General features: G+C 49.7%; 1 protein-coding gene across 1 annotated transcript; it reads left to right on the plus strand.

Annotated features, from left to right (window-relative positions):
- Positions 1–1,268: 1,268 nt before the first annotated feature.
- MAP2K6 (mitogen-activated protein kinase kinase 6) lies at positions 1,269–46,136 on the plus strand. The gene is made up of 12 exons (XM_067308120.1): positions 1,269–1,556; positions 25,097–25,163; positions 27,903–27,951; positions 31,373–31,486; positions 33,046–33,165; positions 34,005–34,121; positions 34,875–34,926; positions 37,104–37,231; positions 37,983–38,060; positions 39,634–39,773; positions 42,472–42,517; positions 45,446–46,136. The coding sequence occupies exons 1-12, from the start codon at positions 1,541–1,543 to the stop codon at positions 45,521–45,523; spliced, it is 1,005 nt and encodes a 334-aa protein (XP_067164221.1). The 5' UTR covers positions 1,269–1,540; the 3' UTR covers positions 45,524–46,136.
- Positions 46,137–70,457: the final 24,321 nt, after the last annotated feature.

Consider the following 70,457-nt stretch of genomic DNA (forward strand, 5'->3'; position numbering starts at 1 on the left):
ATATTCCGTTTCAGGCTTAGGATAAACTTGCAACATCTGCTCTGCCTGCAAGGGGAGAAGAAAAAAAAAAAAGATTAGGAAATTGTTAATATTATATAACATGTCTGAGAGTTGCAGTCATAAGTCAGGATGCCATTGTGCTAGGCATAATTGTATAATGCACTCGGCATTGTATAAACACAAAGCTAAGAGGCTCCTTTCCAAGGGTGCTTTAAAACCTAAAACCAACAAGAGACAAAATGGAGCCCGCCTTTATTCTCTTTCCGTTGTATTTTTCCACTGCAGCATCTCTCGTTTTCATCGTAGCGTATCTCAGTGGGACCACGCCAAGGGGGACTTTTGCCCGGACCTGCCCGAGGTCGCAGGCCGCTCCGCACACGCCCAGGGGGGCTCGCAGAGTGGGGCGGCAATCGCACCCCTCCAGGCAAGGGTCCCCCTTGGGATGCACGCCAGAGCCACACGGCCGCCAGCAGCACAACGGCCTCCTCTGGGGGCACAGGAGGAGCGGTTACGCCGCCAAACCCATCCCGGCTGCCCCCGGAGCTGCTGAAGTCGCCCACCTCCGACGAGCGGAGACAGCGGCCGGCCCGGCTGAGGAACGAGCGACGACGCCTCACTCTTCCCAGCCACCCTCCCCGCGCGGCCGCTCCACCGAACTCGGCCGCGGGAGGCCGATGGCGCCGACCTCCCTTCCAGCCACTGCCCGAATTTTCCCGATTTTATCTCCGAGTTTCGAGCCCCACCGCGCAGGCCCACGAGGTATTTCTGTCAGGCAAACGCCCTCTTCGCGCGCAGCGAGGTAAGTTGGAAAACGACGGTGTGAAACACAGGCAGCCCGCCTAGCAGGGGGCCTCCCGCCCACCCTCTCCTCAGCGCGCTGGCAAACAGAGCCGCGTTATTTACTATAAAAAAAGGGGTGGAAAAAAAAGGTGATTTATGATTATTTAAAAAAAAAGGGGGGGGGGCGGGAAAGGCGAGTTGCCCCGCCGACCGCGCCAGGGGACGCCAGAGAGGCCGGGCTCCGCACGCTGCCCGGATTAAATAAATAAAATAAAATAAAAGGCAGCCGCCGCGCTGCTTCCGCGCCCCCGCCCGCCCCCCGGGGGAGGCGGCGCTGCCGCCGCGCCCGCGCGCAGGCTCCGCGCCCGCGCAGCGGCCCCCGCAGGAAGCGGCGCGCGCGGACTACAAGTCCCAGGAGGCCGCGCGGCGCCCGTCGGGAGCGCGCCTGCGCACTGCGCTCCGCCGATCCAAGTTTGGAGCTTTTAGCTGCCAGCCCTGGCCCATCATGTAGGTGCAGCAGAGCCTTCCCTACCATTGCAAGCAGGGGGGGAGGAAAACCCCCCACTTTGCAAGCTGCCCTGCAAAGTGTGCAATTGCACGGCCCCCCGCTGCAAGGAGACCTGCTGCAGCAAGTCAGGAAAACTCCAGTTGCATGAAGATTGAGCGCTTGCAGTTTGCATCTTTGTTGCAAAACTAGCTCCAGAAGAGAGGCAAGGCAAAGTCTTTTGTGCTCCCCTCCCCCATCAAAGCAAAGGGGAAAATGTCTCAGTCGAGAGGTAAGGCTCCTACTTCTGTTCGTTGCAAATATGCAAAAAGTCGTGCATGCATTTTTAAGTGCATGCATGCATTTTTCGGGATGCAATTGCATTTTGAAGTTTGAGGCTTTCAATGGCTCTCAGTTGCATTTCCTGTTTAGTATGTGCCTTTTTGCAGACACACACACACTCACACACACAGTTCCTGTAAGGCAGGGCTTGCAGTTCAGCTGTGCATTGACGTTATTTGAATTCTTCTGCGGGGATTACTGAGCCCTTTTTGCCTTTTGCACAGTCAGGACAGATAAAGGGTGTTGAAGAGCAGATGCATTCGCTACTGTATATATGCATGCAAAATGGGCACAATGCATGCGAATTGCAGATAATTTCAAGTGCAAAATTAAAGGAAACTTTTAGAGAAGTCTGTGGAGGAGATGAAAGGTGAAACTTGAGTGGAGTTACCGGGAATTAAATATATACCTATGTTTCCATGGGAAAGTATTGTTCTTGTGCCAGGACTGAGATCATTTTCCACCGATTTCTTCTCCTTAATATTTTGGTAACTTTTGGTCAGAGGCAACAGTGTGGTTTGTAACACCAGATCGCTAAGAGCATGCAGAAGACTGCTTTATTTAGCATTTATGAGCAGGGGCTCAGCACTCCGGATGGAGCGGGAGGGGGATATTTGGGTAGAGGACAACAGTGATTTTTACCAGTGCTGTGGGGAAGGCTTGATCTTGCTTTTTAAATTTGATTATTCAGGAGTTGCTTTGCCTTGTGTCCTGCAAGGGGGGGGGGGGGAAGCTGGAGGATTTAATATTACAAAAATGCTGTGGGAATGCAATAGTCCCTGCAAGACCAGACTGCGATGTTTAAGGAGTTGCTGCTCTGGCCATTCATTGTGAAAACAAATGCACATATGTCAGTGCCTGGCCATGCAGATGCAGCTTTTTGAGCTTCTTCTAAACATTTGGATTTCATACTGCAGCTTATTCTTGTATTTTGCAGCAATTGCATATTGAGGAACAGGGGGTTGAGAGCCATTGCATGGCCAGGTGGGAGAGCCTTCTCCACACCAGAACTTTTTTAACAGGCATGCATGAAGTCAGTGGCCTTTCACTATATGGCTTCCTAGGGGGACATAGGAAGGAGGTGCTTTCCAAGCTCTGGCCACACAGTTTTCCTTTGCAAGAAAAATGTAAAGTTGTTGTATAATTTATTCCTAATTTGGGTTTGCTGCAGTCATCTTTTCCAGCCAAGTAGAGAATTGTAAAAGTTTCCAAGAGAAAGAGCCAAGGAAGTTTGATAATGCAAAATTGAACAAAAATGATACCCACAGCACATTTGCAATACGCTCGCTTGGGGCTCTTCTGCACGCAGGAGGGTCCCTGCATGCTCCGGAGGGACAGGGCTGTGCTGGAGAAGGAGGTGCTTCTTAAGGAGCCCCCGAAAGCCTCGGAGGTGGGAGACACTGGTCAAGCGGAGCTGGGGAAGGAGACCTGTGCTGGGGTCGCTGGGGAGGGGGAGCAGCCCCTCATGCCTGGCTGGACATGCACCCTGCAGTTCCCAGCACTGGTCTCATCTCTCCTTCTCCATAGCAGAAAAATGGGAAAATGCAAGTAGCCAACCCACAAAACATGATCTCCATGAATGGCATCATTCTTGAATCAGTTTTCCACCCATCTCATGCTCTGCAATTTGAGTGCCTGAAGTTTGAATTCCTTGCATAGATAACTTTTTCAAGTTCAGCTGTTCAGGCAGAGGTTTTTCTAGGGAAGGGGCTGCAGTTGCAGGGTCTGCACCAAAAGCATCATTCTTTGGGATGAATTAAGGCATAATCTGCCTTTCGGAATCAGCTTGCTTGTGCTGCATAGGAGGTCACTCTTCAGGTTTCTAAAATACTAAACAGATTTGGCTGCTGAGCTGTGCAGCCTTCCCCCTGTTTTGGGTTGTTGCCAAAGTTGTTCTGAGAAGTTGGCAGAGATTTTTTTTAATGCTCCTTGTCAGGGGGACAGTAGGCAAGAGAGGGTCATTCTCCGATAAGACCTCTGATATTCCATGCAACAAATTTCACCCTCGTTAAGAGCACAAGATCACTCAGACACTATGTTTGCCATTTGAAGGAGCTACTTCCAACAACCATAGCATTTGCCTTAGAAGAGAAAACTCTACCTGGGGTTGTGAAGCAACAGTTTCACTCTGGTTCTTTCCATAGCAGAAAATAGCAGATGCTCACAGCATCTCGCTCGTAATACCCAGCCTCATTATCAGCGCACTGCGGGGAGACTTCCTAAGACTGTGGTCAACAAAATACAGACCAAGGCAGAACAACTACCACCAGCACAAACACCTGCATTTTGGTGCACGCTCATTTCTACTTTCATTCCCCCTTTTAAGTTGCAAAATGGTGTTTAGGTGGATGGAGCAATGCATGGAAAATACAGTTCCCCCAAGCATAGAACATGCATGCAATCTGCTCCTTACCTTTGGAGTTAAGTTCACGCTGGACAAGTGTGCCTTGATTTTGATGGTAGTTCAGAAGAAATTGAATTGTTGCCCAAATATGGAACATTTGGCTGTCATGACTAATAGGATATTTTTCTGGAAGAGAAAAAATGCGGAAGTCCATATTAATTACAAGCTAAACACAGTTTGAAGCCATAAATCTGAACTCTTGTGACAGCAGATACATTCAAGAGTCTTCCAAATTCATTGTAATGGATGAATTATTCACTTAAGCCCACATCAGAGAAAAAACTGCAAATATGCAAATTTCTCCATTGAAATTGCAAAAGGGAAGGGGAAAGTTCCCATTAGGGCACTAATTCATAAATAGTTCATTGAAATGAGGTACATTTAACTACCAAGTATTGCTGCTCATTGATCTCATTCTTAACTCTTGCACTTAGTTATTTCAAATATGATTTTTTGTTCTCCAGGCTCAAAAGGGATACTGAAATTATGAGAAACATGTCCCACGTGATGCAGGCTGAACATGTACCCTATGGACTTTGATCAAAGGCACTGCACCTATTCAGAATACTACTTTTTAAAGTACTCTTTTTCCCCAGCTAGTGTCAATGGAACAGATGCAAAGCCTAAATGGTAGCTTAAAAAAGCATCCTGGGTAGATGGCAGGTTTTCACTGGTATAAAAATTAACCTTTCAGCATCGTGAAGATCCCTGTTGGTTGTGCAATGCGCAGTTTGCCTACTCAGCAGCACCTCCGAGCTTCTTGCCATTAACACCCTCCCCTTACGCAGTGCCTTGGCAGGGGAAGGCTTTGCAAACGCAGGGTGAACCGAGACCTGCCACAGTCAGCGAGGTGCCAGTCTAGCAAGGCCTGGGCTAGCAGGAGCCACCAACTGCAGTTCAAGCTTTATTTTTTTAAAAGAAAAATTAAGAATTACTATTCTACCTTGCTGCCCATACCATGTCCTCCACAGTTGTGGTGGAGCACGTCTGTACATGCTTTGGCCCAGAGGAGGGTCTCGGGGACCTGCAATGAGGAGCAGCCCCCAGGGAGCCCGGGTGGCCACGGGCAGTAGCGCTCCAGCTTGCAAAAAGCTGGAGCACATCTGCAGGGTGCCCTGTCCCTGCAGCCACTTGGCACCTACCGCACAGGTGCTCATGGGGACAGCAGCTCCCTGGTGCTAGCCAGACTGCTCAGCAGCCACAGGGACACACTTACAAGCACTTAAAAACCATAAAAGTAATTGTAGCAATAAAAGCAGTAAGTTGCAAAGGAAAAAGGAGTAAAGACCCGTTTTCTCCTCCCCACTGCAATAAGTGTAGGTCTCTCACCACCACACTGAAGCCTTGCTCAGTTGGTACTTTAGTCACCAGAGTCAACCCGAGCTCGCTCTGGGGCGCGTTCCCCCGTGACACACACTGGCTGTTAAGGTGAAGTGAATGATACGCGATTAAAACCACAGGAGCAATTTAGAGATGAGACACTTGATTCTTGCAAGAGCATTGGCATTAATGGAGTACAATTACCTTGAAAGTCACAGGGACTGTTTGCCAATTGTGCGTACGCTGTGGCTACAAATAATAACCAAGATGACTAAAATATAGGTTTCCAATATGCACATTCAATGTCAATTGTTTCTCTTGCTGAAAAGAGCTGTAAGTAAAGACATTTAAAACCACCTCATCCAAACCAAGTTCCATCCTTTAAGGTTTTTAAGAATTATATGGTGGCACTAGAAGGAAAATTTAAAATAACATGGGATCTTCCATAGCACAGGAGCATGAACTCCCTTGCAGGTCTCCTCTGTGAACATGCATTGAGGACCACAGTTCTGTTGCCCTGTTCACAGCTCTATTTCCTAACTCTTGTCCCCTGGGATACCCACCTCCACCCTGCAGATTTGCATTCGGTCTGCCCAAACCCTCCTGCCCCATGGCAGCAGCTTGCTTCAGCTCCAAAACCCCACGTGAAGCTCTGCATCTCTGCTCCTGCCTCCCGGGAAGTTACCATGCTGCAACAGTAGCGCAGGCAACCGGTCAAGGCGGTGGCAGCACTTTCAGACAGCAGCGGGTAGGAAAAAAAGTAATTCTGACCAACTAAAGTAAAGGCAGTGGGCTAGAAAGCAGCGCACGCAGATGTCACTGCAGTCACTCCCATTTCGGGGATGATCAATGCATTGGAAAAGTTCGGCAGCATATCCATACAGCTACCAGGCTCATGGAAGCAGCATCATTATGAAATATGTTGAGTCAGTCTCAGGTGGCTGGATAAATCATGGGACTGTTCTTTTAATTTTAGACATGGCCAGAGCTATAATTAAAAAAAATGTTTCATTACCTGTAGAGTTACTTAGCTCCCTTCCTTAGGGCCTGTCTGGGAATAGTTTAAGAGATTAGCATTATCAGCTAGAGCAATGTTAGCACTAAAGCAGATCTAGGACCCTGGACTTGTGCCACATTAGATATTATGTTCTGTGGTGAGAGAGCTGGTGAAGGCCATTCAGCAAAACATCTATATTTACTCAGTGTGCAAAAAAGGTTTTTTGCTTGTCTTCCAAATCCACGTTATTTTGCATGTCGACAAGTGCAAATGGAAAAGCGTCTCTTCCACAAGGTAATCCTGGCTCAGTAAAAAGCAGTTTGGAAGGGGGAAGCCCAGGACTCTTGCTTGTAGTTATTTTTTTGCCTCAAAGCCAAAATTAAAGCTATCCTTCCTTTTAAGCTAGGAACTCCAAACACTGGGTTGACATTTCAGAGTTCATCCCATCATTAAAGTCTCTAGGGTGCTAAAGTACTTCTGAGTCAGCTTTACTTTGGAGGTGTTGCAAACAGATGCTCAACATCCTTCAGCAGAGCTCCAGGAAGCCACTCGCACATCTCTGCCTTGCGGTGCCAGCCAAGCTCTGGCTGAACATCGCATCGCTCCAGAGTTGCACCTAGTATCGCATAAGGGCCCCAAATTCATATGAACATGGGGAGGAGAGCATCAGATGGGCAGTTTGGGGTGGGAGCTGCTCAGGCTCCCATCCCTGGAAGGTGGCTGCAGACATCACTTACGGGGCTGCTGCAAAAAGCAGTTCTGCATGCAGTGAAGCCCAGGAAGCGTGCAGACAGCCAGGGGCCTTTACAACTCAGATACAGTTTCATATTTATAAGAGACTTCAGAGAAAGAAAACATTTTTTCCTGTCAGAGCAGGAAAACTTGACTGACCCGGGCTGATCTAGTTTCTTGCTGTTTTGTTAGCCTACTTAGCTTGCAATTTTATAATCACAGCTAGATTTTTCCCAGCCTACTCCGCACAGAGCAAAAAAAAAATCATTAGAAGAAGCTAAAGCCCAAGCAGCATCCACTCTCCCTGCACTCAGATGAGACTGGTGGAAAGTAAAACAGCAGAAGTTGCAGATGAGATGCCAAAGATAAGGCAGCAACAGAAAATAAGTGCAGGAGTCAACACTTCACTGGCTGCCGTGAGAGGCCTTTTGTGAAGGCTGAGTAAGCACAGGCTTCATAGCTGCTTTTGAAGGAGAATCTTCTCAACAAAAATACGTAATGGCACTCCATGAAACAACGCTTACCAGTGCCAAATGGCCTCAGGGCATCATGCGTCTGCTCTGCTGTGGAAGACCCAAGCAACATGTTTCTGCACTTACTTTCATAATATAATGGGGTCTGATCATGAAATTTCTCATTCATGTGCTTTCAGCAGGGCATAGCTCAGTTATTCATTGGTTTGATGCTCAAGCAACGAGTTACATTATAAAAATACAGCTTTGTTCCATGTTATCATTTCGCATGTTTATTGCTTCTCCAGTAGTTTAAGGGCAGATATAGAAAGCAACTTAAAATTCCATCTTTAATGGTTCTAAAGTAATAGAATCCCATGTGGAAAAAACAAACCTCAATAACCAGGATCATTGAGGAGAAAAGGGGAGAGAATTTTTAAAGAGTAGCCCAGAACTGATTACTAACTTGGTTTCCCTAGACTTGCTCCACTATATTCTTTCTCATTACCTCTCAACATACCACACCTCACTTCCTAACGAGCAGTATATTGGGGATCCCCCCCATAACAGCCCACTGGACCTGCATGCTCACACCAGTATCTGCACAGAGGCGATAAAGCCCTCCAAAAAGGGGACACAGATGAGAAGGTCCTGTTGGCACAAGCTGTGTGCTGAGGTTTGTACAGCACCTAGCACTGCCCTTGGCCCAACAGACCCCATCACCCCAGGGCACTTCTCCAGCACTGCCAGCTGGCGTTATTTGAGGCACAATTTCCAGCCTTAATTTCAACACAACTCATTCCTCCTAGTGCTACTTTAACTGCCTACAATTAGGGTCTCCAGTTGCTGCAAAAATACTGAGAAATAAAGCCAAGTTTGGCTTCATAAGGTCTGGATTTTTTTTTCCTCTTTTAAGCAGCTGATGCAGCCTTTTAGAAAAGGAAGCATTATGCTGATCATACCATTTATGCACACTACTGCCCAAGGTTTAAAAGCACATGGATGTTTGACATCCATTGTAGTTTTATTTGAGAAGCTGAAGCACCTGTAGGATCCAAGAACAACTGTCCCCCTTTTGGTTAGGTGCATCAACAGGAAAAGGCAGTGACTTTATGTGCTATCATTAAAACACCAGAAACCCTTTAGGCACAGCTACATCTTCAGCAGAACTGCTGAAGCACAAAGCCCCAGCACTGTCCCAAAACACCTTGCCAGGAGCACAAGCTGCAGTGCAGGGTCCCCAAAGGGGCAGTGGGACCCCCAGCTCCCGCACCAGGCCAGCCAGCACTCCTGGTGGTGCTGGTGATGTGCAGGCAGAGATCTGAGCTTGCTTCCCAACCACAGGCAGAGTTTGGAGCAGCAACAGGACATGGAAACTGCAATAGTTTTCACTGCAAACTTGAACCTCACTGAAGTTTCGGAGGGGGAGATGCGACCTTTAACTGCAATACTCATGCAGGTTTGCTTCTTTTAACAGAAAGATGCTGATGGTTGATGCCAAAGCTCATTCCCAAGCAGACCTTAGTACTTAACTGTACTAATTAAATGTTTTCAGAAACCACAAGATTGACCTTCACTGCGTGCCCACAGATTTTTCTATTTAGCAAGCACAAGGTTGACAGAGTAGCCTCTTAAGGGAGAAGAAAGGCAATGCTCCAGATACTGTTGCTTTTTTCAATCTGTTCCAAACTGTTTTCAGCTTTTTTAGCTATAAGAGATAGAAACCATAATCCCCTAATGACTGCTACCACCAGAAACCAGCTTAGAGACGATGAGAGCTAGCATCGGATAAAGCAGAGTCTGATTAGATAGTTAACACGCATAAAACCGAGGTTTACTCAGATCTCTGCAAGAAGCCACAATAGCTGTTATAAGTACAGATACTTAGGTAACCTATTCTGTGTGGTATAGGGTTGTCCTCTGAAAGACACCCTCTGGAAAAAATACAGGCAATTAGCATCAACTCTGACTTCCTTACCTTTCCCAAGGACACCAGTAATGTGCTTATTACTAATAAAACTTGGAACATCTCTACTGAGGACTTGAATTACTGCCAGAGAATCAGTTGTACAAATTAACTAAAAGACCAGACTGGTGCACTGCATAAAAGGACATCGCAGAACAGCCCACTGATAGAGCAGCATCCCGACTGAAGGGAGAGCCCAAAATAGTCCCTGGCAGCCAGAGGGAGTGACACAGACACGGCAGTCAGAGATTATTAGTAGTAAATTGCTTTCTGAAGATAAGAAAGGCTGAATTCGCAGCAGGCACCTTTTGGCAGAGCAGGACCTTTGGGCTTGCATCTCTCCAGCGCACCACAGGGGAGGCATGCCACCCGGAGCTCAGGGCTCTGCCCTCGCTCGTACCCATCTGAGCAAGGCAAAATAGCAAGCTTTTTTTTCCATGTGGCATGACTAAAGTTTCATTCATGTCATTAGGCAGCTTCCTTTATGCCTAAGCATGTGATTTTTTTTTTTCCCCTCAAAAACATTTGGTACTTCCCCCGCAAGAAATCAGAAGCTTTTAGGTCTGATAAGAGGCTGGAACAGCTTCCTGCAGTAGGAGAGCAGTCCTCCGCTCGCTCTTCCTGCGCGCACCTCAAAACAACGCCGGTATCCGCAGCATTAAAAAGCACTTACTTTGCCTTGTCAGACACTGATTTGGGGCCCATCCTGCAAGAGCACCTCCCCAGCCAGCCCCTCTGGCAGAGAGGGGTCTCTTCTTGGAGGACCTTGCTTTATAAAGGCACTGCTGCAGCAGGAGCAATCCGGGAGAGTGAATCAGAGCAGATTCAGAGCAGCTGCAGCCCGTAAGTCCCTCATTTGGAGGGGCTGGGGCCAGAAAAAAAAATTTTTTTTTCTTCCCCCTTAAAAGAAAAGCTGAATGTGATTTTTTTTTTTTTTTCATATTCTGATCTTGAAAGTACTTATGCGTGTGCTGAACTTGGAGCAGGCAGGTCTTTCTGCGGGAGTCAGTGGGACTGAATGTGCCTGGAGTTGAGCACACACATAAGAATTTACAAGGTTGGGGATATATTTTGTCCCGGTTGCTAAGTAGAATGGACATTATGGGTCTGTGTAGGTGATTTATACTACCCTGCTTTCTCTTGGTTTCTTTTTTCCCCCATTTCTGCTTATCTAGTCCTGCAACCTGGAAAAAAAATGCCATTTTTGAGAGCATGTGTGTTTATAACTGGAACTACAGTCTTGAATCTTGCGCAGAGACTTCTATGGAGGCTTTGATAGAAAGGCTTATAAAGGGAGTTTTGTGTTTGCAGCTCCTGATTTAGAAGGCTGGGTGGAGGGATGTAGCCTTCTAACGGGGTGTGATCCACGTGGACGTACGCGGACAGAAAAAACCTGCCCGGCTGTGCCAGGGGCGCTTTATCGGGGGAAAAAACTGGAGAAGCCTTGGCGTCTTCCATCGCGGCGCTGCGTTGCGGTGCGTTTCTTCGGCGCGTTCCCCAAACTGAAGCAAACCCCCCCACGATAAGAACGGGGGAAATTCCCCTCGTCACGCGCTGTTTGCTCGATTTTTTTCGCTGAGGGACGAGCACGCGTTTGCAGCCCGGCCCGCGGCCCCTGCCCGCGCACCCCCAGCAAGCGCTCCCCGGCTGTTTGCTCGGCCGCGTTGCCAGCAGAGGGAGCGTGAGCTGGTCCCTGCCGTCTACGCTCCCCGGACCTGTCAAATACCAGCTCTAACAATTTTGCTACAAAAATCAGCAAATAAGCTCATAAATGGGGGGAAAAAATAATAATAAAAAAAAAAGGCAAGAGAGGGCTGTTTAACAGGGTGGCACAAAGGCAGATCAGTCAACGTCTTGGCTGTTGCGAAAACTCAATCACAACACTGGGCTGAACTTCAAAAAACAAATTCCCCATGAGGACGTTTGAAGCAGGGGAGCAGATACCGTTGCGTCTTCGTGCTGCCGGCGTGACGGTGCTGTGCTAACGTGAGAAAACCGCCGTGGGCTGCGAGGGGAAGGCCGAGCCTGAGCAGCGTCTCGCTGTGCCCACGATTAGGTGTTGATTTTAGATGCTTCTGAGTGTTATTTGCACCGCAGAAGAGGTCCTAAAATTCTCTTCGATTTAACACTTTTACTTGAAACAAACCGTTGCCAGCTGCCAAACCGAATCGCGTAGCTTGGGAAATGAACAGCAGCGTTTCTGCCTTGGGGGGGGTCTTGCACAGCTCTGGCGCTATTTAAACCTTTTGAACCCAGAGATGATGTTTTCCCGTGAGGAGCAGAATGACAGTGGCAGGTTAAACTGTGTAGTTTAACACAGCACCTCTAGTGATGAGAAAACTTCGGCACGCGGTGAAGATACTTGCTAAAGAAATGGCTTGGGACACATTTCTCTATTTCCATGAATATCTTCATTTGGAAGTAAAAGTTATCAACGCTCTAACTACGACTCTCAGAATAACGAAATTAAATGGCCAGTTGTCCCTCGATGGTGTTTGGAACATAAATTGCTCATTTTTTTCCTAAGGTGGCTTTGTTCATGAGCATAAAATTAAAACCCGAGGTTTTATATGCAGTGCATCAGCAGTAGAAGATGGCTCGATAACAGCACAGCTAGTGTCCAGCATTTACAATATGCCGAAGAAGTTAAATCTGTTTTTGGTAAAATGAGACTCCCGTGGCTGCCTGGAGAACATGGTAACAGAAATAAAACCATAGATCAGATTACCATGTGATACCATTTATGTTTCATTACATCCCACTGGGCGGGTGATGACACCGAGACAGAAATCCCTCCGAAAAGGAGGGATGCCTGTTCGGTGAGCAGAGAGATCTCTGCAAAAAGATACGAGTGCTTTAATACATTGGGAGCAGCAGTTCCGAACTGAGGGACAGTAAGCGTATATGCTTTTTTGTCGGGGTTGTCCCTTTTGGTTGGGTATGGCTCAGACGTAGGCTTCAAACCTGCAGACAGCCAGGCAAGGCACCCAGACTACAGGCGCTTGCCGTCAAGACTTAAGCTGACAGTCCAGGAGAGCCCTTAAGAGCACGTTCCTGCTCAGCCTGGCACTGAAGCACAGCCTCGGCGGGCTCGTGCGCTCGTGTTAAGCACGTGCTTAACCGTGAGCATCATCAAGGCGTAAGAACTTCCCTGGCCAGAGCTCTGCAGAGACCAAAGGCAATCTGTTCTCTTTGGGGGGGAATGAACCTCTGTGGTGGGGTCCTCGTCCGAACCGTGGTGCTGCTGCTTCAAAAACAACTTGCACCGAGCCATCAGGAGAAAAGCCCGGCTGTGCTGAACACATTCAGAAGCTGAACACCAAAATTGAAACTTGGGTGAAACCTCCAGCAAAAAGGCATGTATGGGCCGTCTCGCAGGCAGGAGGTTATTGTGGCCTATCTAAAGCCAGATTTAAGAAAGTTGTTTTCCGAGGCTCTGCAGAGCAAGGTTGAAAGGACGTGGATGTTTTGCTACTGTGGCAAGTTTTTCAAGGAGCAGCGAGTTAGGAAAATGAAGAACCATCTTTTAGCGGGGTTGGGGGCTTGCAAACTTAAGACAAATCCAAGCTCCCACCGTGACTGGGGCAGAAAGGACACCTGATTTTATGCTGTGTATAAAGAGGCATGCTGCAGTCTGCTAAATATTCATGTAGGAAGGCAGTCAGAGCCCCCTAGTTGCACGTGGTCACCCATTGCGGTATTTTGAGGTGAAATCTCGGTGGATAAGAGGAAACGAAACAAGCAAGTGGAATAATGAGAGTAATTTAAAGCTCGCGGGTGAACCTGGAGCATCCTTTTTCCCACGCTCAGCGTGAGAGCTTCAGCTCCCGACCGAAGGGGCTGAAGTAGGCAGAAGTAGCCACCGGCAGAGCCTGTGGAGGCTTTTTAGGGTGCTTTTGCTGCAGTGAGGGGCAGAGCACATGCCAGCCCCTGTGCCAGGGTGCGGAAAGGCAGCGCAGGGCACAAGAAACTTGGTTAGGACCTGGCCAAGAGCTTCCAGGAGCTGAAAGGCTAATAGTTGTAAGGGCTGAGTGCATTCCTCTCCCTTTATTAGTTTATTTTATGTAAGGAGCAGAAAGCCCAGATTGCTCTTGGTTTGCAGAGATTCTAATCTGCCCAGGGAGGCTCTGCTGCAAGTGAGGACGGAGATGGCCATTTTTGCAGGGCGGAAGGTGGAAGTCGGGTGTCTCCAGGCTCAACCTTCAGGCGATGTACGTTAGCACTCGTCTGTTGACTTACTTATTGTTTGCAGACTTTGGGTAAGTCATCCAGCATCTGTCTGTCTTTGCACGGCTTGATCCATCGAAGTTTGCAAAGCGCTTTCCCTTTCCACCGTGCAAAGCCCTGCTCGTATTGCCTGGAGGAGTGGGAGATGATGGGCTCCGTGACGAAGTGCATCCCCCGTGTGGCGGGTCGCATCCACCTCCGCTGGCATCTGGGCGCCCATGGCAGGTGCTCTTTGACAAAAAAGAAATGCAAACGGAGGTAGTGGTGGGGAAAGCAGCCACGGCCTCCCCGTCCTGGTGCACAAAAGCCCTGTTGTTCCCAGGGTGAATTCCAAGGGCCTTTCTCCAGGTCCGATTCCAGCAAACTCCCACTGGATGCAGGCGACCAAGGTTTTGAAAACAAAGCAGCAACTACACCAAAAGTCCCTCATAAAAATCCCCCCAAGGGCCAGGAGGCTCCTGACAAACAGCTTCCCCAGCCTGGGATTCCTGTGGATTTCCTAATTTGAGATAAGCAGCAAAGAAAACAGTCCGCGGGACAGGAAGGCAGCGAAGCCAGTGGACCTTGGCAGAAGGAAAACACAGGCTTGATTTATGGTTTACTGGTGATTTGAGGGAGCGACTCCCCCTGCTGCTCGTATCGCTCAATTTTTATTAGTGTTATTTCTAGCGATAACTGGGGCAGTGGGAGAGGTCACGGGGGCTTGCAGATGGGCCTTGCGGCTCCACGGGATCTCCCTCCACTGCCGTAGCTTTTCCGAAACATTTCTGCTGGGCAATATTGCGCCAAATGCCATGGCCGCGTGTTTGGCACCCCTTACTCAAACATGGGCGGTTTGACCCCATTCTTCGGGTCCTCCCGCGGGGCAGTGTCACCGTGAGCTGCAGGTTGTGCCGCGGCTTGCTCAGAAAAAGCCCTTTTTGTCCTTTTGTTTGCCAGCCGAGGGCCAAGGTCCTGATGGCCTGTTGGCAGTGGAGGTGGCTTTGGCGCTTGCAGCCTCGTCTGGGCAACAGCAAATTATGACCTAGGTCTGGAGAACTTGGGACAGCGTGGAGGGAGCAGAAGAGTTGAAGTTGTTTTTCTCTTGGCATAATGAGGACAGCTTGGGCCAGATAGGGAGCACTGGATGGAGAGAGGTGCATGTGCATGCAAACAAGGGTCAGGGAACTTGCCTGCAGCCCCAGACGGGGTCCTTGGGGCTGCAGCTACTGCCTGCACATCCTGATGGCCAGTCTCATCTGCCCACTGTCTCCTTCCCTCCTTATCCCATGGGTTATACAGCAGAGTGTGTCAGTCATGGAGCATCTCCACAGCTGGAGTGAATTGTCGGAGGACCATAGATTCCCATTTCCCACCGGCCCAGGACATGCCTGCGCTGAGAAGGAAGATGGTGATCTCCTGGAGATGCATGGTGCAGCAGGGCTCCTGCTGGTGGCTGGTACCTGTGCACAACTGCCTAGCACCCGATGAGGCACCTGCACCGTGCTAGAGCCTGGCTCTGCTGCATCCAGAGTGCCTTCTCTGCTAGGTAACGTTGCCACCTTTTGCACAGAGATGCCAACTATATGTAAGGAGTCCTGCCCTTTCCCCCAGGCCATCAAAGTTCTCGCGGGCTGGTGCACATACAAGATGAGTTCAGCCAAAGTGTTGTAACAGGAGTTTTAATATTAAGGTCTTTTGTGCCCTATCCTGAAATCTGTAGGTAGGCCGAACCCTGATTTCTACCATCTCCCGCTGTTTGTCATCACCTGCCTGTTTCCTCCGAGCTGTAAGCATTAGGAGGGAGCGTGTGGCGAGCAGGATTGTTTTCTTTCCTGGCTGCAGTTCTGCGTTATTCACCTGCTGTTGGTAGCTCAGGGCGATGCTGGTGTGGAGGGAGCATGGTGGGGAGGAAGGGTGGGCAGTCTTTGCGCTTCTCCTCCACAACCGTAAACTGCTTCTGAGTGTGCCTGTTGTCAGTGAGATGTTATATGAGCAGTCAGAGTACGGCACTGGTACAAAAAGCTATGCAGGTCCCCAGCTTAAACCAGTACAGAGGTGGCAGATAGGGGATGCAAAGTCCCTTTGTACATGGCAGCTCAGAGTTGGTCAAGGGACCATGGTCTTGGACAGTGGTTGGCTGTTTCCTGATGGACTGTGAGTGTGAAAAGGGCGCTGAAGGCCCCTTTTCCTATCACGATGGTATTCCTGTGAGCAAACACCGGAGGGAGGTGCAGGGAACACGTAGAGGCAGAGCCCAGCTTGGAGGTGCGGTCCCAGGTCCCCAGCCATGGAGAGTAAGCAAGTGTTGGAGTCCATAAAACAGCTCAGCAAGGTTGCAGCAACATCCGTGGGGCACGAAAGGTCATCCTGAACCATCATACCCCGTGCCTTGCCACCAGGTCGTATCATCCCCTTCATCAGATGGTCGACCTTCATCTTCAAACTGGTGTTGGGGGTTTGCTGCCCCACAAAACCTGTTGGAAGGTTGTTCCAGCATGTGATTGCTCTGGTAGTGCTTGGCTTCCAGTGAGCTCCTATGGACTACAGGAGGTAAAAAGCTGTCGTAGCCCCCTACCCCCACTTCCCGCCACCCCTGCAATCCTGAGGTCGGCGTGCGTGTCTTAGCACAGGATCTCCTGTCTAATCTCTATCAAATGTCTCTTCCGTTTCACGCTCAGAAAGTCTTAACTCGTCTAAAATTTAGAGGTGCCGTCTTATCAGAGTGACAGACTCCCGTAACCGAAATGTGCAGATAGATAAGAAGAAATTGCATCCCTTTGGTTTCTTTCTGTACTGACACGAATAAGCTGACACAGTAGGCTGCCGCCCTTTCGCAGAACGTGTTAAGCGAAAAATGAGCAGAGTGAGAGAGATCAGACCGAATCACGAAATTAGCCTCAAAACAGAATTGCTGAAATATGGAGCTTGCTGAAAGGCAGGCACGTAGGTTCTGATATTTGCACAGTTTGGTGGCATTTCTGTGGGTTTCTGACCGGTAGGGTACAGGCGTTAGTCTGCTGGAGTCCTGCCGGCAAAGCTGGCTGCTCCGAGCGTTGCTCGAGCGTTTTGCGCTCGCCCTGCTCAGAGCTTCGCCCAGCGTCTCGCGTCGGAGGCCAGGCGTAAGGCCGGTGCGCAGGACTGACCTTGCGCGTTTGCCCTGCAGCAGAACTTAACATCTTTGTCTTCGCTGTGTTTGTGCCGCAGCGGAGCTGACGTGCGTCAGGCACCGCGAGTTGAAAACGCAGCTCTTCCCTGCAGCAGAGACGGGCCCTGAGACACAAATAACACCGGCTTAATCTGCGCGGACGTTGCACAACCTTCCCCGCGCGGTTCATTCAGTGCGCCTCAGTCGCTCCTTGCAAAACCCCGGCTATTTTGGTTCGGGGCCTCTCCTGTGCTGTATTGATTACAGGTTGCAGGATTGAGTCATCGGAGCAAGCAAGCGCTGCGAGGACGAAGCCCGCGGGCAGCTGCCTGCTCCGCTCGTGCTCCGGCACCGCGGCCTCTGCGGGCCGCAGCAGCGGATCGTTTCGTTCCCAGCAGCATAACGGAGGTGCTGACGGTATCGGCACGGAGTTCGGGATCTGTCGTATGCAGCGAGAACCGCTCGCAGGGCTGGGCACACTGCGCCCTGACCTTCAGGAGCGCTGGGAATTCACACGGAAGAGGACTCCGCCATCGCTGGCTCCCGTGGCGTGCCATCAGCCCAGGCTTTGCCGGTGGCGTGGGTTTCCAGACGTTGATTTTCCAGATGTCGGCGGAGGGTTTTTCTCTCTCGTTATCCTCACTGCCCAGGCTGACTTTGCAAGAAGAAAGTAACCGCCTCTGGGCTTTGGCTCCGAGGTCGCCTGCTCCTTGCCAAACCCGGTTTGGTTGTATTATTTGGGGTGATGTGTCGGCTGCATTTAAGGCACTGGGAGATTTGCCACTTCCCTGCTTAGGAGCAGGTCCCCGGCTGAGCGCAGCGTGCCTCGGTGTCAGCCGGCTCCGCAGAGGAGCGGGAGAGGAAGAGAACCAGGAAAAGTGACTCAAGCGCTCTGTTTAGCCCAGTGGCATTTCCAGGTTTGGTGTTAAATGAGTTTTTTTTTTTTTTTTTTTTGAGAAGAGCACAGAGGAAGAATGGAAGTACCAGAAATTCAGAGGAACTGCATGCTGTCCCGTGGATATCTCCGAGCCTGGCCTGGTGTTTCAGCCATATCCTGATTCCGGTGCACGTTGGCAAGGTCCATGACAGTCATAAACGTGCTCTCGCCTTTCCTGCTTCCCGTCCCAAAATACGCTTGCTGGGGAGGGGGGAAAAAAGAAAGGAAGTAATGCTTCAGCTCTCTCTCGAGAGAAAGGTGCGAGTCTCGGCCAGGGCAGGGATCCGCCGGCGAGCCAGCGGGTGCAGGCGAGCAGCTCCGCGGCAGCAAGGCGAGACGAGGAAACGCAGCGGTTAGGAGCCGTCTCGCAGTGCCGCCGCACGCGGCCGCTCCGCTCCCTTCCCGTGAGCAGCCCCACGAGGAGTTGTTAAGGAAACGGATTTCCAGTTTGCCGTTTCCAAGGAGTTATTGCAAACGGCCGCGAGTGAAGACACAGATAAGAGACGTGCAAGGAACGGCCTCCCCGTGCTGTGCAGCAGAGGTGCCGCGTTCCCCGCCAGGGTGTCTCCGTCGGCCCCCGACCGGCCCGTTTTTCCCCTGCAGCGATGGAGAAGCAGCCAGGTGGTGGCACTTGGCCACCCCTATCTATTGACAGGGATGAGGAGAGAGCAGCTTAATGACGCTTCAAGGAGGCAAATGCAGCAAAACATTCACTTCATCTCTTCCCTTGGCCTTTCGTTGAAACTTCAATAGCTTTTAAGAATCTCTTTCATTCACATTCCTTTTCTGCGGCTTAACGAGGGGCTGGAAAACAGATTTTTCGGCCCACTTCCGTGCCACTTGCTGCACCTAGCTTTTGTTTCTTTCCAGAAACTGTGGCTTGGCTGAAGATGTGCGTTCACGAACAGCGCGGTGGGGGCAGCTCAGGTCTCGCTCCGTCCTGCCCGCGGCACCCCGCTCTCCCCCTTTGATGATGCTGCTTTACCTGGTGCTCTTGTAGTGTCAGTGGGAGGGTTATCAAAATACGTGATCCCAGCGGTCCCAGCCTGGGCGGTTGAGCGGTGGGAGTAGAAGGCCTCCCCGTGAGCCACCCCAGGCGATCCACCAAACCCCTGTCACTGCCACCAGCCCACCGGGTGCCTCTGTATCACCTGCAGATCTGTCCCAAAGACATTTGAAACCAGCGGGCACGGTCTGGTCACCTGTTCTGACTTCCCATCTAGCATAATTCAATGGATTTGTGCCAGGCAAAGGAAGGAGGTGGTGATGAAGGGGGGGGGGGGGCAGATGCCTGCAGGCCTGCCGCGAGGACCTGCGAGAGGGCAGGTGGGCTGTCGCAGGGAGATGGCAGCCTTGGCAGGTGAATCTGTGCTCATATAACCACCAGAAGTCGCTAGCTCATGAATTTGTGCCTGTTTGCGTTTGTTCTTTTTGACCGAGGGCTCGACTGGAGTTTCAGCTGGACTAGAGCCAGCTTGTGAAGAGTCCAGGTCCCGTCCCGGGAGCGCGGCTGCTCCCTCAGCCCTGCAGCCCGCTCACTTTAAACACACGTTGTTATCTGTGTGCATTCCCATCCTTAGGCGCAGCGCTTTGGCAGGGAGCGGGAGGCGCCTCTGCTCCGTGACTGCTGTTTAGTCTGGAGGCGGTGGGTGCTGCCCGCGGGAATGCAGGAGCGCGCCGCACCGCTGCGCTCCTCGGGCTTGGCTGGGGCCTCCTCGGCGGTGGCATTCCTTGGTGGAGAGACATGGGCAGAATTCAGCGCTTTTCACCTTGATAATTGATGAGTGGCTGACGAGTTGCTGGAGCATGATAGCTGAGGATGGTGCAAGACAGCCAAGTCCATCACCCGCCAGTGCAGCTGCTCATGTGTCTCAAGATGGGCTTGTGGCAGCTGGGACCATCACTCGTGTGTTAACCTTTAGTAATTTGCAAGCATAAATAATAAACATGTGAGATGATCTTTAATACTTTTCATATTAAAAAATTGGGGGGTTTTACCCTCTTTGGTCAGCTTGTGTGAGAGTGATGTTGAACATGCGGTTGCTGTGTCTCCTGCAGCAAGTCCCCGAATTGCACCAAGAGAGCCTGCTCTGTGCGTGGTCCAGGCATGTTAAAGGGTTCTCAGAGGTTGGGTGTTTCCACTCCTGGCCCACAAGGCTTGAACATCCCAGTGACAACACTGAACCTGTCACTGCTGAAATCCAGGCAGGAACTGGGCTCCAGGAATGAGATGCCCTTTGCGTTCAAAGACCAAGTCTTTGCCCAAGCAGCTGTCTCCTGCAGGTCATTTCTTGGGCATCCGGGACAAAAAACTTCAGTCCCTTCGGAGAAAGGGTGGATAACTTGGCTTTCAATAACTTTCAAGAAAAGAAGACAAAAAATCATCAGGAAAGCCGGGAATAGTAATGAGCCACTTTTAGAAAAGTGGCAGAAAGAGGCATTTCCCTCCTGTGAAATTTTACCAGCGACTTATATGCTAAAGAGTATTATTTGAGAGAAAGTGTTGCTCCATGACTATTGAAAATGGCTTTAATAATAAATTGTGGTGAAGACAGAACTGGTTAATATCCTTTGAAGGAAATGGGAGCTTTTTGTAGCAAGAAACCATTTACTTTGGATTATATAAAAAGTTTTTGACTGCAATAAAAAGTCTGGAGACTGGGGAATGGGATTGTCCTCCAGAAGTAAAAGTTTATTTTCTGTTACAGCATATGTGGGTAGTGAATTCCTCTGTCTTCCCTTTCTTTATTATTCTCCGTTATGGTTCCTCAGTTTTTTCAGTGAAACTTTGAAGTTTCCTCTGTTAATATCGATATTTAACATTGGTCTAATTGAAACGGGCTAGCAACATTAATCTCTATGTACTATCTGTCAGTGGCAGTGGAAAGAGGTTAATAAGCCTATTGGAAGTGGTATTTTTCTCCCTTCCCTCAGGAATTGGGTTTAAGACCTTCACAGGGAAGTGTTTAATGTGTTTTTGCTAGATCAGTTTTTCTTTCGTCTATTATAATTCTGCCTTTAGACTTCATTTTATTCGCAGCATTGGCTTCCCTGGACTGGTGTAGTCAATGCCCATTTTTAGGCCACATATTGTGTGTAGCTGTCACAGAGAAAATTGCAGTGATGCTGTAACGAACACCTTGGATTAGTACTGTCTACGTTGTTGGACTTCTCTATTAAGCACTGAGTTTTTTTAAAGGTGGCAACTTCTCTAGCTCCACTCAGTTCAGTACTTGCTGTGGGTAATTGCTTTGCTAAACGAGGGTAGATTTAAGCTTGTGCTTAAAGTCAAGGACACCCTGAATGTTTTGCTGAATCCAAACTTCGTTCTGAAGCTGTTTCTCTGCCTTGCTCAAAACCATTCTCTTTATCCTCAATTATTCTGAAAACTTGGCTTTTGGAGTCAAGTGTTTATGAAAGTCTCCGTGCGGAAAATTGCAGGGACAAGCTCTAAAATGAGCTTTAGCTTGCAGGCTCAGAGACCAGAAAGCCACCAGTGGTTGTTTATGCCAGTAACGCATGACTTTTTGGATGCCTGGAAGCAGATGTATGATCACATCTGTTAATTAGCCAGGACTGGGAGCCTTGTGCAGAAGGAGCCGTGTTTCGGCTTCATGCTTTGTATGACGGCACCGTGGGCTCGCGTTCTTGCAAACAAGGAGTTGCTGTGAACCTCCCCACACTACTGATGCTCCAGCTCTGGTGGGTTTGTGGCTCGTGGTCGGGGTATTTGGGTGTCCACGAAGCCTGAATGTCACTTGGAGCTTTAGCACAGCTTGTACGTGGACTCCTGGCGTCCGGCATGGGCCGTTTTTGTGCTTCAGCCTTTCTCTGAGTAGGGGGACCTCCTCCTTTAGTCACCTGTTTCTATGCGGTCTGTGATCTCTCTGTTTCTCTGCCAGCTTTGGTTGAAATTGGCCAGTGGGTTTAAAGCTGTTGTGAGGAGCCCAGGCTGACAAATGCACCCACGTGGTGGTTTTCTTCAGGAAACAAAGCTAAAAATAATAACGATTCATAAAAATATGAAGAAATACACTGTTTTTCTGGTGGATGGAGTAGGCAACATCAAATTTTGTATGTTACTGATAGTTGTCTGAAAGTGAAGAGCCTCCACTCTTCAAGCTCCTGTACAAATGGCTTCCCGCTCCGAATTGCAATTTTAATACAGTGTATTCTTCCAAAGCCTACGTCTTCTGTGTTAAACTGAAGGCTTTTTATTTTGACAGAAAGATCCTTGCTTGGCAGCTATTATTGAGGAAGACGGATCTTGGGGCTTCCAATTAAAAAAAATAATAAATCACTCCAAGCATCAGTGCTTGAGCTGGGGGGGAAACTCCTTGCGGGGAGGGCGAGCCGGCGCGGGAGCCTTGGTGCAGGCGCAGGGCGCTGGCATGTGCGTCTGCAGCAGATACCCGTCGCTGCCACCGTTGTACCGTTGTGCCTTTCCCACGTATTTTTTATGTAGAGCGAATTTAATGCTGGAAAGGGGCAGCGTGTGTATCGTCACTGGGGGTGTGTTTGCATGCAGGTGTCCGGGATTTCACGCAGGGGTGCAGCAAGACCGGTCCCTCCGGATGCAGGCACGCGTCTCTCCGCGTCTCCTGTCCTGCTGACAGAGGCTCCCTCGTCGTCTGCTGAGGCCAAACGCCTCCCTAATCCGCATGCTCCAAGGGATCCGGGCTAGCATGTTTTTATTTTTTTTTTGCTAACCTGTGTGCAAGGAGACCTGGCATCTGGAGCGATTTGGGCACCGGGTTTTATACTCCCGCCCCGCTGCTCATGCCCTGGGGCTCCTCGTTGCTCTCCTCCGGCTCCCCTGGGTTGGCAATGCATTTCTTTTTTGGCAAGGGTTATTTTTCGGAGCGGCTGCAGAACCTCAGCTGGGGTCTCCCCTGGAGCTGGAGTGGGCACCCGGGAGTGGGTGCGGGTCCCGGGTAGCCCAGACCTGGCCCTGTGCACAGCGGTGAGGGTGACGCGCGGTGCTTTGAATTTTAAGGCAGTGTCATGTTGGTGCTGCAGGCGCTAGTGCCGACTGCGGTAATTCCAGTTTGCAATTCCTCCTCCTGGTGCTGTCATGAAACCCGTGTTTTCTTCTTGTCATTGTTGTTGCTTTCTTCGTTCTTGAAAAGAAAACCCCAAAGAACCTTAAACTGTGCCTGTGTCTTGGCAACTCGAGGATGTGAACAGATTGTGCTTCAAAAAAATGGCAAAGTTTCAAAATATTGTATTCTGTTAAGAAGAGACAAGGAAAATAAACTCCCCAAAGTGCAGATTTTATTTCACCAGAAGGCGGAAGGCTTTTAATATTTATTTGGGTTTGGCATTTTGCTACCTAGTTCTTCTGCTGACACCACTTGTGAACCGCGATAAGATTAAATGCGGCACAATCTGTTCTGGTCCGTGTTCAAATCAGGTTAATTTCCAGCAGGTTCGTTTTCACCCTCCCAGAACTGCCTGTAAGCAGGTTCCTGAGACACGGGTGCAGCGTGTGTGATCCTGCAAGCACATCCACATCCGAGGGGAGTGGGGCTTGCAGAGGACGGGGGCAGATTTTTGAAGGCAGAGAGGTCACTGGGATGGCAGACTCAGAGACTGCCAAAGAAATTGGATTTTTGTTTGTTTGCATTGCAAGGCCTATATTTTTGAGATTCTGGGTCTGGGTTTTTTTTGGTAAAACAAGATGACATCAAGAACGCTATTGCCAATTTTGTGTCCTGCTGGACACAACGTACACTTGACCAGCAGCTTGGACAGGAGCAGTAGCTGGAGCATCTAGCACAGCAGGGTTTGATTCTTGGTTCTGCCTTCTACAGACCTTTGTAATACAATTAAGAAAACAACTAGAAATAAAAAGGTCAAATGAACAGCTCTGCTAACTGTAGAAATTCCTGCACTTGTTCTTATAATTATTTTTGCTTCCCTACAGACCAGCTTCCACCTCTTGGGAAATTTGAGAGCTATTCCTCATGCCTCTGAGTAATCCTGCTTCTTTTAACTTTGTATGAGGCCTTTTCTCTGTTAGACTGGAAGCTCCTTGGAGCAGAGAACTGGCTTTTTTCTTCCTATGTGAGTCTGCAGCTCTGTAGATGTTTGACAACGACGGCAAGTGTGCACAGTAGTTTCCAGTAAATGCTTTTCCCACGAGGTGTCAGCTGGATTGTAGCGGCCTGTCCCATGCTGGAATTTTTCCTTGCCAAACAAAGTGAGCGTGATCTTGTCTCTTGGAGCAGACAAGAAAAGAAGATTGGCAATCTGGATTGACTAATTGCTTCCAAAAAGGTCATTTTCGGTTCTGGGTACTTGTCCTTTGATCTAGCACCCCTGCGGCACTGGGATGTGCAGGCATCTATCGACCTGAGTTTGTGTCAAGAGGAAAAACAAACTCAAACATGCGTGGGTAAAGTTTGAAAGAGAGTTTTGGGAACAGTGAGTAGAAATCATACTTAAAAGAAAGGCAGTAATTGATATAAATTGTTAGGTTAAAAATGTTTAAAGTCTAAATTAGATGCTTGTGCTTTTTTGGGGACCACAGATTTTATTACAGACCCAAACAGCCAGATGTTTACCTTGGGGTTTTGGTGACATGACTTATGTTTCAGGTTATTTTATCCATGAATTCAAAACCCCGTGCTGAAATGTGGCTGTATATGTTTAGTCATAAAAAGGTTCTTGTATTTCTCTAGTCTGCCTGGCTCTTACATCTGCCGACTTGGACCTCATTTACAGGAGAGCCTGCATTTGAACTGCTTCGGAGTTTGAGTTTTATCCAGCTCAGAAAAGCTTGGCTGGTCAGTGTGAACAGAAACAAATGGCTTTGAAGCCTGAAAACTTAATTCTGCTTTATTTTTGGTGGTTTTGCACAGCTTTAATGACCAAGAGGTGAAATGGCAGTTTAAACAGAATCAGAATCTGGTTCTGGACTTTCAGATTCAATTTTAAAAGATCTTAAATCCTGCCAGAGTTCACACTTGCATGTCTGGAATGGTTTAAAATCTGTTTAAGAAACAGTCTAAGGGATCCTACGTGGGTAGGGCTGATGAAGGAGAAATACCTTTCTCTTTGCATTTTCACAGGGCCTGCCTTTGCCAGAGCTCTTGCCTGTTTTCTGTACCAAGTTGGCAGCCAGACCTTGCAGGTCTAAATGAAGCGTTACTCAACAAAGGCACTTTATGTTTTGAACTCTGTGCCCTGAGTCTACACCACTAGTCTGGCCTGGCATTTATGTTAAATAAGGTCAACAAATATAGGCAAGCTGTATTTTGCAAAGTAAAACCAAAAAAGAAAAAAAAAAAGCCTTTCTTTAAGTCTGCTTCTTTCTTGTTTCACAGGCAAGAAGAGAAACCCTGGGCTGAAAATTCCTAAAGAAGCATTTGAGCAACCACAGACAAGCTCCACGTAAGTCTCCAAACGCTAAGGGAGAATAAAAAGAAAAACCACGAGCCCAAGCTGCCTTCCAGAGTTTGCTAGCGCTTGCGTTGCGGCAGCCAAAGAGCGGGCGGCTGTGTGGCCACCGCATGACGGCCAAGCTGTGTCCCAGCAGGGACCAGGGCTGGTGCTTGGAGGTCTGGGATGACTGAGACCCATCAGGAGGAACAGAGGCAAATCTGCCTAGATTAATTTTGGCAATGTCAGGAAAGATCATAGTTAATATAATAAACAGGAGATTTAGTTCTCCGTGCCTGCCAGTATCCATCCTCTGCTTCCTCCAAGCGCTGGGGAAATCAGTGTTCCAGCCTGGTACCCTGATTATAAGCCTGGGATTACAACTCCCCCTCTGCCTCCGTCAGATCAGGAGCTCTTCCTGCAATTAAAGTGCCTTTAACTCCAGAGAGGTCTTTCAGCAGGGGAGATGCTCTTTTCCAGGGCACTGAGTTCCCATCCTTCAGAACCTTTATTCTGGACTCTCAGCCCTTCCTGCACAGTTCCTGCCAGGACGCTGAGTTGTTTTCTGGGCTCTGGACCTCTTTCTCTCCTAGAAAAACAGCCCTTGTGTTTCTCATGTAGCTCAAGATATGAGGTGGTCTCTCCCCGTCCTTTGTGCCGGCTCCCTTTCGTTACCGTTGGACCCTCTGCTGGGCTCCCTCCTCTGTTGACCAATGCTGAAAGGCTTCAGATAGTTTCCCAAGGTGGGGCTGGAATGCAGCAGAGCAGCAAACACCTGGTGTGGTCCTGCATGGGTGGCATCTGGGCGAGAGAGGGTCTGGCGGCAGCAGCTCGTGGGGAGATTGGCCTGGCATGGGGCTCTGCAGTTTTGGAGAGCAAGCAGGAGTCTTGCTCACTTCGGGGAAAGGACAGAGCAAGCTTTTCCCAACTGGTTACATTGCCTGCCACTGATATTAGTTATTATGGTAATCCTCTGTCTTCTAACTTGTTGAGTTTCAATGGCCGATGCTTGTGTTAGGAGATCTAATTTCCATCCTGCTATCATCTGAAAAGTGAGGGTGACACTGGGAAAGCCTGACTCAAGGCAGAAACGCCAAATGGCCCCTGTTGCCATTCGGTGTGAAGATGCCAATGATGGATGAGCTCCTCTTGCTACTCTTTTCATGAGTTTGGAGGTGGGGGGATGTCTCTCTGCACCCCTTAGAGCTGGGCCAGAGGGAGTTTGGATGGAGCAGCCCTTTCCCACAGCAGCTTCATGACCTGGTGGCGGTGGTGGTGGCCAGGGCTGTGCCTCCCTGGCTCAGGAGGTCGGCAGCACTCATCACCACCTGTCACCACTTGCCTATTTGTTTGCACTGGCAGAGTGGTCCAGCCTAATGGGAATAAACCCACATACCCAATGCTGTGACAAATCACTGCCCTGGACCTGCCCTCGGCCACCTTCTGCTCATCTGCTGGGTTCTGAGTGCTGACAAGTCAGAGAGACAGGAGGATCAGGGAGGACAGAGTGGCCAAAACTGAAGCAAAGTCACATTTCCTGGAGGGGCTGGCTGCTCCGGCAGTCAGTGAGAGAGTGATTTTGGTTTCTGCTGAGGATGACCCTTATTTTCCTTTTTTCCCAAGTGTTCTGAGGCAGCTGTTGCCAGTAAATTGCACTTTCTTCTTGGACTTCTCTGGAGGTCTTGTGAAGTCGACAGATGTTGGAGCCCACCTCTGCTAAGATGTGGGGACTACTCACAGCCTTGTTCCATCTGTCCTCATGTAGGAATAATTTTAGGACAATCACCCCGTTCCAGAAATGAATTAGCAAAAAACCAGTTGTTCCTGTTCCTGTTCCCTCCTACATCCCAAGCTCAATTGACAGCCGTTTGGCACATGCCATTGCCACAGCTAGGAGGAGGCCAAGGCCTCGCTTTTCCGGGTCGATAGGGCAGTTCAGCCAGCTAGAGATGTTTCGGGGAAGGCAGGCTGTCAACCTGTCTGCTTAAGTCAAGTAATTAGCAGTCACGTGGGCTATCAATCGGTACGCTCCTGGACACATGCCGACCACGAGCGCAGAGACCAGCGTTGAAACCAGCCAGTTGTGTCCGGGTTGGAGCGCTGCAGCGCTACGTGCACAAGGAGTGCTTGCCTTCTCTGGTGTGAATACTCGTCTGTCCAGGGCTGGAGCAGAAGAGATCTGTGTCCATCAGAAAGCAATGTTCAAAAGAAAAAACCCCCCTACATCTACCATGGCCTATTAAGAAACAGTTTTCCAGTATAAACAGAGACAGTCATAAAGCAAAGCGTAGGACTTAAATGAATCTATTTTCTTTTTAAACTTAGATGCTTTTGAAAACTGTTCCCATATCTTATACAAAAAAAAAAAAAAAAGAGGAAATGGCTTCATTTTTGACCTCTAATCTGTTTTTTATACAGGCTGACAGAGATTGGATTCTTTCCACCTCACTTTCCTTCCATAGGAACCGGTTGCGATCTCAGCCCGTTGAAGGCACTAATCTCCCTGCGTCCCTTTGCGTGGGAGTTGGATGCAGATGTGTGAAATTCCAGCCCCAGCAGCTTCCTTCCCTTCTGACCCCTTTCTGGGGGGACGTTGTGAATCTTGGCAGTGTCTATTGATTCTGCAAAGCCAGGAGACCTGCTGGTGCGAGAGGATAGCCTTGGGGACCCCATGGCTGTGATAGTTACTCTTTGAGGGAAAAATGATCTTTGTAAGGAGCAGTTTACATATTTTCCTTTTCTCTTCCGCAGGCCACCCAGAGATCTAGACTCCAAAGCCTGCATCTCTATTGGCGAGGAGGTAAGGTTAGGAGTTGCGGTGAGCAGAAGACTGTTGGGAGAAGGTGACCATCCTTGCCTAGCTGCTGTGGCACTGGGTGCTTCTCCAGACGGGCTGCTCGGGGGATTGCTTCCCAGCTAGTTTCGGATAAAAAGGAGCAGGTTAATAAACACTGCCTATCTAAAAAATATGGCATATTTTGCATGAAACGGGAGGCTCAACCAGCAGATGAGAGGGTGCCAGGTCTTCTGCTGGCTCGGGGGACGCAGCTGCAAGAGGCCGTCACGTAAGCAAATCCTCCAGTGAAGAACGTCCCCCCAGTGACTCCCCTTCGTCCCCCCCAGGGATAACTGAGTGTAATGAGCTTTGTGCCACCTTTGCCTGGATCTCACCTAACAGCCTGGCACCACGCAGCCGGTGTTATCAACAGCAAAGTGCGGTTGGGGTACGGTGCTGCTCGCTAAGCCCTGCGCTGCCTGAGAAGCTTTAGCCTTGCCTTGCTCCGAGTGCAGAGTATCTGGGAAGAGTAAGAGCTAAGAAGACGCAGCCGGGGAGTTTGCTTTTGCCCTGGCAGCCCCCTCCAGCTGCTGGAGTGTCTCCCCTGCTTTCAGCCCTGGCCTGGGGCCGTGGCTGTCAGGCGCTGCTGCAAAACAGCCGTCCCTCAGCTGGAGCGCTAGCCGAGGGCGCGCTCGGCCGGCAGCGGCTGCGCTGAGCCCGAGAGCTGCCCGGCTTAACCCCGAGCCGTTTCTGCCAGGGGACAGGCGGCAAAATGCAGGTTGCAGGTTGTTTGGGGTTTTTGTCCCCCCAAAGGACTCGGGGCAGCTTTTCCTAGCAGAGGCAATCATGCCCAGCCTGGGCTCCGGCGAGCCCCCAAGGCTGGGTGCAGCCTCCCGCTGCCGAGCGGGGCCCCAGCGGGAATCCTCTTTTTGCATTTTCGTGGTCTGACGGTGTCATTAGGAAGGTCTGTCCTGGGTCTCCTTGCACTCACCCCTTGTATTTCCAGACAGGACACTGGGGTCCCTTCACGTTGTCCACTGCAAACGCACTTCATTGAGGAAGACGGAGCATAGCGCAGAGGGAGGGCTTTTCTAAACCAAAATCAGGCCCAGCTCACATGTTTCCAATACCTCATGGTTATAACCCAAGATCGCATGCTGTTTCCAAAGAGCTTTGGCTACATCTCCTTCAACATAGCTATATGGGGAGAAGGGGGTCCCTAAATCTTTCTGCAGTCACTGAGATCGCTGGAACTGCTCAAATACAGCATTACAGTTGGTGCCTATGTATGTACAGCCTTCACTTTATTTTTCTGTACATAAAAAACAGACACTCTGTTCATCTAGGGACCCCCCCCCCCCGACGTTTTCCCCTCCTTTTTGTTCAAGCAAAAAAAAGCTGGTGAGGATACAGGTACGTCTGAGATTTGGAAATTCATGCCTTGTCTCAGTGAGGTGCAGCTAATCCCTTGGAAATGTCATATACAAAACAACAGGATTGCTAACTGCAGATTTTACTTTCCTTTTCAATTCCTTTGCTGATTTAAAGCCTTCATCCAAAGTATTTTCCCTTGCTAATATTGAAGGCCTTCTCATCAGGAGCCTAACTTCGGTTAGATCTTCCTGTCCTGGAAGCAAATCTTTGTGGCAGCATGGAAACCATTCCCTCTGATGTTATAAAAATACAGCAGAAAAAAACAAAACCAAGCACAACTATTTTGATAGGAGAAAATGGCACAGCAGCATTCATAAAAGCACATTAAAGCTAGGCAATAAATTTATTAGGTGCAAAAGATAGGCCTCGGTGTCAGTGAGTTAATTTATGAAGTGAAATACGAATCCAGTGGCATTTTATAATGTCTATCTTTGGATGCTTTTCTTTCATTTTGGATTTTGTATTTTCCCTGGCGTAGAGCAGGGGCTGGAAGGTGGAAAGAGTGTGAGATGCCTCTGGAGCAAAATGGCGCAGGAGCGCGGCGGCGAAAACGCCTGCTGCTAGAGCAGGCGCCTCTTCCAAGAAAATCATTTCTCCCCCCGCGGTCCCCAGGACAAGGAAAAGCTGAAGTGCTCCAAACCGGTTCTGTGCACGGAGGCAGAAAGCCGTGTTGGACGGTGTAAAGTGGCACACAACCACAGAGCTCCGGCTTTTTCACATGTCCGGATATGTGGCAACCTCGGAGGCAGCGACTTGCCGTGGCTTGAATTTCCTGTGAACCCGTATATGTTTGTCCAGTCGAGTTCCTTTAGGATGTGATCGCCTCTTCCACAGGCCTTTGCAAACTTATCCCTGATCCCTAGAGAAAGCCGCTTCCCCCCACTCCATTTAATCTTTGCTGCTAAATTTAAGTGCAGCCCCGACAGAGACAAAGCGCTTTTTCGGAGAGGGTCCGTTGGACAGTAGCAGGCAGTAAGAGATGCGCGAATCTCCGCTATTGCACAAAACCCTTAGCGAGGGCTGTGGCTGCGAGCGGGTCGCCGGGAGCCGGAGCCGTGCAGCAGCGCGGCGGGTGCCCCCCGTGCCCCGCGGCCTCCCCAGCCAGCACGTCGCAGGCTGCAGGGCTTTCTGCTGCGCAGGCAGAACACGGTGTGGGATTATGCGCTGTGAATCGGTTCATTATAACCCGCTTCTTTCTGTAGGGTGATTGACTTACGTGGTTGCGCGTTCAGCAAACAGAATGGCCCGTTTTAGTAGCAAAGGCACATTGGAAACGTCCAAAAATAATAATAAGCAAAAAATAGAGCTGCTGCACAATATCGCAGCAGAAAGGAGAAGGGCAGGTTAGAATGCAGGGTGCAAAACAAAGTCATCCTTTGTGCAAGGCCGGGAGAAAGGGATCTCGAATGCTAGACAAAATAAATCCTTCGTGGTTTAAAAATGGGGCACACTCAGCTGGTATTTGGCCCATCTACAGGTCTGGCGAAATAAGCTTTTCCAGGCCTGAAAACCATTTGGAGATATTTCCATGATTGTTTGGGGGAGGAGGACAGAAGGAAAAAAAAAAAGGAGAAAAAAAAGAAGGAGATTTGTAGGGGAAAGCTGTCTCGGCGTTTTCCATCCCCATGCTTGCAGGTCTGAGCCTGAGAGTGCAGGCAGCTGCGTGTGGCTGGACGGGGCTTGGTTGGGACCCTGTGGTAAGGCTTGGAGACCTCCTACCTGCAGGAACAGCTCCCAGAGGGATGAATCCTTCTTGTTCTCGCCCTGTGTAGGGTGCTCAGGAGGCACAGGCTGGTTGTGCATTTATAAGGCATGACCTCCACAGAGCTCTATTGCCAAGCAGCTAATCCTCATGATGCTCCCTAAGGGCCATGACTTTGTTTCTAGCCTCATGAAGGGGCTTGGGAGGGGATTCGATTTTGGGGGTGCTGAGCTCCTGCTGCATGCCACGGCCGCGGCGGAGCGCGGTCGCCACCTGCCCTCCTGCCGCTGATGGGTTTTTCCCCTGCAGAACTTTGAGGTGAAAGCCGACGACCTGGAGCCCATCTCCGAGCTGGGACGAGGTGCGTACGGGGTGGTGGAGAAGATGCGGCACATGCCTAGCGGGCAGATCATGGCAGTGAAGGTAGAGTGAGCCTCCCGAGGTGCTTTCTGTGTGTGTCGTTGTGTGTGGACGCCCTCTGAGCTCTCGTTCGTGCACGTCTCTAACCTTGCTTGTTCTCACGCATGCCTTTACTGGGGACGACTTGTTCCCGTGTGAAATCCTCTTTCTAAAAAGGGGCAATAATGCCAAGGTAGAGTTGGGCCCTGTTTAACCAGGAAAAGGGATATGTTTTAAAAATATGATACTTAATGTGTTTTTAGCATCATGGTGCGTACAGACGTATCGTTCCTCTGTATCTACAACATTCCTTTTTCCATTAGGATTTTAAAAGCCATCATTTTTAAATGTGCCTACTTTTTTCTAGTGCAGATTCAGGGCTCTGCACAACAATAATGGTTGTAATTGTAAGTAACAGTGTACTGAAAATTGGTTTGCATAATATAATATTCTTCAGCTGGGACTTTTCTAGTCTCTTTGGAACAGGAACTTTTTTTGTTGGGATTTTCACATAATGTCTAGTGCGGTAGGGTCATGACAGAGGTTAGTGGATGTTGTTATGAAAAATAATACTTTTGTTTCATAAGCTTGCAGTTTAAGAAAATAGTCATGGGAATATTTGTGTCTTGGGAGAGGCAATTTTTGCAGGGCCAAATTTTAACTCAAATTTCTATTCAGAATAAGAAAAAAATGAAAAAAGATGCAGAGCTGAAAGTTATGAGCAAACTGAAAGAAAAGTCTTAGCTCCTCAGTCTGTGACTAGCCCTTGCCGTGGATGCTGGGATGTGTCTCAGGGCCTTCATGCTGTGCATTTTGTCTTCTTGTTTGCTTTGGTGTTCACCAAACTGCAAAAGACCTCTCTAAGTAGGGTGGAAGGGGTGAAGAGAGTTTGGCAGGAACATACAAGCCTGTTACTTGCATCTATGATGCTGAACAGTTTAATGCCACCACATTATTTACCTTGAGTGGCTTTGACCAAGGAGCCTAGAATATGTATGTGTGGCCCATGCTGAACTGTGTCATGCCCCTATGTAGCACTTCACAGCGGATGATCTCCACGTATTTCACATAAATGACATCTCTTCCCTGGGAGACTGGGAAATGTCATGTCCATTTTCCAAGCCTGAGCTCTGTCTCATATCCAAAGTCCCTGTTAATGTAAATAGATGCACTCTGCAGCTCCAGAAGTCATGGGTTTCCACCAGCCTAGAATTTGATTTCCTGCACCATCCTGCTCTCCCAAACCACAGAGATTTTTGGCTGTTGTAAAAAGAGTGGTGTTAGCAGGGAAGAGCAAAATCACCTGCAGTGTGGGGTGATGTGTGAAGACCCCTTCTCCTTCTCTCCCTGTGGCACGGTGGTGCTCCCACCGTGGATGGTGTGCTTCAGCCCTGCCTCCCACAAAGAGGTGTGATAAAAGGGTAGCACAAAGAGGTGTGATAAAAGGGTAAAGGACAGGCACGGTGTCAAGGCACTGAGGCCAGCTGGGCTGCACTGGGCACGGCTGTGTGAGTCCCCATGCAGCCGCAGGGAGCGTCCTGCAGAGACGCTGATGGCCAATGCTGAAATGCTTTCTGTTCCAGCGGATCCGAGCCACGGTGAACAGCCAGGAGCAGAAGAGGTTACTGATGGATCTGGATATCTCCATGAGGACGGTAGACTGCCCCTTCACTGTCACCTTCTATGGTGCGCTTTTCCGAGAGGTATGGCATCGCGGAAACCCCCTGCCCTGCCCCCAGCCCGTGGGCTCGGGAGGTCCCTCATGGGCACTGCTAGAGAAGGGAAGGATGGGCTCTATCAAAAGTCCTTTTCAGTTCTCCCTGTCTGGGAGGCTGGATCCATCCCAGGCTCTGACCTGGACTCCCTCCGAGTCCCCATGCCAAGGGTTTTAATCTCCCTCTAGACACGAAGACTTGGTAGAATTTGAATTTGCTCAGTCTCTGCCTGGGTCATTTCTTGGCGCGCAAGGAGAGGCACGCTCCCACGCGAGGAGGAGCAGAGGGCACATGAGGGCCGTGGAGAGGCCCCTGTGCCGGTGCACTTGGACTTGGTCGGGGGTTTGACTGATGGGGACAACCGGGTGCCGAGAGCACCTACTGACAGTGTGGTCCTTCAGTGCTAATATTGTCCTGACTTGCAATGAGAAAGCCACATGGAGGAAAAGCTCTAAAGAGCAGGATTTATTGAAGAATTTAAGCACAGCTCTGCAGAGCTGAACATTTCCTGGCTCAACATTTGTGGAGTGACCTGAGCGCTTAGGAGCCTCAGTCCTGTTAACTTTCAGGACTCCTAAATCACGGGGACTCTGCTTTGGGAAGAGACGGCAGCAATTTCACCCTAAATGTTAGTGAAGGTGGACAGCATTTACTTCCAGCTTGAGGGGAGGAAAGATAAGGCCCAGTGGAGTTTTGCTGAATGACTTCTAAAAGACAGGGAAGAGACAATAGGCCAGCAAGGGACAAGTGTTAAAGAAGACTTTTGCACATGAAAGGGAAGGATGGTCTGTTCCAATGTGCAGATATTTACTTTCTTTCTCCTCCAGGGAGATGTGTGGATTTGCATGGAGCTGATGGATACCTCACTGGACAAATTCTACAAACACGTCATTGACAAAGGCCTAACGATTCCTGAAGACATCTTAGGGAAAATAGCTGTCTCTGTGAGTATTAGCAAGGGAAGGAGGGAAGGGAAAGGGGATTTATTCTCTAAGCCAAGTCCCTCATGACCCACCCTCCCTGCTACCTTTGCACTGGGAAGAGTTTGGCCCACCGTCCAGCACATATGTACATCCTGAGGTGGCTTCCAGTATTTGGTCTGAGATGATGTTTTTTATAAGCCATAAATACCCCAAAGTGTGCCTGTACATATTGTAGTTAAGAGGCAGCACAGCATCAGATGTGGGGAGGGCTCTACAGCTGCTTTGCTTTCTCCTGCTGTTCCTGGGAGATCCCTGGGTCCCCACCATCACCCCTGGCTGCTGCAAGATGGAGGGACTGGGTCAAGCAAGGCTCCTTTTTGGTGACGGGGTGGCATCCAGGCTGGCCACAGTGGAGGAGAGACGAAATAGAAACCAGTGGGAGATCAGGACCAGTTGAGGGAGACATTTATTTGCAGGACTGTCCCTAGAGCTGAGAAATCCAGGGCTAGAGGAAAGTGGTGGATTTTGTGCACAGCCGGGAGGTGGAGGAAGGCTTGATGGGGAAGGAGGCTCCCAGCTCTCCCCAGCAAGGTGCTGCAGAGTTGCTGGAGGAGTTTTCTCCATGGCTTGCCTGCAGGACTCACCACCTCTTGGGAGACTTCGTTCCTTCCCTCCAAGCAGGTCCTATGTGGGTAAGGGGGGAGTGAAGCCAAGGGACAGTTCTTCCCCTCATGGTGCTGCCAGCTCTGATTCACTCTAGATTTGTTGTTTCAGATCGTAAAAGCACTAGAACACCTACACAGTAAGCTCTCCGTAATCCACAGAGGTAAGTGCCATCCACGCAGCCGGTGACTGTGCTGGCTTCTGTCAGCCCTGCGCCGGGTGCCCTTATCCAGCAAGGGCTGGCCTTGCAGCCAGGCATAGTGCTCCCAAAGTACCCAGGATAAAATGGGGCTTTCGTGGCAAAATATTCTCTAACACCTCAGGATTAGCAAAGCCTAGTCAGAGGAAATGTCTGCTGATTTGCTCTTTAAAAACTCCATGCTCTCCCCAGCATTTCTCGCTGAGGTGGAAGAGAAGTGGCCTCCAGCCTGATTCTGCTGGCAGAGAGAAAGGGCTGTTTTCCTGCAGCCTGGCTGGGTTCCCCTGGATTGCATTTCCCTAATCAGAAGGACTAATCCATGCTCTGCTTGAACACCTCCACAAAATTAATAGAAGACTTTCCCACTGGCCTTGGTGGGCTTTGGATGAGGCTGCCTGCTTGCAGGCTTCTCCCCTAGTGTGGCAGGGGAACGCTGCTCTTCATTGGTGTGCAGGTGAGCGGTGTCTCCACACCAGCATGATGGCTCATGCAGTCATCAAACCAGTCACCATCCCCTTCTGTGTCCGTCCCCTAATACCCGTGGGGCAGAACTGTTAGATGTCTAAAATAGCATCAGGTGAACTTGTGAATACCCTCCTTACACTCTTTTGACATTTTCCTCCTTAGAGCATCTCAAAGATGCCATGAGCATATTTAGAAAGAAAAAAATTTGCAGTGTTGCTGCTTGACACCTTTATTTTTAAAGGATCGTTTTCAATTTGTCATGAGGAAGAAAAAGCCCTCTCTGGAGTGTGTGACTGCTGGGGAAAGAACTGTTTGAAGTGAAAGGAGTTCAGCTGTAACAGGCCGTCACGTTTTGTACATTATGCATGTGGCTGGGGGTTGAGTTCCTGCCTTCTGTATAATTTAAAGTGGGTGGAAAATGCTGCTCAGCTTCTGGATTTCTGTTTGCTTGTTTGCTTTTCACTGAAATAGTATTATTTTAACATAATAACAGATGGGTGAGGATCTCAGATACCTGAAGCTTTTGGCTGCAAAGCACTGATTAGAGAGAGGATGTTAACCAACTGTAAACCACTCAGTTCTAATGGGCAGGATTCAAAAGCGGCTTCTGGCCTCCTTCAGACAGTGTTTCAGCTCTTCTATTTAATAGTTTATCATATGTAGATAGAGGACCTTCTTTCAGAAGAGACCTCTTATTTCTGGGTGGCAACAGGGAAAGAAAGTTTGCTCCATTTTGAGGATGAGTCCTGGGACAAGAGAAAGCAGGGTAGTCTCTGTTCTCCGTGTTGGCGCAGAGTTCTGCTAGTCATTGGAGTCAGCTCAGGAAGCAGACTTTGTGTTGAGATTTAATCCGGGAGATGCTTCACCAGGAGGGATTCCCCACTGCGCAGGAAAGCACCTGTGTGCTCCTGTGGATATCACCTCTAGCCTCTTCCTGGGCCTTAACTTCCCCTTTTGGTGGTGATTATAACTGGCTTCATGAGAGAGATGCAAATGTGAATACACCAAGGATCATAAGGCCGTGATGGGAACCAGATAAATCTGACAGTAATAGATGAGACATTGGCCTAATTTCCATAAGGTGTGGAACACCCACATGCCTGCTGCTGTTCCCATTGCCTTCAAGCTTGGTAACCTTAAAATCAGAGGCCACTTCTGAACTCATGATCCTTCTGTCTTAGTTTACTGCTCCCTCCTTCCCCTGAGACACACTCCTCTTCCCCCTTTTCTGCCCACTCCTCATCCTTTTCCCAGATGTTTTTTCCTTATGCTACTGTGAGAGTAGCTCCAGCTGGTGACCCACTGGCGCGCTGGACTTTTGCAGACGCCCTCTGGAGATGCTCCCAGCCCTCCTGAGGTTGTTCCTCCATGAGCGCTCTGATAATCCATTGCAATCCCCTGCTTGCTATGATGAGGTGGCCACATGCAGTATTATGGGCCACCCAGTCGCATTGGAAGGGGGAGGCTGCAAGTGAAGGGACATTTGCAGGATATACAACAGGCCCGTGAAGCAGTTGCTTCGCTTGTAGTAGCTCCTGGGTTTCTGGTGAGCAGTAGCAGTGGGGTTTGCACAGGCACCTTTGGTGCCCTCTACTGATAGGAAGCTCATTAGCTTTTTTGGCTTGGTACAGCTGCCCATGCGTGACAGTGACTGTGGTATGTGTTCCTTCTTGCAGATGTAAAGCCCTCTAACGTGTTGATCAATACGCAGGGGCAGGTGAAAATGTGCGATTTTGGAATTAGCGGTTACCTCGTTGACTCGGTTGCTAAAACCATGGATGCAGGATGCAAACCCTACATGGCTGTAAGTTGAGCCGCAAAGAAGCCGGGTATGAAACCTGCTGCCGGGCAGCCAGAGGAATATGAGACTGGGCATCGGGTTGTCCTGAAGGGGAAGGATCAGCATCTGGCATGTGTCCTAGGGACTCAGTTTGGAAGACATATCTCTGAAGTTATATGTAGAGGGGGAGAGAAGAGACAGGTCTCACAGGTCGAATCAGGTCTCCTGGGCACTGCTTCCTGTAGCACCACCTCTGTGACCTTGAGAAGTGTCTATAATTACTCTGTGTTGCATTTTTGCCATTTGCCCTGTGGGGACAATAGCACTTCCTTTCTGGGAGAAAAAAACAGTCCCTAGGGAGTAGGTCCTTCAGGCTTCTCCTTGGGAGCTGCCGTTCATGACTCACTCTCTGGGGAGTCATTTCACAGAGTGGAAGCAGTTCTGGAGGACTGAGGTTTGTCACCTCTGAGGTGCCAGATGTGTCAGAGCTCCACCACCCCAATCTCTGGGGCAGGAATCATCTGCTTCTTGGTGACCCATTTCTTTGTCTGCCCTTACTGGCAAGGATGTGCAACCAGATCTGGCCCCAAGACAGCCAAGGGAGCAAACTGAGTGGCCTGAGATAGATAGTCCTGGCCTACCACCCTTAAAAGACCTGGCTTAGATTGGCTGCTGTGCCAGGGTGCGTGGTGGCTCACACCAGAGAGCCCTGGGTATGGGAGCACTGAACTGGAGCCATCTGTGATCTTCCAACTGTATTTATCTCTCTTTGCAGCCTGAAAGAATTAATCCGGAGCTGAACCAGAAGGGATACAGTGTCAAATCTGATATCTGGAGCCTGGGAATCACGATGGTAGGGTGATCTGAGGGCTTACAGCAATGCCAAAGGGTTGGATGTTCTTTGTGAGTTCATTTTCTGTCCCCTAGCCCTCCTGACACTGGTGGCACTTGTTCCCTGGGAGGCTGGTGGGGACAGGAATGGGAATAGTCAACTGTACTTGTACCGTTCACTCCTAGCACATCGCAGGGTAGAGGGGAAGCAATCTGGAGATGTTTTGCCAATTCCTTGCCAGTAGCTTCACCACCAGACCTTCAAACTGAACTCAGGCTCGTTCAGAGGGTGACATGGAGAGGACAGGCTGTACATCTGCAGCAGGCAGTCCATAACCTTCCAGAGCATCCTCCTGGGAGAGCTGCCCCGCTGCACGTACTGTAGTGAGATACGCTCCTCGGCCGAGCTACCACCGTCTTCTACTGCACAGGGGAAAAAATAAATCAGGAGCAGGAAAAGGAGATGAGGCAGTGCTAGCACCCGGCTTTGGGCGCACGGTGCGCGAGGTGGCAGGCTGCCGCCTCTTCTCGCGTTTAGCGGGGTTCCCCTCTCGGCATCCGCCAGGGCTGTCCTGGGGTGCCGACCTCGGTGGGTGCTGGGCTCCCCGGGGACAGCCCTGCCGCGGTGGCGGCCAGCTGCCGGGAGGTGGCAGCATGGGCTAAGGCGAGGGCGCGTGCTGCGCGTCCGGCGCCGCGCGGCTCTTGCCTTGGAGCAGGTTTTGGTTTCAAACAGGAAAAAATCCTCCTGGCGTTTAGCAATTAGCAAAATCTGCCTCTGAGAAGCAGAGATCGATGGCGTCTCCCAAACGCCAGGAAAATCGGTGGTTAGAGGGAATCCATCTGCTTGCAAGTCATTTTCTAGTGCAGTTATCTTCTCAACCTTTTTTTTTTTCCAAACTTAAGTGAAGTCTACTATAAGGGTAACAGAGAGAACCTGCTGGATCTCCTTAGGCCTTTTTCTTTTGGTGGGGGAGGTTAAACACAGCCGTTGGCAAGAGAAGATTTCCCAGCAGAAGACTGGGGCCACATGGGGTGGGGAACTGTCACGTATTTGTGCAGGGCCCAGACAAGTGCACTTCTAGGTAGCGTGCACACCTGGGAGAGGGCGCACGGAGCTGTTCCTGGTCGGAAGAGCTGTCCCCCAGCTATCGCAGCCTCAGCCGAATTGCTTCCCCAAGAGCCCGTTTGAGGCTGGAGGAGCCGGCTTAGCTCGGGTGGTTGGACCAGAGGGGTTGCCCAAGGGAGCTGGAGAGGCCGAGGAGCCGGGCCGGCGGCGTCCCCGGGGGACGTTACCTCGGATGGGATGTTACCTCGCGCCCGGAGGTGCCGCTTGGCGACCTGCCGCCCTCGCGCCTCCGAGGCAAAGGAAAAAGGGGGGAAAAAATGAACCGAGGTGTCTGGCATGGGGGAAGGGAAGCCAGCAGGCCTCACGAGTGTTTTAAATCAAACCCCGCTAAGGTCGCCGGCACGGGAGGCCTCAGCGGGGATGGGGAGCGGCCCCCCGCACGCGGCATCGCGCCGTGTCCTTATCGAGGGGGCCTCGGGGGCGAAGCCGCGCGCCGGGGTCGCTGAGGCGCGGGCGCTCTCCCCCGCAGATCGAGCTGGCCATCCTGCGGTTTCCCTACGACTCCTGGGGGACGCCCTTCCAGCAGCTCAAGCAGGTGGTGGAGGAGCCGTCGCCGCAGCTGCCGGCGGACAAGTTCTCGGCGGAGTTCGTCGATTTTACCTCGCAATGGTAGGCCCTCGCTGGCGGCAGCCCCGGGCCGAGGGGCTGGCGGAGGGGACAGCCGCGTTTTCCCGACAGAGTGTGTCCCCCCCGCCCCGTGCGGAAAGCCGGGGCTTCCACAGGCGCACGGGAGCGCACGTACGTGGGGGCCCGAGCGCTTCCGCTGCGCCGGCGCGGCGTGGGCGCGAGCCTTCCTTGAGGAGCCGAGCGGGGAAAACGTGAGCGGGGCTGGGGAAGGGCCGTTTCCTCCGGCTTCGCAGGAAGCGGCGCCCTGACCCCGAGCGGCCCCTGCTGCCTCCCCGCTCCCAGGGGCCGGCGGGAAGCCGCTCCGAGGGGGAGCGCGCCGCGGGGTTCGCCCGGCGACCGGGGCCCTCGGCGGCCGTCCTGGCGCCGGGGGGCCTCCAGCGCTCGCCCCGGCTGCAGCGGGATGCGGAGCTGGAAACGGCAGGAGCGTTTGGCTGCCTCGTAGGAAAAGGGCTGGAGCAGATGCGCACTGTCTGGAGGTTCGGCGAGCTGCATAACAGAGCCGGCTCTCCCCGCGCCCGGGGAGACGCGCAGCTGCCCTCATCATATGGTTCAAAGAGAGCTGGCGGCGGCCCCGCGGCTCCTGACGGCTGCTCCCTCCAGCTTCCCTGGAAACCGCTTGGGAGGCATTTTTATTTTCCAGGCGCTGCAGTGCCATCCGCGCCTTGCCAAGTTGGCAGGTGGATGGTGGTTTGCGCCGTCGCCAAGAAAGGGCTGCAGATCGACAAATACAGAAATGTGAGACTGTTCCTGAGCTGCCAGTGTCAGGGCCTGGAGCCCGGGCGGCTCTGCTGTGACCCAGGAAGGGGATTATCGGCCACTCCTGCCCGGGGACTTTACGTACCGACGCTCGGATTCTCTGGAGCCTCGTTCAAACACGTCTGCGAGCTCTCCGCAGCCCAGCTGCACGCCTCCCTCTGCCTACCCGCGCCGGGGAACACCTGCACATGCCCACGCTGTTGTGTGTCCACCAGCGGTGGGAGCTGGCTTGGGAAAGCCCTCCCGCAAAATAGCCACCCTTTTGCAAGACCCGCACTGAAATTTCGGACCAGCTTCCCTTCTCCCATGCTGCCGGCTCACTCCTTATTGCAGAGTTGCCCGTACGTGCCAGGCAGGCTGGTGCTCCTCACTGAACAGAGGCATGTTTTGCTTTTGCAAGCATGGTATCTTGCAGCTATTGCCATGAGCTGGTTTAGGAATAAGAAATCCACTGCCATTCATGGTGGTTATAGTGAGAAGAATGACCTTGATGAGCAGCACCCATGTCTTGAAAGCGCATGCTTTGGGGCTCCAATGGCAATTCCTCTCCACAAATTCTACCGTCTACCATTGCCAAAGACCCCTCCACGCCAGTGGAGTTGCATGTACTCCGAAAACTGCAGCTTTAGCTGCAGGTTGCACTAGGTTATGTATTGTTGGAGACTTGAGAATTTCTTCTGACACTGAACGAGGTCACGTCAGCTCATGTATTGAGATCACTTATTATAGGGGCCTGGCTTTGGCCTACCCCGAATTCAAGAGGTCTTAGAGTGAATCACACCATCTGCTGTCCAGGGCAGTAAAACTCTTGTTACCTATAGCCAATGCAGGGAAGTTCCTGTGATGTCTGAGTTGGCATCAGTAATACGTAATCCAAATATGGCTCTCTGTTCCTGAAGGTTTACATTGATTTCAGTAACTGGTCATCAAATTTCCTGGTATTAGTACCCTGGGAAGAAGCTTTTTGTTTGTAGAGGGTCTAAATTAAGAGGATTATACCCACACTTGAAATTCACCTTAGCACCTCAGTTTGGGCTGCTTTTGAGCTCAGAGGATGTGACACATCCAGTACCTTCAATTAGGCAATATTGGCACGTATCGTTACTAGGTTCCTCTGTTCATTCACAACATGACACTAAACATGAGCTAGCTACACACAGCAAGCAGGAAATATCTATTCAGTGTGTGTCCTCCACTTCCTCTGGACTCCGGCAAATCCCAGCAGAGCACCGGCTTATCATCACCGAGGTTCTCACTTTTGTTTTGCTCAGTGTGACACCTTTTCCCCACCACCGACGTGTACGTGTGTGAAGATCTTTTCAAGTTGCTCCAAGTGTCTTTCCCCTAAATACACTGTCAGGAAGTGAGTAGAGATTACGTCCTGTCTTTTAAAAGCTATTTTCTGCTGGAGGGAAACCAAAATAACTTCCAGCTACAACCCTCCAGAGCCATCTGTTGTAGGAGAGGAGAAAAAAAGGATGTCCCATGTAACCGTCCCTGCTGATAACAACGCGGTGATAAACAAACAGTTGTACACGTGCTTCAGAACCACTCAGCTACCACTCCCAGTTGGAGGTTGGAGGCTCTATCCACTTCCTTAGTCCCTGTTTTAGCGGGTAGTACCCAAAGGACCAATTATGCCAGTTCCCCAGCAACATGCAATGTATTGACTTGTATATATGAGGTCTCCGGATCTGGGTTTGACCTTGAGCTCACTGCACTTGTCATACCCAGTGCTGTGTACCACGCAGGGCCTATGTGCAAGCTGTTGGCCTAGAGCTGTTGATCTCATGTATGGATGAGTGGTTGGACTTACTGTACAGGGACTTGAAATCTTGCTTTTTTAAAGATATATTTATATAGCCTTGCTTAAATTGCATACAGAATGTAACTTTTTTCCTTTTTCTTCTTTTTTTCATTAAAGCTTGAAGAAGAATTCCAAAGAACGGCCAACATACCCAGAGCTTATGGTGAGTGTGGATTAAGTAGTGTTTTGGTTGAAGAGCTTAAACATTATTAGATGCCGAAGCCAAGGTTTCCGACTGTGACTGGGAATTTGGGATACTCAGCATCTCAATGCTCATAAAAGATATGAGAATCATGTCAATTCAGTGTCCTGGGAGAGTGGCTGCAAATCAGGATATGCTCTTGGAAATCTTGGTCAGGTGCTGATACAATCAGATCAAGGGAGAATATACTTGAAAAATATCTAAAAGCAGTTAACAAAATTGTTAGGGCATAAGAATGAGGCTGCAGAGAGTTAGTTACGAAGGGTAAAATTCTCCCCTTGGTTTGTGTGACGGCTTCAGGCACCAAAGCCCAATGCATGCACCGCTTCATGCACCACGTGGGCTGCAGGAACTGAACAGACTGCTAAGCTTTATTGACATGGTGCCTTGGAGAGGAGAGTTTTTGGACAGAGTGATTCCTGGATGCTGGGGACAGAGACAAAGCTGTGGCTAATAACTCTGGTTGTTGAATTTCGTCTGCTGCTTAGAGACTGTTTGCTGTGAGCATGGCTAGGACAGAGGAGTAACAAAGAGGAAGAAAATGCTGATAAACACTCGCAAGGGTGGGGGGAAATACAAGACAGCGAGGGCTCTGTGGTCAGACGCACTAACTGCTGACGAACTCCCAGCGGTACAGACACTGGCTGGCATAAGCTTAGCCAGAGCTCTGGGCCAGCCCTGGGATAAGTTTCTTCTGCAGTGCCAGGGCTCCAGCCTCCCTCTCTCCTGACCTTCTGGGATTGATCCTGATGCTGCCAAGAGCTGACTAAGACCCGTCGAGAAGAACCATGCCATTTGGGAAGTCAGTGTTTCACTCCCAGAAGCATCTGTTCTCTTTTTCATTGTCACTTGATTCATGGCTTGTTAAAGGCAGGAAGGTGCCTAACTTAGTTACTTCTAGAGATCTTGACCCAAATGCTTCATCTGTGCCTTATGTCCGCTCCGTCCTTTGGTGCCATTGGTAAGAATGTCTGCGCCAAGGGTGGAAATTTCTGCAGAATATGCTCAAGCATTAGTGTCTCCTGTTACTTATGACAAGTGCATTATGCCATCCAGGGATTTCCCTCACACTACCCGCATCCTGACACCTTCTGCCTGCAGTTGCTGGGATATCTATAACATGAAGGTGCCAGGGTTTAAAGTGCTCTTTAGGTACAAGGTGTGCTGGAAATCCATGCACCTTTTAAAAATGAAATGTAAGCAATGAATAATTCTTATGGCATTTCTTGCTGGGCTCTGTAATGCAATTAGACTATATATAGATCTGATTTACGCGTGGTTTGCTCAAACACTGGTTTCAGACAAAGGGAGGCCCAAGGTTTATGGCTTTTTTTCCTTTTTTTTATTATTGAATAAATACATATATATTTTAAGCAAATCTCTAAAGTTTGCCAAATGGCCTTTTATCAAAAAAGTTCACCGGAGCAGCTCTGTCTGTTGCAGCACTAATACCGGTTGGCAAGCGAGTGCATTTCTATTGAATTAGGTTCTTGGATCACCTCTCCAGAGTATCTCAATGCTGTGGTATTTTATGGCTGACATGAATGTTGTGAGGTCCTGTGGCTGTGGGTTGGTGTTTTGTTTTGTTTTGCTTTTTCTGCTCCCTCCTCTCTCTCTTACGGCATTAAGTTGCGGTACTGGATTGGACTTGTCATTTAGACCAAGACTGCTCCCTTGCTTTCCTGTGGAATTGAGGTTTCTCATGGAAAATATGACTCTGTGCTATCTTGAGCATCAGGAAAACTGATATGGATGCTTAATTTCATTTTAAAACCCACTTCCCCAGGTGAAGTGGAGCGTGAAACTACTGCAGGACTCCTCCCCTGGTGGTCTGGGTGTTGTGTTGAGCATGTCCCAATGGCTGAGTTGACTCAGCTGCGTAGTGTATTGACCTGGTTGTTGGGCAGGACTCGGGTTTGGGGGAGATGGCAGGGTGCTGGCCCGTCTTTAACTCACCCGGTGCAGGTATGAATGTGCTGCTATGGGGGGAGCTTTGAAAACGCCTGCAAGCCCCAAAATGCCTTTAAAAATGTGGTTTAAATGGAGAGGGTCAGGAATCGAACACAGCTCCCATGGGCTGATGTATGGGAAGCACAAAGTCATCTTGCACAAGGCGGAGGGAGGCCACTTGCCCGAGCCCTGCAGGACCCCGGGGCCTCTCGGTCGCCTCTGACACCCCAGGGCCCCAATCCCTGCCTGAGCCATTGGGGCTCGGCCCTCAATACAAGCAAATATGAATAACCGCGTATTAGATGCCGAGGTGGCGGGTGCTGAGCAACGTCACCGCCGCCGGTGGCAAGACTGCGTCACCGGTCCTAGCAGCGAGGGGCTGTGTTGTGCTGGGGGGGTTTGGTGGTGTTTTTGCTCCTTACACGTATTTTTCCGTTTGTGCTGAGATGCAGGCGAGGTTTTCTGGCAGGATGTCTTCCCACGCTGGTCACGATTAAGTAGTTAAACATAGAGCGTGCTGCGGGCTTTCCAGCTGGGGTGGCTTTCCTCCGCAGCGGTTAGGGCTGAAGTAGCCGTCTCCTGCTCGGAGCATGAGCAATCCCAGGGAAGCAATGAGACTCAGAAGTCACCGGAGGGTAAACACGCAGATAAAGCCGGAAGCCGAGTGGAAGCCCACCACTGTCAGCCTTGCTGCGAGGCTCCTGTGCTCCCGCCGGGGTGGCGGGGTGGGCAGCACCTCTGCCCCGGGGAGAGGATGCAGGCGGGGACCAAAGCACAGAATATGGAAAGCCCCACATTATGGTGCTAGCAAAAACCTGTTTTTCACTGTCTAGGAGATAGACTGGCTAAGAAGCCGTTAGTTCTGGTCCTTTGAGTTGTGAGTAATACATTTTAAGACGTTCTTTTTTTTTTCCCCCCTCTCTTTCTTTTCTTTCCCAGCAACATCCTTTCTTCACCCTGCACGAATCCAAAGAGACAGACGTCGCCTCTTTTGTCAAGCTCATCCTGGGAGACTGAGAACTGGACTTGTAAATGAATTGCCCTTCTGTGGACTGGTGGGTGCCGGGGAGGGGCGCGTGGCAGGACTTGTCATGAAAGCACCAACAGAAAGTCGCCGTGTTTTGTTTTGTTTTGTTTTTATTCTGAGAAACCCCCGCCTCTCCGAAGTTTTTAAAAGGGTTCTTTGGTATCCATAGTGACATAGAACGAGCTGGTTAGTGAAATGAATTTTAATAAGGTTGGTAACCTTAAAACAAACACAAAACAAAAAAAAATTTTTTAAGAGTGATTTACATATTTAATGACAGTTGAAATCCCTCTTCCTAACTTTCTCCTCATCCCCTGTCCCTTCCTCCTGAACCGGAATTTGCTTTGTCATGGTAATAGGTGCTATGGTAGTCATGAAGTTGTATGTAGATTTATATTTTGTCCCTTCCATTATTTTAATATTTATGTTAAGTGCTTGATGGAATAGATTTCTGTTTTATATGAGGATGAATGCGTGGTGACGATGATGCTAAATGAGGCCACAGCAAGCAATAGTTGTAGGGCTTTGCTGGCGAAAAGGTGTCACAGGAAAAGAGGAAGAAGAGAAGTGTCTGTGTTGTGGAAAATATTTAATGTGCATCGTAAAAAGAATTTATAATCAAGGATCTCAATTCGGCTCCTCGAGCTGCCTTTGCGGGGGCCAGGGGGAAGGCGCGGGCCTCCCGCGAGGTCGCCTCTCCTGGGGGAGATGGTGCCGCAAGCCCGGCCGCGGCGGCAGCACGGCCGGAGGTCGGCGGTGCCCTGCCGGCCCCGGCTCCGGTGCAGCCCTGCATCCTGCCTCACGTCCCGCCTGCTTGTACTGCAGGTGGCGGGCAGGCGGTGAGGCCCGGAGCGGGACGGCAGTGTCGGGATGGTGTCTGGGACAACAGGTCCGGGGTGAAAAGGTGTCGGATGAGTTGCGCGAAGATCGGAAAGGGGCTGTAGCAGCCCGTCCCGCTCCTGCCTGCGTGCTTGGGGGCGGCGCAGAGACCCGCGCGCTCACGCCAGGCTCGCGAAATGCTGCCCTGGGCGTTCCTCTCTCCTCCTCCGGACGAGAAGGGATAACAGTCTGCATAGCTGGGTGTCTGGGGGGAAGCAGGGATATTGCAGACCGCCTTTCCAGCGCTCCTGGCACAACCTCGGCAGCAACCCCTCTGCACTTCCCTGCAGCCATTGGAAGCGCTAGCAAGTGCGGCTTGGTCCGTGCCCAGCTCCGCTCGGGATGATGAACGGAGCCGGGAGCGCTGGGCTTGAGCACAGGCTGCAGGTGTCCCCGGCCAGAGCCACAGCCTGGGAGAGCCGCAGTCCCCCCGGCAGAGCTCGTTGCTGCCAGGCACGTGCCCAAGGCTGAGCTGCCACGAGCAGGAGCGGGGGCACCATCCTGCTGCATTTAGGTGCCACGGGGACTGTGCCGCGCGAGGTGTTGCGGTGCATCCGGAGCGATGCCGCTGGCTCCAGCTCGACGCCGGTTCCTCCGAGCCATGCGTCGCCTGCCTTGCTGCCCCGCTCCAGCGCTTCTGCCTTTCCCCGCGGCTGCGTTCCCCCAGCACCTGTGTCCATGCGTCCGTGCGTCCTTGTGTGCCTGATGTCCCACTGTGGCGCTGCCCTTGTCCATCCAGCGCTGTTGCCTTGCCAGGGTGCTGGGGCGGCCGGTAGCACGGGGTGGCTGCTGGGGAAGGTGGAGCTGGTGGATTCCTGCCAGTGGGAAGATTTGTGCTCCAGTCGTGGCAACAGCCCCCTTCCCCTCGCTCCCAGACAGTTTCTGTTGCTGGAGACTTTCCCCTACAACCTGCTGCTTTGACTCCCTCTATGTCTTTTCCATAATAGGGGAAGAAAAATTCTTGGAGAAAGTCGGGGCGAGGAGAAGGGCTTGCAGGAGCCCCTGGTTTTCCTGCTGCAAATAGGCAGAAATGTATTGAGGCTCTGAAAAAAGCCATTTGCAAAGCCCATGTCTGCCTGTGGGACTGCCTCTAAATGCAGACTTTCGGGGCCAAATCCTGACCAGACGCACACCTGGCTCAGCCATGTGGAAGTTCAGCGGGATGTGACTCAGCCCGGGGTCCAGCCCTTTCCCTCCCAGGAGAGCGGGGCCGGCGGTGCAGACCAGGCTCCTGGGCTAGCCAGAGTGCCCGTTTGGGAAGGGGCTGATGGGGAGGATGGTGTTAGAGCAGGGGTCCCGGAGCGGTGCCGAACGTGCTAGGGATCGCTTCCTGGCCGTGTGGAGAGCCGCTCGTAGATGTTGCTCATGGGGATTCGCCAATCTTGTCCCCCGCAGCTGCAAAGCAGGGCGGTCAGAGAAGGGCTGGTGGGAGCTGGTGCATGGAGCCTTTCCTTGCCGTCACGAATTCACCGGCCGTGTGGGTTTTGGGAGATGAGGTTCCCCGTTCCTCTGCCTGGGCTTTACAAGCCAGCCTGGCCCACGGTAGCGAGAAGCTCCATGTGCCTCTTTCCTTCGAGGGGAACCTTTCAGGTGACATGCTGTTGTGGGTGAAACCCAGGGATGTTTTACTTCTCGGTGTAGTTCCAAAAGGCCTCACATGGCTCCTGACCTGCCCTCTCCTCTTCCGCGGTGCGTGCACGTGTTTGCTCTCGCTCGCTTTCTCCTAGTCGCAGGGCGGCTGCGATTGCTTGTCCTCAGCCACAACGCAAAGTCCGGCCAGCCACTTTAGGGAGCTTGTTCCAGCATCAATTCTTGCTTTGAAAAACATGACATTCAAAACCACCCTTTGGTTTTCCTACATATGGATCTGATGCTTTTCGTTAAAGATTGTTTTTGCTGCTTTTCTCCTGGAATATAAGTCTCATTTGGACACCGTGTCTCCTTGACCTCAGAGCACCATTATTTCAGTGCCATTCTAATTGACAGACTGAATTTATGTGATACTGTCAAAGTTCAGTATTAATAGCAGATATTAATGTCACCAGCGTTTTCCAATAGAAAATTAATGTCAGTGTTGTCTGCAGCTAGTAACCCTTTACAATGATTCCTGCATGCCTCAACACTACATGCTGAGTGCTTTTCTTTTGTGCTTTCTGCTCTTGCAGTGCTTGGGTCGGCTAATCCCTTTGTTTTAATGACATTACAATGGGGCATGCAAGAAATAACTTCCCTCCCGATTCTCCACAACTTAGTTCCTTTAAAAGTCATTTACGCCAGCACCAAGTGTGAATCTGTGTGACCAGCATGACTGAGAAAAGTGATTCAAGCGATCACCATGGCAAAAGGTAGTACGGCAGGAGGGAAAGGCAGGGGCTGTCTCCGGCTCGGCAGCCCTCGGGGCGAGCGTGAGCACAAAGCTTGCACCAACCCTGTTTTTTCTTAGACACCTGAGCGGGTGGCCTCCACGCAGGTGGAGAGCCAGGATCTCGTGTCCTTGACAGCTCTGAAAACATGCTGGGCTGCAAGGCCAGATTCTGTTTCTTTGCTCTTTCATTCAGTTGAAACCTCTGCTCGGAGCTGAGCCCAGAGCTGTGGCCTCAACGGGCGGCATGGATTAATGCCGGCATGGTGAGGTGTTTGCAGGGACCCCTCCGCTGTGCCCCGGGCTGGAGTCACCGAGCCGCATGCAGGACGCCCAGCCCTGTCCTCGCGGCAGCAGCAGCAGTGCTGCAGAGCGGTGATGCTCATCCCCTCTTCTCCGCCTTATTCCCGGAGGGGAGCCAGCAAAAATGCCTGACGGCTCCCGATGTTCCCGGACTCTCGAGGCCTTGCCATCGCTAGCTTGTGCTCTTCAACTGTAGCCAGCAGACTGGCTATGGGAAAACTGTTTTCTGGGCTCCCCACAGATCCCTTAAACTTGAAAGAGAAGTTGGAGGGCATTTGTTGGTTACTGTGTCTACGTGCCAGGTTCGTGCTGCTGCGGTGGGTGACGTGCCCATCTCTTCTGGAGGTTTTCCAGGTGTACAAAACTTTACACAGATATCTATGTACTGTATTTCTGCCTTTTCCCTGACTTCTGCTGCGTTCATTGGCTGGGAAGGAGACATTTCTGATGTGTTAGAGAGGTGGGACCACCATTTCCGGAGGCAGCTGGCCCATCCTGGGAAAAGGGGGAGGCCATTGGCGGGCCTCTACTCAGAAATAGCTCTTTTTAAAAAAAAAAGATGCAGTTGAGCTCCCATTTCTTTGGCAGCTGTGAAGGGATGTGGTGGTGAGCCCGGTGGGTGCTTCCACCCACCCGTGTGCCCTCGCTGGGGCTTTCCTCACCCAGCCTCACTGCAGCATCTCCTTCGGCACCGGGCACCTTGTGACGCTTGTGATGTTGTCTGAGTTTTGAGCAGAAGGAGGGAGGGTTGTTAGGACAGAGCTCCTGGTCTCGGTGCAGAGGGAGGGCACAGAGGTGCCGTAGTCACGATTTCTTCCTGTTGGTGGCAAGCAAGAATCTACCTGCATATCTCCATCGTTTGCTAGACGTTTTGGAAGAGGAAATCCGTCTCTGCCGATGCAAGATTACATTAGTGGCTGGTCCGATATAGTTCAGACGAGGTTCCCAACAGCTCCCTTGTTTAACAGACCTCTTCTTTATTAAAAACAACCCCCAAACTCCTCTCTCAGAAAAGCTAGCCAAGATGCTCTTTTTTTTTCCCTCTCTTCCATCTTGTTCCTCTTACAGGAACTCTAGGAGCCCGTCTTGGTGCTTTCACTCTTTCACATGCCAAAGATTGCTACATCCCTCTTAGTTATGCTTCTGCCAAACCAGATCTTACAGTCTTGCCTCAAAAATCATCCACTTCCCTGCTCCTTGGGGTTCCTTTTGTTGCTGTTGCTTTTTCATTGAATTTCCTCATGTTTATTGACATGTCTATTGTTGAGCTTCCTGGACACATGCAGCTCGCTTTTTCGGATGCAGAGAAAGACAAATAGTTGCCTTCCCTGGCCTGCCCCTGCTGTTGGGGAAATACTGCTAGCAATACGATTCCTGCAAATGGGGATGGGTCTCTTTTAGCGCGAGGGTCAGGCATGGTGTACACTGGCATTGCTCCATTGGCTTGGCTGGAATAAGGCCAGTTGTGTCCAGCTGAGAATCTGTCCTTAATGTCTAAACAGTTATTACCTACTAATAAAGATTAATGATTGTAAATCCCCAAGGATTATACATAAAATGGCAAGTTTTAATCATTAATCTTTATTGCCATATTATAGCTGTTTATGTCAGAGGAGTGTTTTCTCTCTCTGTTCTGAGTCTGCATTTAGAAGGGGGGGTTGAGCGTGGGGGGATGTGAAAGATGGACATAACAGACCAGATGTCCACGTGTTTTACAGTCTGTGTCCTCCCCCCAGGTCAGTTGTTTCCTTGAAAGCTGTTAACCAGCAGCAAAGGATGTATTGCAGAGCTTTGTCTGCTCTGCTGGCCTCTGCCTGAGCTATAAAATCCAGATTGTTCCTGGTGAGAAGGGATCAGATCTCCTGATTAATATTTCAGCTCAGCCTTGGCTGGAGCAGATGGACACTACGGAGTTTGACGTGTGCTCTGGCAGGTTGGGGCGCTGCAGTGCAGTCGGGTTCGCTCGCCCAGGCCTCGCGGGAAGAGATGCTCTCTGCGCAGTAGGCAGCTCTGCTCCAAGCTGGAAGGATGCTGCTCCCTCACATAGCCCCACCCCATAAAAACTGCTGATTTCACTATTGAAGAGGCCCAGAAACGGCTCGTTTGAATCTTGGCTTTCATGTATTTGCAGATGAGTCTAGGCATGGCTTGGAGGTGGTGGTGTCAGTGGTATGGACACAAAGGTTCATGCTGGGTGCTGGCTGGCACAAATCGTTTGAACATGGGCATGTTGCCTGGGACGAACAGTTGGGTTTGCATGAATAGTGCATGGGTAGCTCAGGCAGCTCTTCCCTCACCCGCCTCTCCCTTGTTTTATTTTCTTTTTCCTCATTGTGGCAGAGAAGAAAAATATCCTGGGAAAGTCAACCTGTAGGAGGGCTTTTAGTTGAGGCCAATTCAGCTGCGAGCGCTGCTGGGCTTGTTGCCTGATGTGTGGTCTGGTGCACTGCTGCTTCCTGTGCTAGGCTTGTTGGTAAGATCCAGAGGTTGGACATAAATAATAAGGAAACCATGGGAAAGGTCTCTGCAGCTGAGAAAGTAGAGGATAAAACTTTTAAGATTGTCTCTAAATAGCCTAATGGTAGGAATATCCAACTTAGAGTCTGCAAAGACGAATTAATCCTTCAGGGAGCTGCGCTGCAGGCGGTGATGTTCCACCAGGAATGATTTTGACTGTGTGACATTTTCTACTTGGCCTCCTCTAGGGCACTCCTGGGTTGCAAGAAAGCTCTTAGCCTCTGTCAACTCCTCTTGGTGCTCTTGGCAGCAGGTGCTTTGGGAAGAGAAGGGAGCTACTTGTCCCCTGCCCAGTGACCGTCTACGGGAAGTCACAGCAGGGCTTGCTGCCCTGCAGATGTCCCACCAAAGTGAGAGCTTCCCCAGTCCATCTGCACGCTCTTCCGTTGGGTTCTATTGCCATCACTGTAAAAATCCTTTCCTGGAAGTGGAGCAGCTCCAGAGCCTGGCTGAGTCACGGTTTGGCCGTGCCAGTGGCCCGGCTCCGGTGCAGGTTGCATCCGCTTCCTCGAAAGGCTCCGGGTTCCTCTGCTTGATGGGGCAGAACTCCAGCAGCTCTGAGGTGCCATGAGGATAAGCTGGGAAAAGCTTGGAAGCGTCTTAACCGCTCTGGAAGTAGAGATGGAAATCTCACAAGATCAGACAGCTTTCGGCAATTTCCAGTGCTGTGTGGTTTTCCCCGGAGCTGCAAACCCTGCCTAGCGGGTTATTTCATGGTATTTTGATACGTTACTTTCGCTTTGGGGCGCAGCTAGGTCCAGGATGCTCAGACTAGTGTAATTTTTAAATAAAGAGAAAACACACACACCCCAAGTATTACTGGACTGTTCAGGAAAGTTTCTGTTTGCTTTCTCTCGTAGGAAGAGTTCAGGCCAGCTCAGCGTTTCTCCTAATTCAGTCCTTTTTTGCCCCAGATTATTATTTTCTTTATGAGAATCAGAGATCTTGATTTTACTTACACCAGCCTGACTTAGGCACGTTACTGCGGGTAAAGCCAGACCCTCGGTCTGCCTGAAGCACCGCAAGCTGCTGGGCTCCGCTCAGCCAGCCCGGAGTATCCAGAAACGATATCTGAAAGTCTGCAGGGCTTCTCAGCCCAGTTGTACACTGCTTTTTTTATTTTTTAGGAAGGATACTGTGAAAAGTCAGACAGGACCAGGTGTCCTTGATTTACACAGCCAGAGCGAAGCGCTGTAGACCAAGTGCCGAGCAAGAGCCAAAAAGGTGTTTTCAGAGATCGATTACAGCCTGCATCGGTGCCGGTGAGCCGGGATCAAACGTGCCCGTGCACAGGTGCAGCTGCAGAGCCGGTGTTCGCCTCCGGCTCAGAGCGCGTCCGAGTCCCGCGGAGGCATCGGCCAGCCCCGATGCAGCACCGCCGCCCTTTCGTCCCCCCCCGTAGCCGTGAGTGCAAAGCCGGCGTTTGGGGACAGCCGTCCCCGCGCCCGCCGCCTTGCCGGAAATGGGCATGGCGTGCAAACCCGGGGGCAGTTTGTGTTTGTTTTTAACAGCAGCACGTTGGGGCGAAGCTGCTAAATGCAGCTTCTTGCAAACTGGGAACGTGTTGGAGTAAAACTTGTCCTTTCTTTGTAAAAAGGAAAAAAACAGTCTAAAAATGTCTGAAATCTTCAATTCGAGCAATTGCAATTTTATTGGCAAAGATCCGTATTTTGCGTCAAAATATATGAAGTTTCCAGAGTTTCCTTTTCATGGTGTGAAATCTACTCTTTCTTGAGATGGTGGGAAATTTGTAAAAAAAAGACGTTTCCACACACTTTTAGCTGTAAAAAAACCAGAACTGAAAAAGAATTGAGCACAATCCAAATGCAACCACTTCCCAGTGGGCTGCAGGTAATGAAGAGGGCACAGGCAAAGCAGCTATTTTGAACACATTAGTAAAGAGAAGACTTTCCAGCCTGCTATAATGCAAGTCCTTATTTTATTTTATTTTATTTTATTTTATTTTATTTTATTTTTTGTTTTATTTTTTACAGCAACATCTTTTATTTTATAACTGTGAAAGTCCCTGCTTTTCCTCACATGTGGGAAGCCGATTTTTCTTTCTCATGTTATTTATTATTTATCCATTTCTGGTACTGCCCAAGATGTGCTGAAGGTATCACCAGCCTGCTCTGGAGCCGTGTTCAATCACTCTGGTATCTTCTGACAGCTGGAATGGCAAATGTCAGTAGATGGCAAACTATTATTATTTTAAATTATATTTATAGAAATCTTCATTTTCTTTAACTTTTTTTTTTTTTTTTTAAATGACCTGGTCTGCTCTGGAATTCAGGAGGGGGGATAAGGAGCCTTTTTCAAAGAATTATGTTTTTCAGTTTTTCTTTAAGTGTCTGGGAGGCTCCTGAAAAGACCTGATCTCCACCTTTTTAAAAAGAAAAAAAAAAACAAAGAAAAGGCAGAGGAGGCACCGGCCGGGTCGCCGTCGTGGCGGCGCGTCAGGCCCGGCGCAGCGTGCGTCGCCGCGCTGGCTGCTCGTGCTCCCCCTGCCGTGGCGGCGACGGCGGGCAGCAGGGCGCGGAGGCCCTGAGGCGCTCGCCGGGCGGGACGGCGGAGAAGCGCCTCTCACGCGGCCGAGGTGGCCTTGAAGCGGCACTCTGGCCCCCGTTCGCTTTCCGCCTTTCCCGTAGCGTGGCTGGGAACGCGGCGCCGTCAAAGCCGCGCGCGAAGCTTCGCCTCCTCGCCGGCAGCTTCTCACGGCGCGACGCGTCAAAGCGCGCGAGAAACTCGCCGGGAAAAATGCATCACGTCACGTCCCCCCATCCTTCTCCGCTGCTTGGCGTTCGTCTTCCTCGGCTGAGGTGGCGGCGGGGAGGAGCGGGAAAGGGAACGGCGTTGTCGGATGGAGAAGCAGGGCGACGCGGGGCGAGGGCGTCTCGGTCTCTGGCCTTGTTTAGGAAGCCCATGAACAGCCCGAACCTCGGCGTCGGGGGGTCCCGAGAGGGGAAGGTTGGAGGAAGCTCGTCGCTTATTTAGAGGAACGAGGTGCCGCCACCGCCGCCACCAGGCTCTCGCTTGGCCGGGGAGGGCTGAGCACGGCACAGCTCGCCTCATCTCACACCAGCTGAGGTGTTCCCCAGCGGGAGACCCCCGGTAGGAGCCCGTGCGTAACTTTAAGTAGGCTTTTATTTAATGTCGCCGTTGTTTTGATGAGATGCTTTCAGGATCAGCGTCGTGCTGGATTAAGGACGTTGGCGGGACAACCGGACTGGCCGCTAAACCCCTGCTGCCCCGGAGCCCGTCCCTCCGCCCCGGTGGCTCAGAACAAATCCATTGGGAGAAAATATTTAACTTGGGGGGGAGAAAAAACCCAACTCAATACCCTGCTGGTGGGATAAGTTACTGCTCTTTACTACGCTTGGATTTTATTTCTCAGGATACCCAAAGGTTAATCACTGCTGCTGAGAGGAGGGGACAGTTACACCTTTTGGAAACTTCAACCACTGTAGCCGTTTTGCAGGTGTGTGCGTGTGCGTGTGGGTGTGCGCGTGTGGGTGTGCGTGTGTTAACCTCGGCACTGTGTGTGCGTGTGCTCTGCTGGATATCGTGTGCATCTACGAAACGCTTCAAACAACTGCCTGGAAGTCAAAACCAACCACCTCTTTCCAGTCGTATGTTTGCCGTGACTTTTCATAACCACACTTGAACTAGTGGTCTTGGTTTAAATATTCAAAGAGCAGGGCATCTTTATAGCAATGGTATGTCAGTCAAATTAAGAAAAATGTACACAAAAATAAATAAATGAACTTTAAAAATAACATGCTGTCAGTCTACCTGTATTTACCAGGGTGGAAGCGCTCCCAGGGACTGCTGGGAACACATTTCGTACTGCTTTTGTTATTCATATGGAAGATTTTTAAGGATCATCTTACTTGTAACAGCTTATCGTCTTTTGCTGAAAACTCAGGAATGCTGAAGCCGGTCTACGGAAATAACTGTCAGTCTTTCTGCCGTTGGTTTTCCTTTCTGCGCTTCAGCGAGCTTGGCTGCCGAGCCTGGGCGCAGCCTTGTGCTTTTATTTCCCCGGGTCGGGGATCCAACCGTGAGGCCACTGCTGGCCCCGACACCATCACCCGCACTAAAGCCTTGCATTTAACGCAAGGCTTTGACTGTTAGGCTGTGCATTTGTCACGGTGCAAAGCCCGTTTTCACCCTTAATTCATTCGGCTAAGTCAAAAGGCATTTTGCTTGAGTAAAGCATGCTGGTCTGGGTCATCCCGAAACATGAATAGCTCCCTGTACCTCATGTAAATAAAGTTACATTCCCATTTATATCAGAACTGCTGAAAACAATATATCAGCTCCCTCTGCTGACCCTGCAGTCCCAGCTAAGGCAAAAGCACTAGCAGCGGAGCTGATGCACTAAGGAATGAATTAAACAGAAATAGCCTGGGTAATGTAATAACTTTTAAGGGCACAGGAAAGGAATCAACGTTCATAGTGCAGAGGAAAGCACAGTGACCTGGGCTGAACGCTTGCAGACTACCGGGAGAAGGTACCCCGGCGTCAGCGGTGAGAGCACTGGTGATACAAAGCTTGCCATAAAAATGTCCTAAGAGAAGAGCTGCAAGAGGCACATAACCATTTCTGGGAATCCTGAGCAAAACAGCTGCTGAAGTTTTATCTGTGTTGCAGTATGTGTGTGTGCTCTGTTTAAAAGGAAGAAATCAAGAACCATACTTTTATCAAATCGAATTACCCTAGTATGTTCAGAATATTTATGCATCAGTACTTTTTTTTTTTTATTAGAGCTTTATCTCACTGTAATCAATTCCAAATACAAAACTATTTTTATTGCTGAAATGCGGCAGTAATTTATAAGATGTAGAGGGAACACACACGAGATGCCAAAAGCAATTTTATAGAGCCTCTTTTGTTGTCATCTACAATGCATCAGTTCTTGCCTTCAGCCTCCCATCAATTTTAAAAGCCCCAGGATGAAAAAAAAAATAAAAAGGAGTAAATGTGCCGAAGCAGCTGCCAACTCCTAAAATAGTTGAGCGATATGTATGCACCTTTGGGACAGCAGTTGATTGAACAAGGCACAATAATGTAAGCCATGCTGAGCTTTGTAATGCAATTATTTTAGTTGGCAAAATGGCAGATCTTGTTCTCGCTGTCTCCATTGCCTACTAGATAGGATTTCATGTGTGTGCAGAAGAATAAATTGTGAGATAACGCCCTATGTTATCACAACTAAGGTCACATTCGAATGAGGGAAAGAAAAGGGAAAACTGAGGAAACTGAGGTTCCTTACAGCCAAATGGGAACATCCCTATATCTGGCAGTACTTAAACACGTGTCCAGGCTAAAGCCTGTGCTCTTATAGGGTCATTATTTGGGTTGCTTTCCCAAAGGGCCAAAACTGAGCCGCTCACACTGCACATAAGTTGCAGGGCCACCTTGGGGTCGGGACTGGTTCTCAGAAGTTGTAGGCACCTTCTTAATGCGCTGTGGCCATCACTCAAGGTAAAACTTCCTGTAACAGAAAGGAAAATTAAGCTGGAATGAGTGCCTGAATCTCATCTGACGGCAGCCACCTCATGGAGCCAAGTTAAAAAAAAAGAAGAGACATTTCACAGAAACTGAAGTTTTTGTGAGCTCTCTGAGGCCGGGACTCCTTCTTGCACCCATGCAAAACAAGGGGTTTGGCCCCTTAGTGGGGCTTCAGTACCTCCCAGGTTAATAATGATAAATTTGCTACTAGAGTGTGTTAAATGCTCAAAGCTAGAAAGAGGCCCTTGCCCAGTGGTTGTGCATGTGCGAATATACATGCAATTTTGTTGATTGCTTTCTCCTCCCATGGCACGGGAGAGACCTTCTGCACAGCAAGTAACACTTGGAGAAATGTCCCTGCCCTTGGGAAAAGGACCTTGGCCAGTGAACATGTCCTTCTTTTACATGTACTTGGTGGTTGCTGAAATTTGAAAGAGTTGATAAGGAAAAAGCAGATTTTGAGGCATAAATAATTTTTAGCCACTGGAGATCATAAAATTGAAGAAAAAGATGTGTTCAGCAGCTTTTTCTTACTAAATAACTAAGGATATCCTTGAACATCTAGAATCCAACGTTGATTGCTGACTGTTCCTGGGACACGCTTTGGTCTGACAAATGGCATTTTCCTTTGCTGAACCAATGAACGCTTCTCCGTGGTGCCAGAACTGCAGGGCTATGGACCAACGACTTCAAAAACCTCAAGTTTTCTTTTTATTACATGGTACCTATTCAAATGTAGTCCTTCCTCTGCAGGCTGGATCCCTTGCTGATTGATTTCCTTGTGGCTATGATAAGGCACATAAAATTTAGCATTTAGGTTGTATAAAATGGAGCATGAAAATAGGATTCTTTAAGCAACGCGTGGTCTTCCTTGACACGAGCTCCTCTGCCACCTTCCCTCCACTATCAAGAAAGATGAGGCTGTAGTTAGCCCAGGCGCAGCAGCGCGGTGCTGCTCCCCCCGGTCTTCTCTTTCCTCCTCTCCTTTGGGATCCCTTCTGGACGTGCAGTAAGATTTGCTCCCAAAAATGTAAATATGCCAAATCAAGCACTCAGAAATTCCCGTCCCATTTCTTCATGCCTCAGTCGGCTGTTGGGTAGCTGCTCCTTCCAGCAGGCTCCCAGAGCCCCTCAGAAGCACCAGCAATAGCAACATCAACATATATGTTCATGATTACAGGTTTAAAATGTTATTTCTGATCTTCCCAACGGAGACATCATTTCTGCTCTCTAGAACTACCCGTGCATTCCCCCTTACAAAGCCACATTTCACCATGCCGGCACACTTTTGCTCACTGTTCAGGCTCTCTGGCTCTGCGACGTTGGAGGTACATGGTATTACACTGAAAGCTCTATATTGCAAAGTTTCATAGGAATACCTTGAATATAGAGATGATGTAGCTTACAAATGTTATAGATGTAGACACTTAATTCTAAGTTCGACTTGCGTGCCAAATCCTACTAATGTTATGAGAGGAATAGACAAATTGGAAGTATTTTCTGCCATACAAAAATCATGCCATTTTAATACCCACTGATTGGTTTTAATGTCTTCATGTTAATACACTTACTTCAATGTATTACTATTAAATAAATTATAAATTATTATAAAGACTTCTATTAAGTTATAAATTATTATAAATTGAATAACACTACACACTGTTAACAAATTATAAATGGGAAACGTAAGAAATGTTAGTAAGACACCTTTCTTGTTTGCATACCACTTTCACATCAAAGTGTTTTTGCGAAATAATCGTAATATAAAAAAAAAAACCTCTTGAAGGAATCATTACTAAAGCATTCTGCATGCAGATTACTTCAAGCCTGAGCACTGCGCTTCTCAGCTAGGTTGAGAGATGAAGGCCAAGATTTGTTGATTGAGATCAGATGGCTGGTGGCGAGAAGGAATCTAGATGACTTAACTGGAGGGATTAAACTCAAGTCTTTTGGCTTCCATTTGGCTGTTTTATAAACTTAACCACGGGGCCAGCTCGTTGGGCTGGGTTCCCCTCGTCATGTATGTGTGATGTTAGAGAGCCGGCTTGTAGTATCAGCCAGTCGATCAGTATTAGCAGTCCAGACGTTCTGGGTGAGAAAGAAAAAGACAGTGTAACTGAAAGCTAAAATTAGTCCCTGAAGCGCCCGTCGGTGCACCTCCAGCTCCGCGGCTGACCTGCTGCTTGGCCTCTGCTGGCTCAAGGACACGGAGCAGCGGTCTCCAGCCCAGCCAGGCCCCCCAGCTCTCCAGCTCTGTTTTTTGCCGTGTGCCCAGGCAGAGTCAGCTTTTCCAAGAGCTCCAGCCCCTTTTTCACCCTCCCTGTCCAAGCACTCCTGTGAGGCCAAAGAGAGAGAGGCAGGGGCTTCATACCATCTTGAGATCTTGCGTTCCTTGACCTAGCGCCATGAAATGTGGACATTCAGCACCCAAAGCACAACTGTATTTTTCCCGATCTGTGGACCGTTGGCAGCGCCTGGCTGTTCCTCCCTCCCTGCACTTCTGTTGCGGGGCTGTGAGCATCAAACGATGCACAGGAATGAGGATTTTGTTACTGGCACGCTGTGTTTGAAGCCGCACCCACTAGACGTACCCTCACAGGCACAGATGAAGCTCGCTTTCTGTTCTTTCATAGCCCTAACCTTTAATTTTACAACACTGATTGAAACCAAGAGTGGAAATAAAAAGTCAGATTTACTCCCTGTTTTCCTTCCCCTCCCTTCCATTATCTTCTTACTTTTCCATCCATCCTCATTTCACATGCCTCTCAGATTGCGTCCCCCTGGTTTTCCAGTTATTTATTGACCTAGACCTAATTCCTTATTTCCAAAAATATGTCATGAATCCTGCCTTTGAGTCATTCTCTTTTTGCTTTCCAGGCTCACCTCTTTGACCATGTTTTCCTGTAAGAGATAAGGAGAGGGAATTTGTAGAGTAATCGCAGCAGGATGCCTGGGTTTCATTCATAGATCTGTTGCCACTGGCTCATTATGGAAAATTAGGAGAGTTATTTCACCTTTCAGTGCCTCACCTCAGTGTCACCATCTGTAAAACAAGGCTAATAATTGTTATCTCTTCCTTGCAGGAGAACTGCAGAGCTTCACTAATGACCATCTGCTAAATGTTCTCAGAGCCTCACATGAACATTTCTACTGAAGTGCAAATTATTATTAGAAACCAGGGATTGTTACTGGATTGATATCAAATCATTGTCGACAGCCTCTCTGCAGGGAAAACTTAGGCGCAGCCAACAAGAACAAGCTGCATGTTTTGAAGTTGTGCAGTTGATTATATTGGCTTTCATCTTCTGGTAAGAGGATCCTCTGCCATCTGAACTCTCTGATCTCTGGGAACACAATTCATCCAATCAGTCTGGAGGAAAATAAACCTCCTAAGACAAAAAAATAAAGTATCCACCTGAGATCACATGAAGATGGAAGATGTCAATTAGTTCCCAACCCCCAATCCTTAACTCTTGTAAACCCAGTGTCTTTCTGACCCACCAGGCAATGCTTAAGAGAACTATATAATGCATCCATTATACATTCTCCGTCTCATAAAGCTTAAAAGTACTGCAAAGAGCCTCGTGGGTCTGCCTGGACTAATTTATAATTGAAAACATGCAAATATTTTACAGCGAAATTGGTGCCACTGAAGGCCTATACGGACTGTCTTAGGGATACTTTTTGATCTCTTGGTAGGATACGGAGATTTGAGATGCTGGGATAGATTTCAGCTGTGGTTCCTCCCTGCTATGAACCAACCTGGGCCAGAGAGGACTTCTCCATATCGCTTCAGAAGCTGACCCAGTGAATTTTCTCCCTAGGCTAGCCTCAAGCTGTCCACCCATTGCTGATGGTTGATGAGTTTGGTTGCACACTGAATCCTGAGTCCATGTTTAATACCATACAGACAGACAGCAACAGCCATGGTGCTGTCACTTCCACGTGAGGCCTGACACGAGGATCCAAGAGCCAAATGAATTTCACGTTCCTCTCCACTGATGCCTTTGCAGAGAAATACTGCCTTGCACAGAGCATGGCCTCCCGTTCTTTCGGTGTATGGGCTCATCTGTTGTGTTTTACTGGAGAGGGAAGATCGCTGGAGGCTACAGCGCATTGCTGCGTATTCAGAAGCAATGCTGTCAACGTGAACGAGCAAGCTGAGACCGTGCTGCCAACAGGGATAACTGCAAGGACCAAGCTGCAAGAAGCAGAGAGCTCTTCCTCCTGCAACGCTGAACTGGCAATATCTAACCAGCAAGGCTTAGCGATGGCCCTGATTTGCTCCCCTCTGATACTGTTACGTGCCATTTTGCTCACTGTTCTTCAACGGTTCTCTGTTTTCAAGTAGAACAAATTTGTTTTAATGATGCTGTTGCTATCCAAGAACAGTAGTGGTGCTGCGCTCATGAAAACCTTTACGAAGCAAAGCAGCGCGCACTCACAGCGGGAGAAAAGGGGTGACTGGAGCTTTGGGAAGCTCTGAGGTTAATAGGAATAACAGCGGGTCCAACGTCTGCAGGGCACTGACGGCTCTGGAGACAAGAGTTTCTTCTCGTCTAGCCCAAAGGTGCTGTGCAGAGCATAGTAAAAATGGAAAAAAAAAAAAACCTCAGTAATTTTTTAATCAAAAGAGGATAATAACATCTTGTGTTAAAATTTTAAAAAGCAATGCTCTACGTTTAAAAATATACCTATAAAACAGTATGTGCCTTTTGGCTATTTCCTATAATATGCAACTTGAGTCACATGGCTCTCATTAAGACACCAGAAAATGTCGTAAACTGGCATTTATAAGCTCAACATAGGAAATTTCTGTGTTTTTATTTTGAATTTATAATCCCAATCCAAGATTTGCTGAAAGATATGAAACTTTATGTGAGGTTTTGGAAATGGAATGATTTCTGAGCAAAACAGTCGTCTTTTGGTAAAAACTCCCATCTGTTCAAATTTTGACATTTTCTTCAGGCAAATATTATTTTTTTTTGCCTACAAATATGCAAATATGAAAAAAAAATTGGCTAAGAGCATAGTCACTAATACTTTAAAAAATGCAATGTTATGAAATATTAACAGTTTACTATAAAACTACTTAAAATGCATGGCAGCATAAACACGCCTTCTTAGTCCCTCTTTGTAGAGCTGAGGTATGCTATAGTGGATTTCTATATTTACTCGTGCTATTGGCAAAAAGACAGAAAGTTTTGCTCTGAAAATTGTCAAGAATATAAAAAAATAGGGAAGACATTAACCCCATCTTTCTAACAGTGAGATTTGAAAGCCGCTGGCCAGCTCCGGTAGTTAATACTCCACAGCGCCCAGGAACATGCTCAGAGGGAAACGTCCCCGTTTCCTCTTAGCTCGTCCCTCTTTTCAGGTTTCCCCGGGACAAAAGTCAAGTTCTAAAATTCTAAAAGAAGCGGTCGAGGGAATTGAGAAAATGATGAGACCAGGCAAGCCGACAGCTTCCCGAGTTCCCGAGGAACCCGGCGTGCGGGCGCTTCAGTACCAGCCCGCAGGTCTGCTTCGGGCAGCGGGAGCCCGAGCGCGGCTCCGTCGCGAGCAGGCTGCCGGTGGCAACGCGTTTACGCGCCCGCCGCCGCCGCGCACGGGCACCGGGGGACGCTGCTCCCGAAGAGGAACGGCACTGGGTGCAGGTCCGGCCACGCCGGCCGCGGTTCAGAGAAGTCGCCCCGAAGTGCAGGGGGGGTCCCCCGAGCTGTGTGACGCTCTGGGGCACATCGGGGATGTCTCAGAAGGAAGATGTTCCTGGGAACATCCTGGAAAGGATGAAAAGATGCACCTTCAATTCTCACTCCCTTGGCATGCCTGTCCTGCCGTTCTCAGTGATCTGGGAATTCAGACCAGCCGCTCTCCCTCCTTCCTTAAGGAAGAGCAACATTTGGATGTATTAAGTTATTATATATAGTGTCCTTAAGCACTCTAGAAATCCCCGTTCTCTAGGTGTTGTAGCAGGATGCTCCTCATAACGAATGGCGTTTGTAAGGGGTTTGAGCAAAGCCTATGATAACCACGCAACTTGGCCAGGAGGGCAGGTGAAGCTACGGACACGGCTCCAATACTGCGCCGGAGCTTCCCGAGCACTTTCCAACAGGAAAGAATGCGCCACTTTGCTGAGAAAGTGCTGATACTTTGCTTGAACCCTCCTTGACGAACCAGACCGGTGACGCGACAGCGTCTCAGTCACAGGAGCTATGCTGGAGAGTGGCCACGGTGGTGCTTGGTGACTTCTGAACTCATCGAGCTGCCCGCACAGCTGCCCGAGTGCTTTCTGCACAGGTGGGAGCCAAGCCATCGCTTGCATTTCATTCCCTTAATTAGAGCAACTGTCCATTTCCTGCACTGACGGCCCCGTTTCGTCAGCAGCGAGGGCATTGCAGCCTTCTAGCTGGCTTTGCAAGCACGGGAAGCTCCTGCTGCGCTGCCCAGGTGGAGGCAGCTGAGGCTTCAGGCCTCCTGCTAGCACGGAGGGTGCAAAGCAGCTTGTGATTGTGGTTTGCTAGCTCAGCAATGCCAGGGAGGTTGCAATCGCGGCCTGGGACACTGTGCGGTCCGTGAACGGTACTGCATCCACAGAAAAGTCTCCAGTCCTCCTGCAGGAGTTTCAAATGTGCCCATTGCACGACTGCAGGGGAAACCCAGCTGCAGACGGCCCGTGTTTATCTCGCGAGATATCGCTGCTGTTAGCACTGACCCAGAGAGAAGAGGGTGGCAGCTCGGCCGGGTCTGCGTACGGCGCTGTCCCACCAAAGCCAGTTCCCGATGGGGAGCGAGTGCCTCCAAACACAGCGTGCACCTGAGATGAGCGTCTCTAAAGGAGGAATTTGTGGTTCCTGTTGCAAAAAAAAAGGTGCACCCAGAACAGGGGGACCTGGCCGAATGCAGCGCCGCCGCCGCCTCTGCCCTCCTTCCTCTGCAGCACCGAATGCCCTCGCCGTCATCCCCCGTCCCGGCGACTGCGTCTGCAGAGCCAGGAGGAGGGCAAAAGGGCAACTCCAGCGATACCTTTGGCTTATCAGTGACAGAACAAATTGATACCAGACTTTTAAGAGGGTGGGGAAATGTCTCTCCATAAAAAGAATCTAAATTTACCATCGTGTTAACAATTCTGTAAGACTTTTTGGCAACTCCTAATGGAAATTTCAGAAGCAGATGGAAATATTTGGAAACGTATAGAACACATGAGCCTGCAACATCCATTTTTATTTTCTCATTGGGAGTGTGGAATGGTTTCATGTTGCCTTTAAATTTTTTTTTCTTTCTTTCTCTCTTCTGGATACTAGGAAAAGCAAAAGGGAAAGCAGGCTATGGCTATAGGCAGGAGTTTTCAGTTGTTTTTGCTCCCTTGATTCCCCTGTGTGGTCCGTGATGGGATGCAGGAGAATGTGGCACCAGTGCAAGGACTGTGCACCAGGTTCTCGGGAGCCCGGCGGGATCAGGAGGGCACCTGCTGGCCTCACTCCGTGAGCTCTCACGAGCCAGTTCACCTCTTCCAGCTTGAACTGAGGTGGATAACCTGTGTCTACCTCCCAGGCAGCTTGCAAGGTTTAATTAATGAGTGCAAAAAGGCCTCAGGGATTCTTTGACAAAGGTAATGTAGAGTACGCAGAACTGATTTTACTACTCCTGGTGGCCCCTGTCCAGTCTCCCAGCCGCCCCCAGCGGAGGGAAAGGGAGAGGAAGGCATAGGATGCATGGCTGAGACGCACACAGGTCAATGGGCAACGTGCTCTAGGTGGTCCTGCTTGAGCAGGGGGGTTGGACTAGATGATCTCCAGAAGTCCCTTCCCACCTCAACCATTCTGTGATTCTGTGATTCTGTGAACGGAGGACATTAAAACGGTGGATCAGACATTTCCAGTCCCCTTTGCCTACAGAGCAAGGAAAGCTTTTGATTTTTAGGTCTTATAACCCATCATATAGCATGAAATTCAGTGCAATATGACAGGACTCAATAACAGTAATAGACACTCCTACATGCAAAATTTGGGATAAAAATAATAGCTATCAATTACCAAGTTTCTGGACTGCTGCTGATCAGTAATGATTAGGAATGAATGAATATGCCGTATTTTTCAATCTCCCTGATGGCTTAGTGCAGTGAGGGCTAATGTACTGGCCTCACTGCTGGTCTGTTCTGGTAGGAGAGACATTAATTTTTTTTTTTATGTGCGTAACTCATTTGGAAACTGAGGCATTTTCTAAGGTGTTTACATTGTCCCACTTCCACTGAATCTCAGCAGCTCTTGGAATATCCAGATTCAAAGCCTTTAATTAGAACAGAGACTTCTGGGCCTGGTGGTTGCAACATTTATTGTGCTTGGAATGGGACTGAACTTCTATTACAGCAACAGCAAACTAACCCAGAGCCAACAGCAGTTATGACAGTTATCACATTCATGGCTAGATACACTTCATGATAGGAAAAGAGCATGCTTTGGAAAATGAGTGCAGTTTTCCCTTGAAGCCCAGGGAAATGAACTCGGGCGATGACAGAACGTCTTCTCCGGGAACCGCTCGAGCAGCAAACAGAGAAAAATAAGTCAAAAGTCCTTCACTGTCTCTATAAATTAATAATAGCATTTACAACTTCTTCCATTTCATGGTAGTAGCTCAAAATATGGCCAGTTAAGAAATTGCCACCCTTTCTGATGGATACGGTTGTGACCTCCTGTGCGCAGGTAGCCTGGTGATTTCTGAGAAAGTGGGTGCAGATTTGTGGCCTTCGGGAAGCGGCATCTTCAGATTGTAGCTTCTCCCTCTAAATGCTCCCCTTGATACCTTGTACAACATGCAGAAAGCATTTAGAGTGATTAACTGTGTGCTCTCCCTGCTTAATTGGAATGTGATCCCATGTGTGACATGGAAGTTGTTACAATAATTCCTGTTTTATTGACTAGTGGTGCATAATTATATTGTAATCCCTCTCTCCATGATAAATATGCGTAACACACTTGCAGCTGCTTCGAGGCAGGTTTAAACCACATGCTCAGACAACTTGAGCAGATGCTGTGTACTTTAATGCATCCCACATCAGAAGAACAAAGAAACAAACCCCCCAAACTAGGTTTTATTCAAAGCAATCAACAAATATAAAAACCCAACAACTGGAAAGAAAAAGCTTCTATGAGAATCTTCTTTGGGAATCATTTCCATTAAATCATTTTATTAGAAGAATATGCAAAATCTCTATTTTGTTTGCAACCCACTTTTCATCTTTAACACCTTGAAAAGAAACCATCGAAAGATAAATATGAAAACAACCCAAATTTATTTCACTCCGGAATACAAGGCACTAAGGTAGAACATTAATAATAAGAGGCAGTTGGATTTTTCAAAGTTAATAATTTGTAGTCAGCTAAGGAAGGACCGTTATCCATAATGCGGATAAATGTCTTTGCCTACAGCCGTGATTCATGTGCTAACAAGGATCCCCTCTTGCAGCTATCCTTCCTCTGAGGTGTTTCAGCTTTTTCCCGTTTCCTTCTACAGTCGTGATGTTATAAACCAAGGCTATTCTCATTCAGCGCAAAGCATACGAAGCGAGGGCTGTGCATGGCCACAGCGTGCCCTGGTCGTTTCCCCTTTCCTCCTTGGCCACCATCGCTATATGATGCTGACGCAGAAGAAAGCTTGGGAGTTGGAAGAGAGTCTGTGAGCGGAGCCGAACAACACCAAAATGGAGACTTTGCCGCTCTCGAAAGCCCTGGGATAGCTTTGGGACTGCGCGACCTGTCCAAGCTTGGCCCCTTCTCACTGTTGGTGCTTTTGTGTTTTATTCAAATCCCTTATTTCATAAAATAAGGCAGTTTTGGATCTTCAGCCTTTGCCCATCTCCTATCTGGTCTTATCCTATCAGCGAAAAACACAGCCCAGGACACCTCAGCCCCTTGCACGTTAACAGACCGACATTCCCCCTCTCATATCCTATCAGAGATTTTTCAATGCAAAGGCCAACCGGGCAGGTTTTAAGTCACTCCATGTGCTGGGATGTTTTTTTTTTTGCCGAGAGGCTGAAAGGTGCTGTTGCTTCCCACGGCGTGGAGGGCACCAAGGGTGGGTTAACGGGGAGAAAGAGCGAGGCAGGGCCAGCTTCAGAGCTGCTCTGCGACATGTCCTAAGGCGGGAAGAGTCCCCAGGCACCACCGGGGCGTGCGGAGCATCCCTGGTGTTGCTCACCGGCAGGCGTTTCGCATTTCCAGGCGTGCCGCGTTGTGCCCCCTCCACTGCATTTTGGGGCAGAGAGGGTTGATCCGGCCGATCAGGGTCGACCGCTCGCTGCTGGCGCGGTGGCCGGGGCCGCACGGGGGCAGCATCCCCGTGGCCGCGGCCGCCTCCGAGGCTCTCCAAAACGGCTGTCAGAGCCGCAGCCGAAAAGCACTTTCCAAGCAAAAGGAAACAAAGCGACACATAAAATAAACCCCCCTCGTGGAAATAGCTGGAGTTTGGCTCCTTGTCGAGCGCTTGTGATGGAAAAATGGGACCTGCTCGGTGGACATCCGCAGCTCATTACGACCCCGCCAGGTAGGAAGGTAACACGAACCTCCCGATGCTCGGGGAAAAACGAGCCTGGGTGCTGAGTGTTTGACAAAAAGCTGGCCGAGTTACACCAAACTGCTACCTCGTCATCCTTCAAAATGATCCTCTCCTTCCTCCTCCTCTTCTCCCTCATGAAATACTAGAAGATAAAAAGAAGGGGGAGGCGAGCAGGGACTCGGTAATTTGGGGAGTGCTGGGAGCTAATGCCTTGCAGTGGACTTTGCATCTGGCCTTGCAAGCATTAAACTCTGGAAACACTTGGAGGAGGAAAAGATGCATTGCCATCATGATGGATGATGTGTCTGGTACAGGAACAGGCCAGCTTCGAGCAGCGAGCACAGAGTGGCCGGTGCCGTGGCAGGCCAAGGAGGCACCAAGGCGGGAAGGGAAACGGTGTGTGCAGGGTGCAGCGAAGAAGCCTCCCGGCTGTTGTGCAGCACAACGGACTGCAGGACCCGTCCAGGAAACCTGTCCACGGTCTCATTACCAGAACAAACATCGCTGTCTCACTGGGATGCAATTCAAATAAAACACACAGGGCCTTTTGATTGTACATAACTCCATCAAATCAGAGCATCCCATTGGCATCCTTACCAAAAATCCAATGTTTTCATTATCTCCAGATTTGCCTTTTCTATAAAGAAAGCTCCAAACAGTATCAAGAGCAGCAAGGCCAGTCTTGTATTTAAGGGTTCTGCACCGGGTTTGCCAGATGCTCTTTCAGACGCCCCATCTTTCTCCACCCATGAAATTTCTCCTTAGCCGCCTCCGTATCTGCAGAGTGCTTGCTTGCCACAGCCAGGCATTTCTCCTGTGCGCGTTGCTCCGTGCTGAGCCCAGGGAAGCACCAGCCTGACGGGGCCGTAGACACAGCCTCAGCCTTTCCCATTGTGCACAAAAAGCTGCTTTTTGTGTGTGTTTGCTTTTTTCTAGTGGCTGGAGTATATCTGAATGTATGTTGTAGGTGCAGCTTGTAAAGCCTCCCTGTCTGCGGAGCGCGTGCCAGGCAATCCGAGCGGGATACAATGGAATATGCTGAGTGGATTTTCCATTGTCCGAGATAATTCAAACTGGCACGAAGGAATTCTTTAAGAAAACACAGGCAATCAGCTCTAACCGAACTTGCAGGCATTTAAAGGTGGCGACTTCACGGATATCAGGCCAGCAAAACAAAACTGATCTAGTCAGCATTTTGGCTGTGACTTATTAAAAATGACATAACTTAAAACACTGTCTGGAAAGGTTGGTAACAGAGACCAACAGCCTTGATTTGGAACGATCCTCGAGCAGTCTATAAAAATAAAGGTGCTCTGGGTTTTGCAACCTGGTATCCCCGGCAAAAGACTTAAAGCCTGAAACATGGAAAAGGAGGATTGCAGGAGTGAGAGCCTGAAACGCTTCACTTGGACCTCTTGGTGTAGGAAAATGTTTGGAGGTGTTGAAAAAAGTGCTTAAGCATGCACCAGGCAATGAAATAATTTGCCAGGTCACTGAATCCATTGCACCAAGTGACCATCGCAAGCCTCCTGCTAGGCTGTGAGGAGCAGTTTGCATTCACCAGGTGATGGCCAGGCACAACCCCATGCTCGCTTCTTTGGTGGCTTCTTCTGTGCAGCACCAGGACGTGGTCCCACCCTCAGGCTGGTGCTGTGCTCCAGCTCATGAAGCTCCACAGGAAGCCTCATCCTGCCATTCCCAGGTGGCCTAGATGGAGTTGTGCTATGAAATCGTGGAATCCTGGCCAAGCTGCCCAGAAAATGGCATAAAAAGGAATAACCGTGTTATTCATCTCTGCAGAGGAAGAGTCATGTCTCTAGTTTCTTTCCAAAAAAAGGTGCCAGCTGGGCTCAGCAGAAATGATTCTCCTGGTTGAAAGCAACTACAGTTTCTCGCAGCTGCTGGTCAGAGGTGGTTTTCTGAGGATTTTTTTGAGATGCTCCTCGCCTCCAAGGATGGTCATCTGCCCCTACACACAAGCATGTGCTTGTTGCTCATAGGCATGGAGGGGGAATAGCGCAGCTCCATAAGCAAAACTAGCCGAGTGACTCATGGGGACTTCCAAGCCAGCTTTTCCCAGCTGTTATAAATTAGCACTTTGACTTCAAGGGAGCTCTGCCGATTTACCCCAGTCACTGACCTGGCCCAACAGCCCATTTTCTGCTTGTGGAAAATCTATGAGCAGATAAAATTTTCCCTAAATTTCTTGGCTTGTTTGATGAATCCCCTTTATTGATGGATTTATTTTTGTTTACTCTGATGATGGACTGAGCCCGTTCCAGTCTCAGTCACGTTGACTGACTGCGACCCATCCCATGCAACCCGGGGATTTTTCTCTTCCCTGATTTGATAAGTGCCTGAGTGCTTTCCTCACAAACATGAACTGGCGAGAAGTGAAAATTCAGATTCACCTTCTCTCCCTTGAGTGACGGCCCCCAGAAAGGGATGCTCATGGCTATTGCTAATTCACTGATCTACGTGAATAACTGTGGAAAACATTTTGCATTACTCAGTCCCAGATATAACATGATTAAATACATCTCACAATTATGCTTAGTCTAAAATTATAGGCCCTTAAATATCTTGCATACCGCTCACAGCTGGTATATCTAAATTTAGGGCCCCATAGGCTGCAAGCAGCGTGCCCCGAAGCACAGACTGGTGTTCAAGGAGACCTGGCCAGCAAGGGGGATGGCAGGTCAAGGAGTAACAGGTCCCATTAACTTTTCTAAATCCCTTTCCGAACTTCTGGATGAACTCCCATGGTGTTTGCTGGAAGGGCAGAGATTCAC

This window comes from Apteryx mantelli, chromosome 19 (genome assembly GCF_036417845.1).
Source record: "Apteryx mantelli isolate bAptMan1 chromosome 19, bAptMan1.hap1, whole genome shotgun sequence".
Taxonomy (NCBI): Eukaryota; Metazoa; Chordata; class Aves; order Apterygiformes; family Apterygidae; genus Apteryx; species Apteryx mantelli.

Excerpts from the sequence above, each read along its gene's own strand:
- MAP2K6 (XM_067308120.1), top strand. Across the intron at positions 25,164-27,902 it reads CAACCACAGACAAGCTCCAC|GCCACCCAGAGATCTAGACT; the intron begins GTAAGTCTCCAA and ends TCTCTTCCGCAG. Across the intron at positions 31,487-33,045 it reads GGCAGATCATGGCAGTGAAG|CGGATCCGAGCCACGGTGAA; the intron begins GTAGAGTGAGCC and ends TTTCTGTTCCAG.